General features: G+C 43.7%; 1 protein-coding gene across 2 annotated transcripts; it reads right to left on the bottom strand.

Annotated features, from left to right (window-relative positions):
• Positions 1 to 27,375: 27,375 nt before the first annotated feature.
• Positions 27,376 to 42,739, bottom strand: LOC139335568 (protein FAM110A). Of its 2 annotated transcripts, XM_070969224.1 has the most exons (3): positions 42,572 to 42,739; positions 30,820 to 31,239; positions 27,376 to 30,487 (listed from the first exon to the last, which is right to left on the bottom strand). In XM_070969224.1, exon 3 carries the CDS (start codon positions 30,475 to 30,477, stop codon positions 29,080 to 29,082), a length of 1,398 nt encoding a protein of 465 aa, XP_070825325.1. In that variant the 5' UTR covers positions 30,478 to 30,487; positions 30,820 to 31,239; positions 42,572 to 42,739; the 3' UTR covers positions 27,376 to 29,079. The 2 variants fall into 2 exon arrangements, with proteins under 2 accessions (XP_070825325.1, XP_070825324.1); XM_070969223.1 differs by lacking the exon at positions 42,572 to 42,739 and having other exon boundaries at positions 30,820 to 31,409.
• Between the last annotated feature and the right edge of the window lie 29,350 nt (positions 42,740 to 72,089).

Genomic DNA, 72,089 nt, shown 5'->3' with positions numbered 1-72,089 from the left:
ATGTCAAAATGAATTTTGAAAGAAAACGTGAACGTCTGCTTTCATCAACGGCTCTGTAGTAAATAACCTGTCAAAATAATGAAAGAAGATGAAATCCACACTATCTGGGGTTTTGCTGTGTTGGAAACATACCATTGACAGCGAACAATGACCTTGCTAAATCGAACCACACAATACACACACACACACACACACACACACACACACACACACACACACACACACACACACACACACACACATATATATATAGAGAGAGAGAGAGAGAGAGAGAGAGACAGAGAGAGAGAGACAGAGACAGAAAGAGATATTATGGGGCCTTTTCCCTAGGACTGCACCCCTCTGGACAGAGACCTCAGATGTTGTTCCTGGAATCTGCTGAAGCCACTGCCCCCAGTGCTCCGATTACCACTGGTACCACTGTTGCCTTTACTCTCCACATCTTCTCCAGCTCCTCTTTCAGCCCTTGGTATTTTTTGAGCTTCTCGTGTTCCTTCTTCTTGATGTTGCTGTCGCTCAGGATTGCTACATATATCATTACTGCCTTCTTTGTTGTTTGTCTCTCAGCATGATGTCTGGTTGGTTAGCCACCACCATCTTGTCAGTCTGGATCTGGAAGTCCCACAGGATCTTGGCTCAGTCATTCTCCACCAGCTTAGGAGGTGTCTTCCATTTTCACCTTGGGGCTTCTAGCCCATGTGGCCAATATATGCTTTTCCCAACTAGCATGTCACACCCTGCTACTATGCGCTTCACAGTACACACACACACACACACACACACACACACACACATACACACACACACACACGTTGTGTTTTTATCACTTGTGGGGACATTACATAGACTTACATTCATTTCCTGGAGCCTTACCCTAACCATAACCCTAACCACTATCTGCCTGTTCCTAACCCTGTACCTAACCTAACCTTACCTAACCCGTAACCCTATCCTCAGTCTGCACCCTAAAATTTAATGATTTACATTAAGGGGATCTGCATTTTGTCCCCATAAGGGGAAGAGGTATATATACTGTATATACAGTATATATGTATTTCTATGTATTTCTCCTGGGCATGTCAAAGTCTTGAATGGGCACCCAAAACACCTGGTCTGGACACACTGCTCTCCACACACTGAAGCTGTATGTTGACATTAAAAGCTGCAGATCTTTTGAATCAGCTCTTCTCTGCATCTGGACTTGCACTCAGGATTCAAGCCCATGTTTACCTTGTGATTTGTTTTTTTTTTCACTACACCACACACACACACACACACACACACACACACACACACACACACACACACACACACACACACACACACACACACACACACACACAGCTGCACAGACATATACAGTATGTTACACCCTCCCCCTCCCTCACATGTTATGCATGAGCAGACAGACTTCTTGCACATGTTCTCTCACGTTGTCAAAGCTTGTATTTTCATTTCCACAACTTTGGCTTCATGGAAAAATCCTTACATGATTTCACCACTCCACAATTCACCAAAGGCCCCAACACATGACACTCTTATGTAACACTAGTAAGAAAGTGGACTTCTTATAAAATCTTGCCTCATAGGACCCATGTCCTTGTTTTTCTTTTTTTCTCTCTAATCCTCTCCTCTTTGACCCTCTTTGCCCAACCCCCATTTCTTTCCCATGTTAATGTCCTCCCTTTCCCTCTCAGCTGTCTCTCCACCTCTATTTTCTCCTGCTCTCCATCAGTGTTTTGTCCTCTATCTATGTAGTGCTGAAACATCTCAACAACTATTGGATGGATTGCCATAGTGCTAAGCACAGATATCACTGGTCTTCAGAGGACGATTTCTAATGACTGTCGTGATCCCCTTACTTTTCTTGTGGCACCATCACAAGGACAAAATTGGAATGTGTTACTTTGGATTATGACTGTGTACCAACTGGCATTCCCAGCAACCTCAGCTGGACTTGTTAGTAAATGTTGGCATGCTAACATGCTAAAATTACATGGTGAGCATATTAAACATTATTTTTACTTAACATCAGCATGTTCACATAATCATTGTGATTATTAGCATGCTAATTTCAGCATTTAGCTATTAAAGCACAGCTGTGCATAAGTACATGCTCACAGAACCGGAAGCATGGCTTGGAAGTCTGTTCTATTAACACTTATTTACTGTCTAAGTCTTTCTAGAATAAGTCAACCTAATGTAAATTATAAATGCAGTAGGTACAAATATTTCACTGCTCTTATTCTCATCCTCCCCATGATTTCCAGTGAAGCACACTCTCTCCCCACCTTCCCTCAGATACAGCGCCTTCATTTTCCACCACTTTCATGCATCAGCTAAATAGCTGAAATAAGAGCTGCAATGTCTGCTCACTTCCAGGCCTATTTATTAACCGGTCCTATTTGAGGCGTCTATTTCTCACATGAGAATTCTCGCATGAACAACCACGAGAATTTGCCTTTTGCTGCTCCTTTTGATTCCACAACCACAGACCACACACTAATGGACTACATACTTGTCCCTTCACCAGTAAATTCTGCCTAAAAACCATATGCATTTTCATGGTTAATGAGCCAAATCTGAACAACTACTTTCTGTTTTTATTGTCATGAGAGATGTCTTGACTGCAGATTTTAAAATGACAAAACTGTTAACTTTTAAGACTAAAACTAACAAGTTAGCAGATTCTTATAAGTGAATGGCCTGAGTATAATCATATGACCGTGTCAGTGTCAGTCAGGCTGCGCGTACACTCAGGTCACAGAATGCAAACACATACGCACATGTTCATCAGCTGCAGCCACAGCTGTACTTCTTTCTGATAGCCTGATCTCAGGAATCCAGTGCTTCTCTATAATTCATCTACACCCTTTCCACACATACATGCAAGCACAGATACATGCACACCCATGCATGCTCACTGGCACACATCCACCAGTGTCAAGATGCACACACACACACACACAAAGGACCAGGCTTCAGACAAAACTGCATACCAAGTTTCTGTTTACATATTTCATGAGTTAGACATGCAGGTCTGAGTTATTGGAGAAATGCAGCAATTATAGACCCCAGGGTGCCATGTTTTACTGGTCGCTTGCACACATGAGCTCGAGGAAGATGCTGCTGTGACACACTTCTGCAGCCATACTACCATACTAAACACAATGCTTGCTCTCTGTTTTTGTTTTTTTAGCTGTCTTTCTCACACACACACACACACACACACACACACACACACACACACACACACACACACACACACACACACAAAAGCAAAGATAGATATAATTGCTTACTTTATGTCCACACACAAGCGAGGATGAAAACACACACACACACACACACACACACAAAGTAAGATGCTGAAAAGGCTCATGGGATCTCACCTTGTCAAATGTAAAAGCTTCCAAGGTCAGGCACTCAACTAGGCTATTATCCCCACATGCAAGAACCCCCTGTCTCACACCATTAGACCCCCACACACATGCACTCACACACCGTCTCCTGCCACCAACATTAGGGCAGAAAGGGAAAGAGAGGGGACTTTTAATGGTGTGACACCTTTTATGGACGGGACAATGTTAGGCAGACAAAAACCGATGGAGATGAGAATACCATCATCATTATCTTCCACCTCTTACACACAGGAGACATTGGTGCATTCGAATGCTCATGCACATGGCCTCAGAGGTTTAAACATGCCCTTATCTGACTGTCAGTGATGATAAGAGTTGTCTGAATTTGTTGATGATGCTGGCAGAGGAACATGCTGGCCTCCTTTCTCGCAATAGCCTTGGCGATTTCACCCTCATCTTACCTTCATCTCTGCCTCAGTTTTACATGATTCTCATAACAAACAATAGAAATGTGCCTCTTGAATAAACCAGTGTCTTTATGGCATTGTTACAGCACACAAGCCACATTTGGAAATGTGTCCCCAGACCCAAATAAATCAAACCAGAAGCATTCACTCAAGCCCAAGCCATTACACCTTAATAATGCACTATTTTAGCCCCCCCATGCACACACACGCACAAACTTTCTTTCCTGTCTTGCAAAATTCCTTGGCTCATTCTGGCGACCTAGTTTACAGCCCTCGCCTCTGAGCCACAGAGAGTTGGTTCCTTTTGAAGATGCATTGAGCAGCACAGCATGACAAGCCCATTATAGAGCCGGAGGAGGAGAAATCGCTCAATTACCAACTGGCACCTCTTGAGGGAAAAGCAATGTGCACTATTCACTTAACCATATCAGTTTTTATGGCTCAATAATAAATATTCTCAAGCGTCGCACACAATAATCTGTTCTCTCTCGATGTAATACACAGGAACAGTTATATTGATATATTTTGCTTCTGTATCAGATGGATGCTTCCTGTGCCAGTGATAGGCAACATAATCGCAGTCATTACTCTCTCTTACACTTTTGTATCAGTGATCATATGTTGCAGTGCTCATAAACACACCTACACACTGTCTCATAATTTTTCCCTGCCCACGGAAAGTTGCATAAACTGGAATTAGAGTGTTATGAATATCAGCTAATGAGTATAGGAGCTGTAGAGAAAACCACAGGCTATTATCAAGAAAGTACTGGTGAAGCCACAAATATGCTATCAGTGCCGCCACATATACAGTGGCTTCATTTCAAATGGATAACATTTACTTTTTCTTGGCAATTCATTTGACACACAATAACCCAGAGCGACAAAGTGAACATGTAAGAAGAAGCATTCTTTAGTTCTTTGGAGAAGCCTGGTCACATGAAAGTGACAGAGGATGCATACATCCATACATCGTCATGATAACGTGGTTCTAGAAGCTTGCTGACCAAGTGACTACTGTCAGGGCTAGTTGGTGAACTACTGTACCTGGAGAGCTGACTGTTAATACAATAGCAATATTTGTGAAGCAGGTTACACAAAGTCTTCCTTCCTCCATTTTGTACTCTGCAGCTCTCCGTTCTGTTGAAGTTCAGCATTGTCAGGACTCAAGGCTTGTAGTCGGTCAATGGTGCTGGTTTACTTTACCCCCTCAACCGAATTAGCTGATGGCAGTGATTCCATGGCATGTGCAAACTTTTGCCTTTTTAAATGCTCTTGTGACTCGGCCAGTTTCCCCCATCCACCCTGACAGACCACCTCAAACTCAGTCAGAGCGGATGGGGAGCATCTAAGGACAGATGTTCACTGGTGTAGCGGCAGTTTTAACATGCTCTGAACAGACCACTTATTCTGCAAAGTATCTTAGTTTTGACTCACATTCCACTTAATTAAAACAACCCAGTGTACTCACATGCCCAGGATGCAGGGGAAACGTTTATTTGAAGATAGAGTATAGCATCACTGCTGGTGATTTTTATCCAGAGTTACATCTCAGCCCCCACGATCAACTTGACGCTCTATTCCTGCTGACATGACGCTAGCTACATGTTGTTACATGTTAGAGTTGTCACAGTTTTGCAGAAATCAACACGTCACACATAACAGTCTCAAACTTTTTTGACTCATGCACACTACAAACTGCCTAAGGCAGTATCACCTGTCATACAAAAAATCATTTTTACATACTCAACTGAAAACAGCACAAAGACAATACGTTTAATCCTTTTTTGTAAATATATGCTTATTTTGAATTTGATGAACCATCTCCTCAGTCTGAGGTCGAGTGCACTCAGCTTTTCCTGTCTGCATTTGGCTGCATCCATTCTTCCCTCAGTTCTGACCAGAAGCATGATGCTTCAGAGCACGACCTGGTTTTCAACAGGCATGGTTTGTCTCATCATAGCAGAGAATCTTTTTCCTCATGACGACCAGCCAGACTGAACACATGCTGGACAACCAGCCCTACAGAGAGTCCTGGTGGGAGTTTTTTATTGTGATGCAGCCCACTGTGCTGCGGGGAACATTTAAATTGTGTGTAGAATTAATTGCCAAAAAAGTACATTTGACCAATTTGATCAATCAAATCTACAACACAGTAAACTGTGCCAAAAGGGAAGGGATCTGAATACTTCAGGAGGCCACTGTATAGAACAAGATTTGAAGGTAACAGCCAGTGTGGCCTGTTGTTTGTTCATATATGTTTATGTACTGTTGAAAAGAGGCACATCTGCTGGGCTTATTCAGCATCAACAATATAACAGTGACCTTTGACCTGATAAAGTGATAATAGTTGAGCAAAATAACATAAGTGTGCATGCAAATACACTTGAGCACACACAGCGGCACAAGTGAATGAAAGCATTCACAGAAGCAATCAGGCAGACATGCAGTACAGTAGAGGCAGCCATGTTGCACTGATGAATCTGCACACACATGCACAGACACAGATAAGCCTCTGCACATGCACGCCTAAATGCACGCATGCACACACATATGTGATGGACACAAACACTTGCATAAATACTCTCATACACACACACACACACACACACACACACACACACACACACACACACACACACACACACACACACACACACACACACACACACAAATCCCTTGTACAACAATAGTGAAATATTAATCCAGGCTCACAGGCTCTTCCTCGGGAAGATGAGTGGTGAAGTGGGTCGACGAGACGAGAAACAACACCCGACAGTAACCTACATATCCGGAGGTTTCCCTCCAGATCACCAGGTTATTTCACATTAAAATCGTTCCACTTATTTTACTGCGTTTCATTGCACTATTAGAATTTAGTAACTGTCCTCTGGCTGTGTGATGCCATGCAGCCTGGCATGGAAGATGAAAGAAGGCTATGTGCAGAATAAAAACAGTGTGACAAACTGCCACGACAGCCCTTTAAAGCAGTGTATGATCCTGAAAAACAGTCATTTGACAAAGCAGATTCCCGAAGAAAACTGGAGGCACACCAGTCTGTGTCTCATCACACACAGATTCATTGTGACACAACATTTACACAGTCTGTGTGTGATAGGATGCTACAGCTCAAACAGTGTTTGATTCACTGGGACATCTTTCATTCTCTGTGTATGAGATGTCACTGTTACTGCTTCAAAAGCGCTGTCATCATCAGCCACCATCCAAGGAACCTTTCATTTATTATATTATGACGTGATGGTACGTGATGTGGATACATGATGCATATGTGTTTGACGTGCTTTCAGTATATATGACGTTAGCATACAATACAAAAGACCTATTTGTTTTTGTGTTTGTGACATACTGCACACTTAACTGAAACAAAAGGACTGAGGAACGTGCAGCCTCCTCGTGCAGCTTTTTTGCAGCCTTATGGAAGCAGTTTTACGGACATTAGCTAGAGCCAAAAGTGGGCTACATTGTGCATTTGTAATCAAAGCAGGGTTTTTACTCCCTGAAAAGCTCCTCAGCTCAGTGAGGAGGGAGAAAAGACAGAAGGGGATGAAAGCAGAACTGAAAGACAGAAAGAAAAGGCTGCCATTGTTCATGAGAATGTTGCTGTTGTGTGTATTATTTACATGGTCTGAACATGCTGGGTGTGTTTTGGTCTCTGTGAGGATCTACTTGAGCTGCTCCAGGCTCTCCCTGTCTGTCTTTGTTCCAGGCTGTTTTAACATGGAGGAAGAGATTTGGGCTTAAATCATTACAAATTCTGGTCAATTTGTGAAATCGAGGTTCTCTCCCAAGAAGGTTTTCAGACACTTCAGTTGCTGTGACACTGGGGAATCAGCCTGAATCAACTTCAGTTCTACTTGAATTGTAAAAGCATCAGCCTTTTAGTCTTCCTCTGGGAAATGTTCTCCTGGGACAGCAATGCTTAAAGTACAGATGAAGCCATCAAGTTTTTTCAGCATGCTCGCTGAGCCGCTGCTCTCTGAAAAAGGTTTAAATTTGATCCGTGGATACTTGTGACACGAGTTTTTATGCATACTGTGTTTGACAAATGTACAGTCTTGTTGTTTTGTTGTCCTACTCTGCTGTATCAGTGGTGTTCTTAGGCTCTCTGAGGGTCAAGGGCCAAAAGAATAAAAATGACACCAGCTGTACGTGTTGGGGTGTCAGCATGCAGAAAGCTGTGATGCATTAATGATGAAATGTTTCAAACCCTGCTTAAAATCTAAATCTATAAAAAAAACTTTAAAATAGTTTTATTATGTGATTCAGATTTAGACAACTATTTAACTACTGCACATCTGTAATGAAAACATCCATCCATCCATTATCTATACCGCCTATCCCTTTCGGGGTTGCAGGGGGCTGGAGCCTATCCCAGCTACAATGGGCGAGAGGCGGGGTACACCCTGAACCAGCCGCCAGCCGATTGCAGGGCCACATGCAAAGACAAACAAACATTCACACTCACACCTACGGACAATTTAGAGTCATCAATGAACCTAATGAGCATGTTTTTGGTCTGTGGGAGGAAGCTGGAGAGAACCCACACATGCACGGGAAGAACATGCAAACTTCACACAGAAAGGCCCCGCCTGACCCGGGGATCGAACCGGCAACCTTCTTGCTGTGAGGCACGCGCACTACCTGCTGCGCCACCGTGCAGCCGTAATGAAAACATACAGGGAACTATTAGACATTCAAACATTTAGTAGAGGCTAATTCATATTCTAGCGTGGAGGGCAGCCTGTACAGCACTGTGTAACATTTTCTTGACCTGAAAGGCACCCAAGAGGGCACTTTCATGTTTTTTCCTAACCTAAAGACATCCAAGGGGGCACTTTTGTGCCATGTGTTTCAAACATGCAGGCCCCAGGGGAGCGATTGCTCCACACACTGTCCCTGGCTGGTTGGTGTCTGTATTAGATACTTTCCCACAGTTCAGTTCAGTCCAAATGACAGCTGCTCGTGACCGTTTTGCTGTACTGCTGAGTGCCAGCTGTGATCCAACGGTCCACTCTAAAGACAGCTGGCACGCACGCACACACGCACACACACACACACACACACACACACACACACACACACACACACACACACACACATTCTCTATACACATGAGGCCCCGTGACCATTGGTCATAATGACTGTAGTAGCAGACGAGGAGGTGATGGAGGCACATGTGAAGAACATCACTATCCAGATTCTTCAAAAACAACTTTGCTGAAGCCAACACACAGAGGCCAGCTGTTACTGACCAGCCCCACGATTCTAAGTGGACGTCAGCACCATTGCTGGTGATTCAGAACTAATCCTGTTCATGTGATGGGTTTAATTAGTTGTCTCGCTTTTTGAGTAAGGAAATAGAAAGTTGAATGATACTATAGCTATTGTGCTATTCTCCATTTTTCAAACGAGAATAAAAGTAGTAAATAAATCTGCTGTCAACCTCCATTTTGCATTAGGAATGCTGATACAACACATTTTCCCCATTATTAGCTAGATGTGTTAAATGTCACTTTTTATTCAACACCTGAAAAAGTAAATGTCATTGGTTCAGTTGTGATGATTTTGGTTACTCTGTGATTCATAGCAGGGGCTCAATTCACAGACAGGACCAATAATGCTGACACCTCAGCGGGTGAATGTCTGTGTGGCTGAACTGAGGTGATATTATACACTATGCTGAGTGGCCGCCCACAAGGCACCAATCAAATTACAGCACCGACATCTTCAGTCGCAATAAAAGATTGACGCTCCCTGGGTAACAGTAATTTAGGGGTTGCTGTCACTGCAGAGAAATGAATAAAACATTTTTTCTTTTTGTTAAATAAAATTTTGACCAAATAAGTATGCAAGTGAAGAATCAAACTGATTTCTTGACATTATGAAATTTAATTTCACTTTGATTTTAAAATAGATTAAAAACTTTACTGATATTAACAGCCAAGACGGCGTTGGTCCCACTTCATAGAGAGTTTTACAAATGAGTAAGAACTCTAACATCAAAAATGAGTTTCACTTTCATCTCAGAAGTCAATTTGCTGTTGCATTGTTAAGGCTGTAGATATCTCATTTAAGAACGAGGTCTTAATCAGAATTGCAACAATTTTGCTCTTTGAACTTTCCACGCAGTGAGAAATCTCTGACACTGCAGTGTCTGATTTGATGCTGCAAATATGTAACCAAGGGCAAAAGCTCCTGCTATCTTATCAAACACACACACACACACACACACACACACACACACACACACACACACACACACACACACACACACACACACTTATCTATAGAAAAAAACCTGCCTGGTATGCACATGCAAAAACAGGTCAGAGGTGATCAGATACATGCAGGGAAAAAATACAGGAGGCGGGATGGAAAGAGGAAGATGACTGGGATTGAAATGAAGCTGATGATATGACAGGAGAGGAATGCGCTGGCTCATTGTCTCACTCAATACATTCAGTTTGTGAGCTTTGATTAGACTTGTATGCGTGTGTTTTGGACATCATGACTAGGTGTTTGTTCCTGGTAGAAGCAGTCACACAAAAGGAAGAGGAATCATCATCACGTCATGGTATTTTAGTTCTGATTACACTTCATCCAAAACAAAAGGCTGCCTGTGGAAACCTGCCAAATGAACAGAGAAGTGCTGAAAGAGGACAGATCAGGTCAGTCAATACTGAGCCAGTATGCTGCTTTTATGTAGGAGAACCGGACAATGGTTAATGGGTCAGATGTTTGCTCAGCTGTAAAGATCCCATACCACTGTCAGTCCTGCCGTGTGTGCTGCTGCCTACTACAAACAGTAGTTTTGCATGTTTTAGCCTTTTCACTACAAACATCTTCTCATTTACAACACAACTAACCATTTTGCTACTAAATGTTTTGGATAATTTGGATGTGTTTTATCTACCAATCCAACCAGCTATTGGTTTCCATTCAGTTCTGTATAATACAAAAAGTTGTCCACTCAACTCACACCCAGCTTAACTCACAGCAATAATGCAACTTTGACAAAAATAAATGCAGATTTGATGAGATAGCCAATCATACTTCAGGATGATGGGGTGGTACTTCGGTTGGACAATTAGATTTCAGGGGTGGCCATCGCCGCCCCAGGTTCCCCTTCTGGACATGCCTGTGAGTGGGATAAGGGTGAAGCAGGATGTGGTCCATGTCCCACTGGGTCCACACACAACTTACACCCACTTCAGGGGAAATCAGTGCCCAGCCCATACCTTGCCAATGCATCACAGCCAGTGAAGCATCACAGTACATCATGTGTGCACGGTTAGCAGCACAGACAGAGATGGAACAGTACCTGATGTTCACCACGAAGGAATGAACTGCAGAACAACATAGAACCCTATGGCTGTGGGAAGCAGAGACGATGGTTACACACTGTAACAGTCCAGCATAGAGCATAGCAGGAGGGAAAGCAGCTCTCCATGCACTGAGAGGCATGAGAGATAGAGAACAGTTAAAGCTCTGCAAGGAACACTCACTGAAAAAACACTCAATGTGGACTGAGTCACAGAAAAATAAGAGATCTATCAGATAGAAGCAAATAAAAGAGCAGGGAGAGTTGACGGGCCGGTGTGTAAGATTTAGTGGGATCAGATATCAGAAATGGAATATTCAACTTAAATTCTAAAGAAGTTGGGATGCTTATGAAGACAATATATTTAATGTGTGACCTCATCAGCTTCATTGATTTTTGTAAATATCTGCCTATTCTGAATTTGATGCAGCAACACGTTTTGGGAGAGGAACTAAAGACTGGGAAAGTTGTGGAATGCTCCAAAAACGCCTGTTTGGAACATTCCACAGGTAAACAGGTTGATTGTAACAGGTGATAGGATCATGGTTGGGTATGAAAGGAGCATCCTGGAAAGACTCAGTTGTTCACAAGCAAGGATGGAGAGAGGTTCACCACTTTGAACACATGATTGGATAAAGGATATTACTACATGAGCTCAGGAACACTTTGGAAAACTGCTGTTTGTAAACACATTTGCAGATGATTGTATTCTGTTTTTATTTAGGTTTCTAACTTAGTCCCAGCTTTTTTTGGAATCTGGGTCGTAATGCACAAATACGTTTTCATTAGTGTGTAATCACCTACAAACAAGAATAACTGTTACCTACCTCTGAGTGATCTCTTTATGTCTACAGAGGGAGCAGGCTTTCTTCGACTGAGTCCACCATGTTGCACAGCCATGTTTCTACAGTAGCCCAGAACAGACAAACCAAACACTGGCTCTAGTGAGTGTTATGTGAGTACACACACCAGGACCAGAGGAAGGTGAACTCTAAGGGATGGCTTGAGAGAGTACAAACTAAGGCAGGTAAATTCAACAGAAGGTTTATTAACAAAAGGTGTCCACAAAAACGGGTAACGAAAAGCGAGAGCACAAAAACACTCTGCAACGTCCAACTAAAGGTGTCCTCCAAAACGGGAAAAACTAAAGGCGAGAGCAAACAAACACTCTGCACAGAGCAACTAAAGGTGTCCACAAAAACGGGAAAAACTAAAGGCGAGAGCAAACAAACACTCTGCTGGAAGCTCCAACTCCTCTCACGACCGAGGCTAGGCTGGGCTGAGGGCTTATCCACAGGGCAAAAGGCTCCTGGAAGAGGGCAGACAAAAACACAGGTCAGAATGGACCGGACGCACACAGAAGAACAAAGTCTACGGACAGAGGAACGACAGACTACCACGGAGGTAAGCAGGTGGAGCTTGACTGGCAGGTGCAGCCTTACTGCACGGTCCTGGACAGACAGGGGGAGACAAACAGACAAAACACACTGGGGAAAACAGGGGAAAATGACACAAAAGGGAGAGACACACTGCCAGGTCCTAACAGTACCCCCCCCTCAACGGACGCCTCCTGGCGGCCCAGACGGCCTATCAGGGTGGGAATGATGGAAGTCAGAGATGAGGGTGGGGTCGAGTATGAAGGAACGAGGCACCCAGGAACGTTCCTCCGGCCCGTAACCCTCCCAATCCACCAGGTATTGTAGTCCCCTGCCTCGTCTCCTGACATCCACGATGCGGCGGACAGAGAAGGCCGGACCGCCGTCGATGACCAGGGGGGGTGGAGGGGCTCGGGCTGGAGGGCACAGAGGGCTGGAGGAAACCGGCTTAATTTGAGAGACGTGAAACACAGGATGCACCCGCAGGGAAGGAGGGAGGAGCAACTTGACAGCGGACGGGTTGATGACGTTGACAATTTCGAACGGGCCGAGGAACCTGGGTGACATCTTCTTACACATGGATTTCAGGGGGATATTTTTGGAAGAAAGCCAAACTCTCTGACCTGCGGCGTATGACGGAGAAATCCTCCTGCGGCGATCCGCGATGCGCTTGTTCGTCTCCGCAGTGCGAGCGAGAGCCGCCCTCGTAAGCCGCCAGATGCGTCTGCAGCGGCGTAGGTGATGCTGGACAGAGGGAACCGCGACTTCGTCCTCCTGGGATGGGAAGAGGGGAGGCTGATAGCCGAGAGCGGCCTCGAAAGGGGAGAGTCCGGTGGCGGAACTGACCAGCGAATTGTGGGCGTATTCCACCCAGGGGAGATGACGGGACCAGGCGGCGGGATCTTGGGAGGTCACGCACCGGAGAGCCGACTCGAGATCCTGGTTAGTGCGTTCCGACTGCCCGTTCGTCTGGGGGTGAAAACCCGAGGAGAGGCTGACAGACGCTCCTAATGCCCTGCAGAACTCCTTCCACACCCCGGAGATAAATTGGGGGCCCCTGTCAGAGACAATGTCAACCGGAATGCCGTGCAGGCGGAAGACATGGAGGGTTAATAGCTCCGCCGTTTCTTTGGCAGAAGGGAGCTTGGGCAGGGCAATAAAGTGAGCAGACTTGGAGAACCGGTCAACACACGTTAGAATGACGGTGTTGCCAGCTGAGAGGGGGAGACCAGTGACGAAATCCAGAGCGATGTGTGACCAGGGGCGTCCAGGAACGGGGAGTGGTCTGAGGAGACCCGCCGGGGCCTGGTGGGAGCTTTTATTTTGCGCGCATACAGCGCAGGCTGACACATACTCACGGACATCCTTTTCCAGCCCCGGCCACCAGAAGCTGCGCTTGAGTAGAGTGGTAGTGCGAACAGCACCTGGATGGCAGGCGAAACGGGATGAGTGACCCCAGTCCAAAACCCGGGGGCGAACTGTAGCGGGAACGAACATCCGGTCGGGCGGTCCCCCGCCAGGATCGGGGTGGTCCTTTAAGGCCTCCCGTATAACGGATTCTATCTCCCAGGTCAGGGAGCCCACCACTCGCGAGGCTGGAAGGATGGTAGCAGGCGGAGAGTTGGACTCGGGACCGGCGAACTGACGAGAGAGCGCGTCTGGCTTCACGTTCCGGGAACCAGGTCTGTAAGACAGAGTGAAATCGAAACGACTAAAAAATAATGACCACCGGGCCTGGCGGGAATTCAGCCTTTTGGCCGCTTGAATATAAGCCAGATTCTTGTGGTCGGTCCAGACGGTGAACGGAACCTCAGAACCCTCCAGCCAGTGTCTCCACTCCTCGAGCGCCAGCTTGACTGCTAGGAGCTCCCGGTCCCCAACGTCATAATTCCTCTCCGCAGGGGAGAGTTTCTTGGAGAAGAAGGCGCAGGGATGAAGTTTCTGATCAGGAGCAGATCTCTGAGAGAGGACGGCCCCCACCCCAGTATCGGAAGCGTCCACCTCCACCACAAACGGCTTGGACGGGTCCGGATGGATGAGGACCGGGGCGGAAGCGAAGAGATCCTTAAGACGCTGGAAAGCGGACTGAGCCTCAGGAGACCAGCAGAACTGCAGAGAAGGAGAAGTCAGCTTGGTTAGAGGAGCTACCACCTTACTGTAGTCCTTAATAAAACGCCGGTAAAAATTGGCAAACCCCAGGAACCGCTGCAGTTGTTTACGATCGGAGGGAGGGGGCCACTCAACCACTGCCTTGGTCTTGTCGGGGTCGGTCCGAAGCTGTCCTCTCTCCACCACAAATCCCAGAAAAGACAATGAAGTGACGTGGAACTCACACTTCTCTGCTTTAACAAATAACCTGTCTTCCAGGAGACGTTGGAGCACTGACCTGACGTGTACTTCATGTTCCTCCTGATTCCGGGAGAAGATGAGAATGTCATCTAGATAAACGAAGACGCAGCGGTTGATGAAGTCACGGAGCACATCGTTCACCAAAGCCTGAAAAACTGCCGGCGCGTTGGTGAGGCCGAATGGCATCACCAAGTATTCGTAGTGGCCAAGGGGCGTGTTAAACGCAGTCTTCCATTCATCACCCTCGCGGATGCGCACCAGGTGATATGCGTTGCGCAGATCCAGCTTGGTGAAGAGGTTGGCTCCCTGCAGAGGCTCGAAAGCAGAAGAGATTAACGGCAACGGGTATTTGTTTTTAACAGTTATGTTGTTCAGCCCCCGAAAATCTATGCACGGACGAAGAGTTTTGTCTTTCTTGGCGACGAAGAAAAAACCAGCACCCACCGGAGAGGAGGATGGACGGATGATTCCAGCTGCTAAGGAGTCTGAAATATATGCCTGCATGGCATCTCGTTCAGGGCGAGAGAGGTTGTACAGCCGACCCGATGGCAGGGGTGCGCCTGGCAGCAGGTCGATGGCGCAGTCGTAAGGGCGGTGGGGGGGTAGAGAGACCGCTCGATCCTTGTCGAAAACCATAGCCAGGTCGTGGTAGACAGCAGGGACGTGAGAGAGATCCGGGGGCTCGACCGGCACTGGAGGCTGTGAGGAAACAGGTGGGAGAGCAGAGCGCAGACACGAAAACAGACAAAACTCACTCCATCCCAGGATCTTCCCGCTGGACCAATTTATATGGGGATTGTGCTTACTCAACCAGGGGTGTCCAAGAACCAACGGAGGGTCAGAAGAAGGCAGGATACAGAACCTGATGAGCTCGGAGTGGTTACCGGAGGCAACTAAAGTCACGGGTATGGTTTGCAGGGTGATTTCCGCCAGGAAAGTGCTGTTTAAGGCTCTAGCAGTAAGAGCAGGGGAGAGCGGTTCTACCGGTAGGTGGAGGCTCGCTGCCAGCTCTGAATCGATGAAGTTGTCCTCCGCCCCGGAATCCACCAGAGCGTTCAGGCTCCTCGACTCATCATCGTGACAGACTGTAACAGAAAGAGCCAACCTACCCCGGAGCCTGGGGGAAGAAATATGACTCACCAGTAGCTCCGGCTTTACTGGTGAGTCCGGTCTTTTGGCCGAACCGGACATGAGGCGCGGGTGTGTCCTGGCTGACCGCAGTAGAGACACTCTCCAGCTCGTATCCGGCGCCACCTCTCCTCCTCAGTCAGGCGCGTTCTTCCCAGCTGCATGGGTTCCGGAGGAGACGGGGGTGACGCATCCGAGGTGACAGGGAACAAGCGCGGCGTCCGGTGGAGAGGACGAGGACTCCTGTCCCGGTGGCCGGCCCGGATCTGTTGATCAAGCCTGCTGACGAAGGAGACTAGAGACCGCAGATTAGTGGGTAACACACACCTGGCGACTTCAGCCCTCAAAGAACTGTTCAACGCCTTGAGAAACACCCCCCGCAGCGCTCTCTCTTCCCACCGGGCGTCCTTGGCGGCTATCCAAAAATCTACAGAGAAGTCCGCCACACTTCTGTTGCCTTGACGGAGAGAGAGAAGTCTTTCCGCGCCCTCCTCTTCGTGTTCGGGGGGATCAAAAACGGAGCGAAAATGGATTAAAAACTCTTCATAGGTGAGTTGATCTATCGGATTGCTTGTGTGAAATGCCTCAGCCCAGTCTAATGCCCGCCCTCGTAGCCTAGTGAACATATATCTGATGCGACTAATGTCAGAACTGAAGGTGTGAGATCTCTGTGCAAACATCATCTCACACTGTAGGATGAAACCACGTGTCTTACAGAGCTCTCCCGTGAAGGGCTCCGGGTCCGTCGCATGTGAGTCGGGGCTGTGAGGTGGGTCCTGCGAGGCGGCGGCGGCCGCAACTGGCGGGTCGCCGGACCAGCAGAGAGAGAGGCTGAGGGATTAACAGAGTCAGTAGGAGGAAGAAGGCGAGCCAGGCTGTCGGTAAGTGATCTCACCTGCTCGCTGAGTGCCCTATTCTGCTCCAGTAGGGTAGTTAGTGCTTGGCCATGCTGTCCCAGGAGATTCCCGTGGTGAACTAGGGCTCTCTGCATGGCAGGTTGGTCCAACTCTTGGCCATCCGAGTTCTGCATGGTCAGATCGTACTGTTATGTGAGTACACACACCAGGACCAGAGGAAGGTGAACTCTAAGGGATGGCTTGAGAGAGTACAAACTAAGGCAGGTAAATTCAACAGAAGGTTTATTAACAAAAGGTGTCCACAAAAACGGGTAACGAAAAGCGAGAGCACAAAAACACTCTGCAACGTCCAACTAAAGGTGTCTTCCAAAACGGGAAAAACTAAAGGCGAGAGCAAACAAACACTCTGCACAGAGCAACTAAAGGTGTCCACAAAAACGGGAAAAACTAAAGGCGAGAGCAAACAAACACTCTGCTGGAAGCTCCAACTCCTCTCACGACCGAGGCTAGGCTGGGCTGAGGGCTTATCCACAGGGCAAAAGGCTCCTGGAAGAGGGCAGACAAAAACACAGGTCAGAATGGACCGGACGCACACAGAAGAACAAAGTCTACGGACAGAGGAACGACAGACTACCACGGAGGTAAGCAGGTGGAGCTTGACTGGCAGGTGCAGCCTTACTGCACGGTCCTGGACAGACAGGGGGAGACAAACAGACAAAACACACTGGGGAAAACAGGGGAAAATGACACAAAAGGGAGAGACACACTGCCAGGTCCTAACAGTGAGTGCTTTTTGTGTTTTTGCGGAATTGCAGCCAGTGTAATCTGCAACCTCACTGTTAGATGCCGCTAATCCTACACACTGGTCCATTACTACCAATTGGCATTTAGAATTAGGGCAGTCACAATTAGAATAAGATCCCTTTCAATTTAAACATCTTAAGTGAGTGTATTCTTGCAACTGCATTTCTAAATATGTTTTGACTCAAATGTACCTTAACCATGTCATATGCTTCTTCATTGTACTTGAAGAACAAATATCCAGGGATCACTAAAGGAAACTGCAGATGAACATTTAATATCCAGGAAATGGAACCACATCCAGGAACACCACCACATCACACACGTTATAGCACGTTGACCATACATAGTTCAGCCTGCTCTTGTTGGATTATATCCCTGCATCATTTTGTTGTCTTGTTTGCTGTTTTCACCCGGCAACACTGTTTTTAACTTAAATATTTTCTACATCTAATGTTTCCATCCCTCTCTTCTCTACATGTGTGCAGTCAGAGGTTATAACTTGGATTCACTCATTGCTGTTTATTGTCATTCTGCCACTGTCATAAAGCCTCACAATAACCAGCATCTGTTTAGAGGTGGCAGGAGACCTGAGAGTTGGCAATAACAGCAGGGCGGGAAACTTCCTATATTGTAGTTATGATGTTGGTCAGTTAGAGACGGGGATTTTTCATTTAGTCAGAGGTTAGGTAAATATTAAGCCTCTAGCTTCTGGAACCCAGCTCTCTTTCTCTCACACACACTTGCCAGTCACATTTTCTGTGTGTTTGGCAGCCTGCATAGGCGGGTAAACTCCATGTTTCCGCTGATTACTGCTGTGGAGCTGCTGGCCAGAGATTTTGTTTTGGCTACAGACAGACAGTGTGAATTCCCTTCCAAACATTAAAAAAAATCCCTCACACTGTTTTTAAGCTTTGCAATGACATATATTCAGATCAAATTTCCCTTACTTCTACTTTGCTTTTCCCCTCACTGAATGTTCTGTCTTCAGTGCAGTTATATTGATTCCTTTTCCTGTCTTCTGTCCTCCCTCAGAGGCACTGGCTACTGAATGAAAGAGAATTTACATGAGAGCAAAGGATTGCAGAGGATCCAAGCACAGCCTGCAGAGCATGACTGCTCGGTGTTTGCACGTGGGAGTGTTATCGTGTAAAAGTCCAGTAGTTCTCTTCCCAGATTGCTTGGCTGAGTCTGAAGCCTTTAAACCCACAGGTCAGTCCACCTCAGATCGGAAAGTCCTCACACAGGTCCAGGCGCCATGACTGAGTCATAAAAATGTCAAGACAAATTAGTAAGATTTACTGAAAGAGGAGTATAAAACAGCATGAAAGTGCGAAGGAAAAATACTACATGCTACATTTTTGAGACCGAAAGACAAGAAGGAACACAGAGTCAGATCATTTACAGCTCTATGACGAGACGAAATGATAGTAGTTTGAATACTGTAATTTTCCTTACATGCCAATTCTGTTGCTTGCTAATAAGGACCACACTTCCTAACCCAGTGAGTGATGATCCATGAAACAGAAAACATTTGAAGAGTAAGTAATCATTTTAACTGGCGAGGTCACACATAGCCTCTGTGGCTGAGTGTCTCTTAGGCGTTCACACACCACTTTAAAAGTTAAATCAATTATTGACAATGTCTCTTTGCACTTATCCTCCTTAAAAAGTCTTAATGTGGTTTCTGTAAGGACTCTGTTCTGTCTGTGTTTTGTGTGTGTGTGTGTGTGTGTGTGTGTGTGTGTGTGTGTGTGTGTGTGTGTGTGTGTGTGTGTGTGTGTGTGTGTGTGAAATGTTATTCTTTGCTGTGGTCTGTGAATGCGTCAGTATTGTGAAACATCCACAGTCCACCTCATTAAAAGTTACACACACTCATCTTAAAACTCTTAATCACACCTCCCTCTCATGCGTTCCTGCTTCTACTCCCACGCCGTCTTCTCTTGTGGGGAAACACACGACTTATCACATGTTTACTGGTAGACAGCCAGTGTACCAAACATGAGGAATCCTGTCTTGCACAGTGCAGGTATCCCTTAATGCTATTAGTTCAAGAGGGATTTACAGTATTGATGGTACCCATTAGTCAGTTTAAAACCTTTATTTCCTATGGTATTATTATAGTATTATTATAACTTAACTCTTTTCTTTGTTCTGCTGAAACTTATTACAGATTTTGTTTAATTACTCATAATTAAAAGTGGTGAAATCAATAAACAATCATTGTTTTCAAATGATTTCCCTTGAGGGGCGCCCCTATAGCTCAGTTGGTAGGGTGTGCACCCCATGTACAGTCATGGAAAAAAAATTATTAGATCACCCTTGTTTTTTTTTCAATTTCTTGTTCATTTTAATGCCTGGTACAACTAAAGGTACATTTGTTTGGACATATATAATGATAACAACAAAAATAGCTCATAAGAGTTTAATTTAAGAGCTGATATCTAGCCATTTCCATGGTTTTCTTGATAATAACCAAAATCACTTAAGTTATTACATCAATAGCTGTGGCATTGTACTGCCAAAAACAGTGATTTAGGCATTCCATGTCACATCTCACAGTCACATGATACACACCGGAGTTAGTGTTAGTACTGCATAACCATTGTTTTTGATGACTGCAGCCATGCGTCTTGGCATGCTCTCCACCAGCTTCTGACATCGTTCTGCTGTCACAGCAGCCCATTCCTGTTGAAAAAAATCAAACAATTTTGCTTTGTTTTTGGGCTTGTGGTTCTCCATCTTGAGTTTGATGATGTTCCACAGGTTTTCAGTTGATTTAGATCTGGTGATTGAGCAGGCCAAGGCATGGTTTGAATGTTCTGGTTCTCCATCCAGGCTTTAACTGACCTTGCTGTGTGGCAAGTGGGCATTTTCTTGTTGGAAAATCCAGTCATTCGAGGCAGGAAAGAGTTTATCAGCTGGTGAAAGAAGACTGTTTTCTAGAGTAGCCCTGTACGTGACCTGGTTCATTTGCCCTTCACACAATTGCATTTGCCCTGTTCCACCCATACTGAAACAACCCCAGATCCAGCCCCATTGTTTTTCTGTACTGGAAGACAGTCTGGTTTGTAGGCTTCTCCAGGCTTCCTCCTAACCAGTAAGTTGCTTGGAGTGGGCATCAACTCAAAACTGGATTCATCACTGAAGAGAACCTTAGCCCAGTCATCAACAGTCCAATCCTTGTGATCCCTAGCAAAGAGTAACCAGGTCTTCCTCTGCCTTTCATTGATGAAGCGCTTCTTCCGTGCCCTGTGTGACTTCAGAACAGCTTCAAGAAGTTGGTTTCGAACTGTCCTTGCTAAACAAGTCACATTTCTCGACAGTGCCCACTCATTTTTAAGGTCCCTGGAGGTCTGACGACGATTCCTGACACAGGAACGGATGAGTGCACGGTCCTCTCGTGGGGTAGAAAGACGTTTCCTGCCTCGACCAGCAAGCAATTTGGTAGTACCACGTTCAGCTTGCTTTTTCTTGGTGTGATGAATGGCTGTCTTGGAGATCCTCAGTTTTTTGGCTACCTGTCTCTCACTCATGCCAATTTCCAGCAATGCCAAGATGGCTGCCTTTGTGGCTTCACATAATTCTTTTGTTTTAGGCATTATGTGAGAGCTGACAACTTCTGAGTTGTGCTACAGCTTGAATGTAAGCAGGAAACCACTCCAGGCCTTTGCATGTGCAGTGCTGCTTATGGCATGAAATGGCCTCATATATCCTGGGAATACAATTAAGCTTAAGCATGTCAAATAGGACATAAAGTATTATGGAATCAGCTGCATTTTTGTCGTGTTCATTGTATTCTTCAGGTAATATACCTTTAGTGGTATCAGGCATTAAAATGAACAAGAAGTTGAAGAAAACAAGGGTGGTCTAATAATTTTTCCTATGACTGTATTGAGGCTGTCAGTCCTCTGCAGTGGCCACAGGTTTGATTCCCACCTGCGGTTCATTTGCTGCGTGTCGTCTCCTCTCTCTCTGCCCCCTTTCCTATTGTACCTTCAGCTGTCTCTATCATAAAGGCAAGAAAAGCCCCCCCCCAAAAAAAAAAAAAAAAATTGAATGAATTCCCTTGCTCAGCCCAATTTCTGAAAGCACGTGGTGTGTAATGAATCCTTTTCCAATGTAACACTAATATTAACACATTCTCTATGTTAAACCCTGGCTGAGGATTATTCCATATCTTTGGTCCTGAACCAGGTTTGCTGTTAACAGCTGTGATGATAGTGGACTGGAGTAGTGTTGGTGGTGCAGATTAAAAAAAAACAACAGCTCTGTAAGACTGTACTTAGCCACAATGGCAATTTGAGGTAAATGCTAAGATCGGCATGCTAACATACACACAATGGTAATGTTAAGAAGCTGATGTTATGGAGGTATGGAGGATTTACCGTGATCACCATCATAATTTTGTGTGTTAGCATGCTAACATTTGCAAAGGGCACTGAAGACAAAGCAAAACTGAGACTGATGGGAATGTCATTTGGCCATAAACCAAAGTCTTGGCCATTGATCGGTAGAATACACTGTCTTTGAACCAAGAATGTCTTCACAACATTTTTCTGTTTAGACCAAAGAACCAAACTGATGGGCCGACATTGCCGTCCCGAGAGCCACACCATGTAGACAGAAATGTAGCTTTAAAGGAACAAAGTTCAGTCAGAGACTCTCAAAGAATTGGTGGGAAATGGTTATACCTAGATTTGGAGGACAAATATCTGCTCTTCAATTTGTAGCTAAATAAACATTAGCACAGATTTAACCAGAGATGTTCAGAAACAAGATGGCACACGAAAGAGTCCTTACCTGTATCTGTGTCACATGGGTTTCCCTTTAGGACATGAGCAGCAGGTCCTGAGTCAGTTCACTCCAATGGGAGAAGTGAACGTGAACACAGATTATGGTCATTCTTTCACCCCATAGTCACCAAATTAAATACTGGACCCTTTTTTCCAAGCTACAAAATAGCATTTTTCAGACACAGAAATAAAAAACAACACATTCTCATGAGCTCTGGACATCTGGAGCACAGTAAGCAGATGAAACCGAGCCTCAAAGTCAGGTACAAACATTATATTCATACTGTATCTTGTGTTGTGTTGTGTTGTGTTGTGTTGTGTTGTGTTGTGTTGTGTTGTGATGTTGACACAGACAAGCAATTATCAATCAGTAATGTCTTCGTGTGAAAAATGCCCAATGAGGATTTGGGGAGAGGAAACCGCGCCCACTCAAGTGTATAACTTTTACACTGCCACAGCTTGTAATGCATCATATTTCGTTATTGATTATCTTTGATGGGACATAAGGACGAGGTGGGGGTGATGAGGGAGCTGCAGCAGCAAGCAGTGTTGGCATGAAGGTATCAGCAGAGCGGTGAACGGTGAAGGCTCATGTTACATTGGCCTCCATGAATATGATTTGGAGTGACTAGTCAGCTGCTCAGAGAGCCAGAGACTGTGAAGCATGAATGGAACACCTGATGCCAATCAGCTACAAGTGTGAGTCTGCCTGTGCTCTGCCTGAACTAGCACTATGCTTCACCAAGGGTAAAGGTGGAACACATTACCTGAAATGTAATCAGATCAGTGGTTATAAAATGGATTCACACGTTGCTGTTTGGATCAGATAGAAAAAAACAGTCAATCATCAGTAAATCATTTGTTCGGAGTTGAGAAAAGCTTGGTTTGGTGGTTCCAAAGGATTTTTCAGTCTTTGGTTTCCATTGCACTTTTATAATATATTGTATTAAAGTCTGAACCGAGCAGCAACTTAAGTGTTCACAAAAGCTTGGCTTATGAGGGATGGAAAAATCACATCATGTCATTATTACTCAAATCAACAGAGATGCTTTGGTTTGCCTTGAAACAGATGAAATACTGCCTCAAACTGCAGGGTTGACCAAAAGACTGAAGACAAACATAATAAGCTGTCCATTTCCTGCTGCACACACTTGGACCAGCACATCACCACTGCAGCCCAGAAGTGTCACAGCACCAAAGAGTCATCTTTACACAATATCAATCTTTATGTTGGCTAGACTTGCTTCAGATGAGGTTTGGCATTTCCCAATGACACTTTAATGGCAACAGCTAGATTCTTTGCATTTTTTACACATTAATCTCTGTAACTATGTTCACTGTCACCAGCCAGATTTTAAAAGCCTGGGATGAGATTGAAGGTATTTGCTGTTTGATCTGGCCTGGAAGGAAGATGAAAGCTACACTTTGTCCAAATGTATGGAGGAGCATAAACAAAACAGAGTTTGCTGTGTGTTTAGGCAGCAGGCAGCACCCACTGACTGAAATGATTGAGATGAGCAGATAGAGGCAGAAAGAGGAAGATAGAAAGATGGATGTCGAGAGATAAGGGAAGCAACGCAGTGCTCTGCAAAAACACGTTAAGCTAACACAGACAACCCAGTTTTGTTTTCCCACGGGATATACGCTAGGTCCCAGTGAAAGACACACACACACACACACACACACACACACACACACACACACACACACACACACACACACACACACACACACACACACACAAATATAGTCAAAAAAACAGAGATCCCATCTGCCCCAGCGCCTTAATCAGCTTATCACTCCCTGCACTGAGGCTGTTCAGAAGGACTATATCAAGCTTTGACATACATTAGTGGCACTATTGGGATCAAGCAATATACAGATCCTAACTGAGCACCCCTGTCACACTCACACACACACACACACACACACACACACACACACACACACACACCCAACACACTGGAACTAAAAACACATACCAAACATCCACACATGCACAAATTCAGACATGCATGAAAAGAAAACAGATACACACACATTTTCATCCCCAAAAGATTGGAAACTCTGCATGTAAGTACCATAAAAACCATTAAGCATGCACACACACACACACACACACACACACACACACACACACACACACACACACACACACACACACACACACATACACAAAGAACCAGACATGCAACAGTGTGCACAATCAAATACGAACTCTGTGTGTGTGTGTGTGTGTGTGTGTGTGTGTGTGTGTGTGTGTGTGTGTGTGTGTGTGTGTGTGTGTGTGTGTGTGTGTGTGTGTGTGTGTGTGCGACCTGACAGGATGCCAAAGCCAGCTGATCTCTCAGTAAATATGGACGTATGGTTAGCCTCTGTATGGAGAGACAGAGACAGAGGGAGAGAGTGTGAGGATGACACAGAGATGGTCCTTGGCGTGCTTTCCTCATGTGTCCACAGGGAGACCGCAGCGGGCGGAGACATCTTATCCTCCCAGGACATGTGTTCTTTTCCCAAAGCTTAAGCATTTAGCCTTTTGGACTCTTCACGTCACCGCGGGGAGCGGGTCAGAGGTGTCCACTCTTGGTTACGTAATGATGACACTGTTACAGGATGAAAACAAGCAAATCGTCACGCCAGACTGACTAGTTAGTTATGTAATTTCCACAAAGCAGTTTGAAGAAGGACGTGAAATGTGTCTATCATGTATGAGTTGGTCAAAACAAAGCCTGGGAGCTACAGTCAGTCTGTGATATCTGTATTTTGTCTTTAAGTTCACTTGGAAGTGAACAAGTAGAGATTTGAAATGCTTGAAAAAGTGTAATTGTTATGTATTATAGTAGGACAAGTTACAGTTCAATATTCCAGCACTACAGAAAATCCAGTGTGGTCTGATGTCTGGCCTTGTGGTTGAAACACACACCTTTCCCCAGCAACATCCTTGCTTTGATTACAGTAGTGGAACTCTCTCTTTCCCTTTCTGTTTTCCTGTTTATATCTACACTGTCAGCAATAATGGGGGAGAGGGGGGCAGTGGACTAAATCCAGTCACCAGTTACACAGGCATTTTCTGACTGTTCAGGAGATATGTATGATTTAATTTCAATGCAAATGAATAGAGTCAGTTCATCCTGTCATGAGTGCAGAGCTGCTGATCTGCTGATCTCACTTATTGGACATCAAAGCCGCTGAGATGCACAGTTGCTCCAAGACAGGTTATTTGCTCTTCTAATCAAAGCTGACACATTACTTACGTATACACATAAAATCACTTACCCTCTCACAGCATCCATCTAATTTTCAACAATATCTGTCTTCTTCCCATTTCTGCCTCCTTCCAACATCTTCCTCTTCTATTTCAGAGCCTTTAAACTCCTGTGATCTATCTTTTTTTCACATCTCTCTCCCCTCAGCGTTGCTGGGTGTTAATCAGAGTTGCCCGGGACATCAGGCAGCTGCCGTAATATGGCCAGCAACAGGCTCCATTCAGCAATATTTATCTTTTGCAATAACAGCACCCTCCACTCCACCACAGCTTTCCAATGCTCTTGCCACTCGCAAAACCAAAAACTAGTAAATTTTGAAAGGAGTAAATCAAGGCCATGTTCTGGAGCAGATAATACATGCAATGATGTCATGATGTGAAGGGACTGTGATCTCTGACAAGCGAGACCACTGCTGAGTGGATGTAGCCCTGTAGGAGGCACGAGCCACAGTCCAGCTGTCTGAAAGCTCTGTGATTTCATAACTCAGATGGAAAGCTCTAAATATCAGAATTGCCCGTCTGTGCAGGGAAAACAAGCTCAAGAAGGAACACTTGGTGGTGTTGGTCAATCTGATCTCAGAATGGTCAGACACCCAGGGTGCTGTAGCACGCTTGAGTTGAGGTTTGACTTGACATAGACTTGACTTAGACATCATGAGAGGCCTCAGCCTCTGACAGCAGCTGTATAATGTAATACTGATGATCTCATCCTGGTTATTTTTACCTGGAGTTGGAAAGATGTGGGTGTTTAGCAACGTAAGATGCTATCAAGTTGTGTTATAAAAACGAAGGATCCAGAATTTCTTGATCCTGACCAATACTGGGGACTGAAAGGCAGGACATCTCTGCCTCTGCTGCTTTGATTTTGACTGTTACATGTAACTTTTGGGAAGCAGGAGTAGCTCTTATACCACTAAAAACCCTCTGAACATCGAAGGCTCAGTGCTTTATGTTAGAGAAGTGTCTTTGAAAAGTCAGTGTCTTGTTCTTTGGTATATGGAGGCAGATATAATCAGCATGGATTCAAAGCAGTTACAATGAAATGAACATAAAACTCTAAATGATGGCAAAAAAAAAAACCTCAAGCTACTCCTGCAGCATAATCTCCTCTGTCAAGATAAAACCATAAATCTGTATCTGTGAGCTACAAACTCTACTAGAGGTAAAAACCTGATCATCGCAATACGCTTCCAGACTGCATTCAGTGGGCACGCTGTCATAACACAACTTGCAATTTCATGTGAGCAACTAGATGAGAGACTGCAAGTCTGAGAGTCAAGTGAGATTTTGTGTGCGTGTCCACATTTTGCAATCTAAATAATGTAGCAGTTGAGCCTCACGACACAATCAAAGTAAACAAGAAACATCCAGGGGAGCTCAGTGAAAGCGCTGTGTGTCAATTATTGATGCTGAAATGAGATTTGAAGGGCGAAACACCTGCCTGGGCTGCACTGGACTCGCACCAGATTTCAGATTAGAAACTGAGGACTTGGCAGCAGCACTTCATAAACTCCCAAAACCCTGAAGAAATCAGAGGAGTGGCTGTTCTCAGCCATATGCTGGAACCAGGTGGGTCTGTCGCTTCATTTACCGTCACTTCGAAGGACCAGAAAATAAGAAAAACTGAACAACGTAGTTTAACAATTTTTTTTATTAATTGTTTAGAGTACACCATGGTAAAGCATTTTGGATCTCTCACTTGAAGACTCTTTGGGCATCCAGTGCCGGATTCAACAGCACACTTCACCGTCACTGCTGTCATGTTCTCCAGCCCTCTGATCTGACTGCCGCTATACGCTGCTCTTCACCTGCTTGTGACAGGTGCAGGAATGAAGAAAAAGCCTGGCTGGTGCTCTACTGAAAACCCTGAAAAGTTAAAGGAAGTAGATGCAGAGGGTGGAGAACCTGTACAGGGAAGACGGACCTCCTCTTCTGCTCCCACTACCACAAACAGGAAGTCAAATAAATACACAACAGTATCACTAAGTTTAGTGCTCCCCACAGGGGCAGGGCTCGTTACACGTAGCAGTCCCCTTTGTACAACTTTCACACAGCATGTGACTGGTGTCTGTATTTGCATGTGATCCTACATTTACTGTAACTGTAGTAGATATTGATCAGATTGCACTTAAAAGCAAAAGTTGAATTCTGTACACAAAGTTGTCCAATATTAAAAAATACATTACAAGTTACATTTTCCAAATAAATATTGGTCCATTTTTGTTAGTATGCCAAGTACATCTTCCTGAGACACTTTCAGAACCACAGTACACTCGCCATGAGTATACTCCCTTCCTTTTACCCAGCCTTTGATTTTCTCTCCATCTCTCTTGAGGCAAAATAACTTTTTCATGCTACACTTACTTCAACCATCCACTTATGAGATCATCCCTTATCATATGACTTGCTCTCTCATCCGTGCCAAGACATACATAGTAAACAGATTTCTCTCACTGCACCAGTGCAGCATAATCCAAGACATGAGGCCGTGTTTCAGATGCAAACACACAACTAGACAATGTTACAGCCAGATAGATACACAGACAGCACTGACTGCAGCTGCTACCGTATTTACTGCAAATGACCTGAATGTACATCTGTGCCGTGAAGTGATTATCTATGTGACAGTAATGTGTGTGCTTTGTTGAGAGGTCAAACCCTAAAATAAATGTATACAGACGTTTCACTTGCATGCTGACAGAACTTTGTATAATAACAGTCTTACAGCCAAAAGGTTTTTTTTTTTTTGAAAATACAAGTGTTTTTATGGAAGCTTTTTTGTGAAGATTCACAGTATCAACGTGGTTCTCTTCCTGGCCTGCTCAGTCACTGCACCCTGTAGCATCAGTCTCCAGCAGTTTGCAGCCCAGTTCCAAGTTCTGGTTCTGTGCTGCATACAACATCTGGTACACACACACGCACACACGCACACACACACACAAACACACGCACATACACACAGTACCTTTATGTGAGGAACCACAGTCGCAAACATCCTCTGCCTTCATCCTCACCATCATCATTTATAGCAGTCTATTATTGCTTTCATATACCAATATTGTTATACAAGATCAAGGAACAGGGAAATATATCATCCGTTTACTGGTGCAGGGAGGCAGTCCTGACTTGCAGCCCAGATAAAAATCACTGATGTGCAATTTCCAAATCAAGCATGAGTCTTCACAGGAAACAGTAAAAAGAACTACTAGATTATCCTTAAATGTGATGTAAGGCAGCAGAAGATGAACAGATGGGCTCCTTTCTTCACACATGTATACATACAAAAAGTACTGCTTCCCTGTTTTTTCTTTTAAGTCCTTTCAAGTCCTTGTTAGTCTACACGTTAGAGACAGCATTATTAGTGTCTCTCGCCTGACGGATGCCGTATAACCACTTTATGACTCGAGCGTTCCTCTCGATGACAGAGATGCCGTAGGGGACCCGTTCATTGGCTGCGGCTGGTCCATCTTCGTTATCCTCGTCTCCTCCATCCTCCCTCACCCGGTCAGCCTCCGAGCTGGGCGTGCTGACGCTGCGGAGCTTGGAGACAGACACAATGTCCGAGTTGGCTCTCGTGAAACACTCCACTCCACCCATGCCCTCCACCTCCTCTGGGTCCAGCCCGCAGTAGTTGAAGAAGCGCTCCATGTCCGCTGTTGCGCGGGAGTAACGGTCACTCAGGTCCGACTTGGAGCGATGTAAGGATGGGTGTTTTCGGGCAGACCCCTTAGAACTGGCGTTTGATATACGGGTGAAAGCAGGGGAAGCTGGTGGGATCATACCTGCGCGGACCAACATGGGACTGGGTGGCAGGTAGGCTGGAGGGGGTGGTAGGGTTTTGGAGGGGTTGTTGAGCTGCACGTGGGGTTGGTTCTGAGGAGGTGGAGGAGGTGGGACCTGGGGGTGTGCGACTTGGCCTTGGGCAGTCTGTCTGGGCCTGAGCTGGGGCTGCAGCTGGGCCCTCTGAGGCTTCCTCATGTCAGCCTGAGGCCGCACGTCCACCCTGCGCACTGTCACCAAGTTCGGGGAGCTATAGGGCACTGGAACACCAATGCGGGGTGCTCGTGCTGGAATAGGTGGGGGACGGCGAGTGGGTTCTGCTGCAGGGGTCCGGAGGTTGTTGTTCAGTGGAGAGGAAGTGCAGGAGGAGGTGGAGGACGAGTTGATAATGCTGTGATTCAATGGTTTGATGTTGTTGAGGAGTCGGTTGCTCCTCTCCTGTTCCACAGACAGGCTACTGCCGATGCTTTTAGCTCCTGATGAAGGAGAAGATGAGGAGGGGGAGGTGGAGGAGGAGGACTGGGAGCATGGCATTGGTCCATCACATACATCATTAATAAGATTATTCAGAATATCTAAGTTAAGAGCAGGTCCTCTTCTCCTTCCACGTCCCTCTCTCCCTCCTCCATTCTCCTCATCGACTGGGCAGCGGGGCCCTTTGCGGGCTGGAGGAGTGCTGATCTGACACTGGAGCATCATCCCTGGAGGAACAAGGGGCTTGCGAATGATTGGTGGTTTGATTGGAGCCTGACGGGTGAGGGCCACCTGCTGGCTCTTAACGTATTTGGCCTTGTCGGCCTCCAGGCGTTCTACAGCGCTCAGTTTACGGGCTCCGGGTTCAGCCTGACGACGGAAGTAGTCCGGACCCTTGTTAAGTATCCTGAAGGGCATGGCAGAGGTGAAGGGAACCCCAGCCAGACGGCTGTCTGATGGCCGCAGGGTCTCCACCGGCATCCTGGAAGAGCTGACAGACAGAAGGAAAGATTTTCTATCAGTCCAAAGCTTTTTGAAATATAATAGGATAAAATTAGTGGAAAGAACAAGAAAATGATTATCTTCTGTATTTGTGTGGAATGTAACAAAGAGTGGACAGGAGACATGAGATGAGACAAACAGAGGAACTGACAGAAGGAGAGGTGGGTAGGAGAGGGGCTTTAATGGTCAACGAACATCCTTTTAGAGCTCCCACATGTCCTCTCTAAGCTTAAGAAAATAGCTCTTTTGTACTCTCTTTTCTTCCCACTCTCCTCCCCCTCCTCCCTCCCTCGCTCCCAGAGCCCCCTTTAACTTCCTTACCGGTCGCTGTGCTGCTGCTCTCTCTTCTCCCCTTTTCTTCCTCCCGTCTTCTCCGTCGCCCCTCTTGCTCTTTTATCCTTCCTTTTTCCCAGTCCAGGCTCAGTGAAAGGCTACTTGAGGGACAGGGTCAGTCGGGGTCAAATTCCACATCAGGCCCAGCCAGACCACCTCTATTAGCTCAGTGCTGACCCAAAAGGGGTTAGGCTGCAGATCGGGGTCACGGGTCAGCCACAGTGCAGCCGATCAGAGCCTCTTTATCCAAAACGCAGGTCTGGTAGATCAGCTGGCAATGATCCCGGGAAACACAACAGCCTTTATGATCCCCCTTCAGAATCCCTGTCCAGTTCGTCTGTCAAGCCTGTCCAGCTGTGATCTCACACAAAAAGCTGACCGGCAAGTCAGCAGGAGATCCCCACAGTCCTGGAGGGGGTTAAAAGAGATGAAAGTCCAAGTCAGATAGTGGCAGAGCACTCCGTTTTCTGTTCGCCTCTCATTAACAAAAGCATCCACACACACTGATACACACACACACTCACACACACACACACACGCACTTCTCCAGCTGACAGACAGAGACTTGCTTCAACACTGAAGTAGAGCAGACGGGACAGGCTTTAATACCGCGTCTGGCTCCTCCCAGCCGGCCAATCACACGTCAGGCCGGGAGCCTCAGTGGGGCACAGGGGGCGGGGTTGGAGGCGGGAGGCGCGCTCGCATTGGTCCTACTCAAAAAGGATTTTGACCAATTGGACCCCTCCCCCCCTCCGAGCACAACAAAACACTGAGGCAGGGTTTTCATTCAAATGAAAATTCTTTGAAAGGGAGAAAGGGGGGAGAGAAGAGAGGGGAGGACAACGAAAAAACAGCTGCAATTTTTACATTGACTTGCATCAAGCTCAGCGGGATCCTATGAAAACATTGTGAAAATAGTGAAAGCTCACAAAACCTTTCTTCTGCTTTAGCTCTTTGTCTTCATCACCGCAGAAGAAGAGACAAAGTGTGTGAACAACAACAGTAAACAATAGAGGATTATCTTATTGCAAGTCCAAATGTGCGTCTTTAATTTGTATTTTAACCATCTGGCTGGTGCTGGTGGAGCGTTGGGCTTCATGTCTAGTGTCTAAAAAAAAAAGAGCCCAACACGAGCAGCACAAGTTTAGAAACAAAGAAACAAAGACAGGCAGTGAAAGTTTTCCCCTGCTCTGTTTCTCCACCTTAGCGCCCAATTACTTCAATTATTTCAAAGCACTGCTGACACACACAAAGTTCATCTATTTTCTCCTCTTTTTCAAAGCTCTAATTTCCCCCCCAAAAAACAACCCTCTCTGTTTCTTATCAGTTACAACATTACACTCTGGGTTACATCACAACCAGTTACCGAGCTCCCACCTCCTCCTCCTCCTCCTCCTCCTCCTCCTCACCTCCAACATACTATCTATCCACACATTTTTAATTAGTCTTTTTATAGCCGTCTTCCTGCCTGTCTCCCTCAACATGTGACCCTGTTTCCCCAACATCTCCCCCTCGCTCTCATCACTGAACAGCCGACCAGAAGCGGGGAGAAAGAGAAAAAACAACCATGACAGCTTAGACTTGGAGACACACACACACACACACACACACACACACACACACACACACACACACACACACACACACACACACACACACACACACACACACACACACACACACACACACACACACACACACACACACACACACACACACACACACACACACACACACACACACACACGCGCTTTCATGAACTGCGAAGATATGTGCACACACAGTCGCCTGATTTGCTTTCATCTCAACCATGTGACAAATCAAAGAAGAGTTTAAAATAGTCTTTCTTAAATTACAAACACATTTGCATCACAGAAAATAATGATTCACAAACATTAAGCAACCGAAATCCTTTAGGCAAACCTCTAAGGAGAACATTTAGGGGATGGAGCAAAAATACCATGATGGAAACACTGAATGGAAAATAAAGAGAATGATCTAAGTGAGAAGAAAATTTTACATCTCATAGACAAAGAACAGAGGGACTGTTCAGTTAGTTTCAGTTACAGGGAGGCAGAAACCCACAAGATGACGACACCAACACCTGTGAACAGAGTTTCATGTGTAAAATCAATGTATGTGCTGTGTCTGTCAGCAACCTGCGAGAGAACATGTTTGTGCAACAGTGCAGTAAACACACAGACGACGGTAAAAACTGGAGCCAACCACTGATTCTTTACAAATACAATATATAGCTGAGACAGTATTTGAATACAGGCTAAACATATCCATTAAAATAAACCATGAAAGCCCCTCTTAAAAGCTTAATTTTTAAGCAGCATATGTCAATTTGTTATTACATGTTTTTAATCTTTCTTGTTCCAAAATACTCAAACACTTTTGTAGAAAATCCCCTACAAAGAGGAACTTAGGAAACTGAGAGAAAAGCCCTCAGTACCTTTTCACTTCTTCAGCTTCAGTGTAATAGTGTAATAATTATCTAAAAGTGTACTTGTACTAAACCGGTCATGTCACGGAAGTTGAAGGCTCCATCTCTGCCTCTATCACACACTTAAAACAGGATTCTTATGGTGGACAAATCATGTAAACACAAAGTGGAAGCCATTGTTGAAGGAACCATGGGATATATATATATATCATGGGATGGTTTAACAACTATGCAAGAGCTGTGTGTTTATACACACACACACACACACACACACACACACACACACACACACACACACACACACACACACACACACACACACACACACACACACACACACACACACACACACACACACACACACACACACACACACACACACACACACACACACACACACACACACACACACACACACACACACACACACACACACACAGTATCCTGTCACTACATTTCGGCTGATAACTGTAATCCATGATCCAGTCTCTTTGTTTTCTTACTGGACCTGATAGTTTAGCTGTGGACACTGATGGGGATGGAGAATCAGAGAGAGTTTGAACCACCAGCAATAATTATTGTCAATGCAAAGCTGCAAAAACCGGGAACAGAGGACTGAAGAGGGTCAAATAAAGGCTGCTATAGTCATTTAAGCTGCATGGAGATCAGATTTGGAAGTATGCAAATGCTACGCAGTTACCTTCCGTCTTTAAAGCTCAGCGATGAGAAGAACCACCTACATGCAAATATTGTCCACACGGATAGTCCCTCATTCCTAAAAACAGCAGCCATTGTCATCCATCTCCTCAATGGGCAGGACCAGGCAGCTAAAATACGTCACTACAGGACTAATGTCTGTGCAAACAGCAACATAATCTCTCTGCCTGCCGCCAAACAAGGTGCGAATTGATCAAGCAACATCATGTGTGTGTGTGTGTGTGTGTGTGTGTGTGTGTGTGTGTGTGTGTGTGTGTGTGTGTGTGTGTGTGTGTGTGTGTGTGTGTGTGAATGAAAAACAACTTTCTAGGGAAACAAAACATCTCCTATCCGTCTTGTTTTTCTAACTTTCCGTCTTTTGGTTTCCATTCATGTTCTGTTCTGCAGTTACACAAACAGCTGATGTCTCCAAAAGCGACAAGCGCACCACAGGCACCGACCACAGCGACAGACCACGGAATGATATTTCTTTTCTGCGATGGAAACTTTCTTGGTTCGATTATCATAAAACTATGCTAACCACTGTGTTGCTGTGAATCTGACTGCACTTACATTCGCCTTTCCAACCGCCATATTAGCTGGTAATGATATGTCTTATGTCTGCTGTGTATGTGAGAAAGAGATTGCATTTCATGGTGTGTGAGCAAGTGAGGAGAAATACGTTAGCAAGAGACAAACAGATTACAAGGGAAGATAGAAGTGTGCTCGGTATTATCCTGATCTCTGACCAGAAACTTGCACAGGGTGACAGGGGAAGCTCCAGCTGAAAGGAAGAGATGACTAACTTTTTACCACAGCTGACGATGGCCACCTACCAACCAGCCCGCTGAAGACTAATTACAGGGAGAGCCCACGACTGGAAGCCATTTGCCTTGCCAATATTTTCTAGCCTTGAGTTACTGAGTGACTGAACACATAGCAAACAGCAACACGTGAGGGAATGGGTTTGGTAGTAAAGTGTAAATGAGCTCTGAGCTTTTATACTTTACTTCCAAGAAAATATTCTGAATTATGACAAAAAGAAACAAAAAAAAACAAAAAAAAAACAAAACAAAACAGAAAAAGGCTCTGAGGGTCCAAACATGAGGGACAGGAACAAGGGGTGTGTGTGTGTGTGTGTGTGTGTGTGTGTGTGTGTGTGTGTGTGTGTGCGTTCTGTGACACCAGCTAGCTTTTCCTATCACAGTGGCCTTGGTCCCAGTGGACATTGACCCCAGACTGTACAGAAAACAACAGACTTCACAGACAGAGAGATGTCATCAGAAAGCTCCTCCTGTCCAATCTGAAACGTAGACACTGAAGAACACATCTTTCACGAAACTAAATACATGGAGGAAGTTACTGGAACAAGATTTTATGAGTTCAATGAATTCTATCCCCAAGGCCCAGTTGAGCTGTCCCTGCCCTGGAAGGGATTCAGCATCTTGCTCAGTGGCAATGTTCAACTAGATACTAGTAAATCATATTTAAATCCTTCAGTTTCTGAGCATATGAGTGAGAGAGAGAGAGAGAGAGAGAGAGAGAGAGAGAGAGAGAGAGAGAGAGAGAGAGAGAGAGAGAGAGAGAGGAGGGGTAGTTAGTCAGCAGTGATTTCTCAGGTTCGTTACTCACTCGAAGGACAAGCAGGAAGTGATGACGCATTCACAGCAGGAAACGTGTGAGAAAGACAGCCAAACAAACAAACGCAGTCAGCTGGAGTCTTTGCTACTGACTGTGTGTGTGTGTGTGTGTGTGTGTGTGTGTGTGTGTGTGTGTGTGTGTGTGTGTGTGTGTGTGTGTGTGTGTGTGTGTGTGTGTGTGTGTGTGTGACCAGCAGGTCGTCCCTGTTTACGGTGACCATCTATTTCTGGGCACACAGACTTGTCTGTTTGCCATGAAGCCAGTGTAACTGCTGTAGAGGAATCACACAGCGAGCCAAGCACTGACTGTCCAACCTCACCAGTGCTTAAGCAACAAAAAACAAAAAAAAAGCTTCACTAAAGCCTCTCCACTTCTGTCAGGCTGTTGTCTTTACCTGCTCGATCGGAGAAACATGGCCCAGATAACAGCTGTGACCACACAAGCAGACACACAGTTACATAATCATTCCGAAAAGACATAATTTTACATATTAAGAGTTTATATCTTTTCATTAGTTCTGCCTTTAATAGACAGAAATATTAATAAACAATAGAAAAGATGAGCATAAAAGTTCATTCTTGACTGAGGAAATATCAGTTAATCAAGAGATTCCCAACTCAAGGTCCACTTACTGGTGTTTTCATCTATACACCAGTTTTCAAAATTTGGTGCCAGTCATGTCCTACGCAAATGGGACAAATTCCAGTCAAATATTATCTGTGTTTATGGACCTATTTTTTCATGTTATGGAGACAACAATTTTTGAAACTGATCCAGTTTTGAGCAAGAGTGCTGCAGCTGACAGACACGAGACAGGCTGCAGTGTATACCCTCAGTGTGTTTGTGTACTGTCAATGTACATCCACAAAAAGTTTGTGTGCCACTGACAGGATCAGGTTGTGTCTGACATTATTAAGGAAATGATCCCTACAGAGATGACTTCTTTTTAAAGAGCAAGATCTGTTTTGTTTAACTAGAGACAGTCATTATATCGGCCAAAGCCACCAGAGTCCATTCACAGACACAGTAATTTTATCATCGTAAAACACACACACGCAACTGGAACAAAATAAAACCCACCAAAATCTTTTTGGTTCATCTTTCCACTGTACCAGCAATCACCACCAACTTCGGTCAAAATAAACCCTTAATTCACCAATTTAGATGTGAAAATATCAAGAGGAGTGAGAGGAAGGGCGTACATCAGAGAAGCAGAGGGGGAAACGTCGTTTAAAGCCGGAATATCTTCACGTTGGAGAGATTTCAACCAGTCGGACACCAACAGATGTCTCTGATTAAAAAACTGTAATTAATGGATTAGAGAAACCTGCTTATACAAACAAAAGATGTATGCATTTATACATAGTATCACACCCATCTGTCTTTAGTGTTCACCAGGAAAAGCTACAATCCACATTCAGTCACAGGTATTATGGGCTCCAGCTCTGATCAGTCGTCATGGAAACATGACGCTCAGGTGGACACGCTAAATTTTATCCCTTTTCAGGCACGATGGTGATGTGCACTGAAGTTCTGGACGTTGGCACAGAAATATTTCCTTGCATCAGACAGAACAGTCAAGTCATTACGCTCTGTTTCTATCTCATCATCATCTCATAAAATATATAAAAAGTGACATTATAACCATAATATAATATTCTCACTGGCCTTCATGCCACTCTCTACTGTTTCCTGTGTGTGTTTGTGGCATCAGCCTCAAAGAAGCAAACTCTTACTGGTAAACCTGCACATATGAGCTAAATTTTGGTGTAAAACGTATGAGAGTCAACAGCCATGCTAGTGGCCCATGAGGATGTAGCTAAATGCTAACATCAACATCCATCCATTTTCTATGGATTCCCTTTCGGGGTCGTGGGGGGGCCGGAGCCTCTCTCGGCTGTCAACGGGCAGGAGGCGGGGTACACCCTGGACCGGTCGCCAGCCAATCGCTGGGCACATGCACACAAACATTCACACTCACACTCACACCTAGGGGCAATTTAGAGTCACCAACCTAATGAGCATGTTTTTGGTCTGTGGGAGGAAGCCGGAGTACCCAGGGAGAACCCACGAATGCACGGGAAGAACATGCAAACTTCACACAGAAAGGCCCGACCCGGGAATTGAACCGGCGACCTTCTTGCTGTGAGGCACGCACACTACCTGCTGCGCCACCATGTAGCCTAACATCAACATGCTAACTAGAGTTTTTAACACATTCACCACCTTAATTTAGCAATCAAGCATGTTAACATTTGCTAATTAATCAAAGGGGAAATACTGCCTCGCAGATGTATGCCTCCACCAGTGGAGGTCAGTGACCTTTGACCTCAGAGCACCAAAATGTAATCAGTTCATCCTTGAGTCCAAGTGAACGTTTGTGCCAAATTTGAAGAACTTCCTTGAAGGCATTCTCAAAGTATCGTGTTCATGAGAATGGGACGTGCAGACAGACAACCTAGAGCATAATGTATCCAGCCACAATCATGTTTTGAGCACATAACACAAACCCCATTTTGTCCCCCAACTGGGACACAACAGATTCGGTTTTAAATCAATAAAAAGCTTAAAGGAAGAGTTCAAAAGGTTATCAGCCACTCCCCTTCAGGGTTCATTTAGGGAGGTCCAAAGACAGCCAATGAAGACAGAGAGGAGAGCACCAGACCTCAGAGGATTCAACCTTTAATGTGTCCTGGCTTCACCGCACAGTGCTGTCCAGCTCTCAGCTCTGGACACGCTGCTCATTTCCTACTGAAAACAGCCCTTGGCTGGGTGGAGAGCTCGTCTGACATGCATGACTGAAGTGTCGGGACCACAGGGTTATGCAACTCTTATATGCACAAGGGTCTAGTGAACTGCAAAAACAGCCACTGAACCATAAGCAGACAGTTATTACAGCATCTCACTTCATCTTTGTATGGCCTTCCCCCACTCCCTCCACCCACTCCTCCACCTCTGCCCATCACTGTCTGCGTCTGTGGCCCCAGGAAACACACACACATCCATGCACAATTACACCCAAGGGAGGGATGAGGAGGGGGCAAATGAAATCCTGTCTCATGTGTACATGTGTAGTTGTGCATCCATGAATGTCAGCATCCATCCTTTCTCTGCATATGTGTATGTGTGTGTGTTTTGTGCGTGTGTGCACGAGCGCACGCAGCAGAGAGGAGAGTTATGACTGAGTAGGTAATCAGTGGAGAGCAGGTGGCTAAGTCTTCCCTCAGGAAAACTGAACCCTGCAGCGAAGACAAACATTCTATAACATTTGCCCATATAAGCTATATAAAAAAAAAAAAATTCAATATGCATCACAACATAAACAAGAAAAACACAATCCAAAAAGGTGCCACACTTTACACTTCACTCAGCTGGATTTCACACACGCACGCACGCACGCACGCACGCACGCACGCACGCACGCACAAAGTTTCTGTTTTTCGAAGCTGTTTTGTCTTTCATTTGCCCAACAGTACAGGGGTTCTCAAACTTCTCAAAAGGTCATCTGATTTCTATTTAAGGTCAGAGGTCTGGAATGATTGGTGATAACAAAATGTCTGTCTCTTGTGATTGGACCAGCATGAAACCGAGGCAGACGAGGCTCAGACTCACTCTAATTCTCCAGCATAACATTAATGTGTGAACTCGACAGCAACGACACACGACACTCACTGCAGCAGTTAACATCGCAATGACAACTATATCAATGATAGGGAAATAAGCCACAGTAAAATCACATTCATCAGGGGACAGGATCGCTGTGAATGATCTCCAGCTACACTGTACATTCAATGTCACTGACAGTTCATTCATCGACAGAAAATTCCTTTCAAAATAGAAAATGTTACACTTCATAACATGTTGCAGCTTATTCACAACACGAGGTAGCAGAGGTCCTCAGCCACATTTGTCCAAAAGCCAGAACACTGTGTTTTAGGCCTAATCAGCCTATTTTCATTATCAGTGCACACAGAGTCCTAAATAACATGGAAAATCCATAATGATAGCGTAACTAGAAAATGCTTCAGACCTCCACCAGTGTTCCATACAAAACCCACGGTTCAACTGCCAATGAATGAATCCTGATCTCAACGGGAAAAAAAAAGAAAAGAAAAAAAAATCCTCTGTGGGAGCCCAAAAAGCAAAAATACCAGAGACTCAATACAACAGTTAGCCAACGAAAATAAACCCAAGCGACGCCTCTTACATCAAGCAGACAAGCTTAGTGACTCTGTGCTACACTGGATAGGATAAAGACAGCACAAATGTTATAAGACAAAGTAAACTGCACTCCGTTGTGAATACAGAATGATTGTTGTTGCAATGCATTATTGTATAAACCTGGTTTATGTTAAAAACAGATTAGTCATGTTCATTACTTGTATTCATAAGAAATATCTATTTGTATCGGGTTCATCATTCAGGTTAGATAGAGATGATTGCTCCACCAAACAGACATGCTCAGAGGAAATTTTAGATCACCAAAAGAAAGACCAGCTCAGTCACATGAATGCCATGTACTGAGCTACTCATGAATGGAATTTACCTCTGAGACATATCACACAAGCAAACAGCACGATTCCATTGAATTTTTTTTAGAACAGCATCTTTTCAATCTGGAACAGATGTAGAAACTAATGTATGGAAGTTAAAGTCCCAGTAATCCACATGTGGACAGGCCTGCAGCACCACAATACATGGAAGCAGTGGAGGGTCTGTCTGCATCTGTAGTCCGGGGATAGTGGGGGGTGAAGTGGGCTGTATTCTGATTTGAAATGAGTTCTGAAAGTTGTGAGAAGTTGGTTTCCATGTTTTCCAAATGACTGCTTCTTTATTGATCCCAATTATTTAATGTTATTGAAGACAGAACGTAAAGACGGGTTACATTTATACGGTCAAATACTCAAAATCATTATTATGGCAGACATTATTTCTTTTTTCATTACTTGACGATGATTGAAGGTATGCATGTATGAACATATTCAGACTTAGGTGCATACATTGGTATTCTTTATCTTATAATTATGACTATGGGAATCACCAGGTTGGGTAGCAGACTGTATCTAACTTGGTCATAGTGTTGTAATAAAAGAAATGTACTGACTAAATTTTTATTGCTTCTGTATAACACAGAACAATGTTAAAAGGAATTACATACTGGAGTGAGATTAAGAACAGAAATTACTATAAATTACTTGGAATACAGTAATGCTAGTTATGAACCAACAAATTCTAAAGTAAATACAGTATTTAAATGAATCTTACCCATCAGTGGTGGATACTCTCCATTAATGAAGTTACAGACTTCATGTATTTTGATTATTGTCTTATTAGGAGCTTGTCTTGTCTGAGTGTGTGTTCTAGACTTTGTCCTGTGTATTTTGTAATGTGATGTAAGTTATTATGGTTGCTTTGTCTGTATGTGAAGCTTTTTGTGGACCCCATGAACAAAGCTGCAATGCTGTAGCTAATGGGGATCCTAATAAACAAACTAAACACACCTGGGGGACATACTGTATGTGCACACATACTAATGTAATTAAGTATGAACTAAAAGATAGAGAACACCTGAAGAGCCACACACACAAACACACCTTTATGCTGCAACTATATAGCCACAGGGCAACGAAGCAAAGGAGAGAAATCCCCCCCACCCCCCCCACACCGTGATGAAAACATTCCAGAGACACGCAGGCGTGGATGCAATCACATAGTGATGTCCTCAGTCAGCTATGGAGCCACCACACACACACACACACACACACACACACACACACACACACACACACACACACACACACACACACACACACACACACACACACACACACACACACACACACACACACACACACACACACACACACACACACTGGTGGGAGGGAGAGTGGTCACTGTGGAGTCGCCTCAATGGCTCGCCCTAACTGTTGGCTTAGATACAGGGAGTGTTACACACACACACACACACACACACACACACACACACACACACACACACACACACACACACACACACACACACACACACACACACACACACACACACACACACACACACACACACACACACACACACACACACACACGCACACACAGACTGGTGGTTGCACTCACATGTACAAACACACTCACACACTGGACTCATTCTCCAACCATTAACCCTTTGTAATCCCAGTTTCTCTGCACTGACAGAGAGGTGCTGAAAGTCTAAAGAGCAGTCATGAAAAAGTGACTCTGTGTTCGCCGACAGCTGCCCTCAACATTTCGCCTCTCCCACACACATACAGGCTTAATAGCAGAAATCAAACACACCTTGGAGAGAAACGAGAGAGTTGATCCAACTTCTCCAGATCTTTCACCCTTATCTACTGTGTGATGAACTGAGGCACCTCTGATGCAATAATGCTCTCAAACACTTTCCCTTTCTGCTTGGAAAAAAAACAAAAAACGTAAATGTCAACATCATACTTGTTACCTGTCTGCACCCTCACCCTGCTACAGCTGAGGGGGCTGAGAGAATGAATATAGTCCTGGAGCAGAGCTGCCAAATGTTATAATCAAGACCAGTATTTTTAGATTTGGCATTCCATCTCAAGGACAAGGAAGCATGGCAGGAACACAGAAACAAACGCTGCCTTTACTATGACAGACATTTCAGTGCTCTGGAAGGTTTTACATCTCAATAAAGAGGTGCTGCTGATCTCTGGTAAATGTCCTATGTTTAAGATAGCATTCACAACAAATGATTGAATGCATTTACATGAACAGAAATTTAAAAAAAAAAGCTTAATTCACTGAAGACATACTGACAATTATCAGTTGCAATTATCACTCTCAAGTATGTTTGCTCCCCCCTCAGGGGGTAGCCCCTTGCGTACACAGACACAACCCCATGTCTACACACTGCAGGCATGCTGATGTCCTCAAACAAGACAGGAGATAAAGTTTACTCACATGATGTATACGAGTCAGGCAGCAAGATCTTGAACTGGGTCTGTGGAATACAGGAAAACTAGAAAAGTGCAACTTCAAAACTCAAGAGAGGAGTTGTTGTGAAAGAAGCAGGTAGGAGTCCGAGGCTGCTTTCCTTGCGTTCCTGTGTGTGCGTGAGCCAAATGAACACTAACCTGAGCCTCTCTCTGCTCCTTCAGGCTCATATGCTTCCCTCCTTCTCCTCCCACTGCTGAGAAGACTCCACCCCCTCTGTCAAGAAGCAGGAAGAGAGTTGGGAGAGCAGGAAGCAAGAGCTTTTTCCTCGTAGTCACGTGATCTTCCAGACACTTTCTCATTAACTTGTCTTCCTTTTAAAGTGCCATTTCCACTACCTATGACAGTGGCAATCGTAATGCAGGAAATGGAAACAATGAAATGATTCATTTTTAACCCTGCAGATGTAGTGGGTAAGGTATCACCAGTGATCATCAGACAGATCATCACAAAGAAAATATTAGTCTAGATTAGTTTAAGTCATTATTCAAGCAAAAATACAAAAGAATCCCTTGTCCCAGCTTCTGTGAGGACCTGCAGCTGATTTTGGTCCTCAGAGAGAGTAAATCTTAAAAACTTTGGGTTTTAGACTGTTTGTTGAGCAAAAAAAAAAGCAATTTGAAGGTGTTAGCTTGGGCTTTAAATTACATGCATTTCCTACTTTTTGTTTATCAAAACAACAGACTGATCACTGACCAGTAGTTGCATCCCTTTAAATTACCTTCAAAAATTTTACAGCAGGTTGAGAAAGGTGAGGAGAAACATGATTGTTTGAATGTTTAGGTGGGTTTAACCTTGTCTACGTTCCTAGCTGCATTCAAGTAAAATCAGACATACAAGCACAAGGCCGTGCTCTGAGAAACACAGCCCTGTTCATTTTGATTTTTCCTCATTCGTGTGAATGAGACCACAGTGTGTCTCCTTTCTAGGGAGAAAACCCAGGGTGCCTGACGAAAAGGCTGAATCTGGCTCAGTTTTTCTTCTAACTCAATGCAGCATCACCCAACAAGGTGCTGCATAGGCCAACCAATCACTTTACTTTATTACTTTGTAATATGAATGCTGTATTTCGAGTGTGTGCCTCATATCCCAGTGATAACTTTCCCTTGGAGTAAAATCCTGTCTCAGTTACTCCAGATAACATCAGCCTTTTCCTTTCAAACTGATTTTTCTGAGATGATAAAATAATGTATTCTAGAGAGAGAGTCAGGGAGGGGAAGTGGGATAACAGACAGCTGGTGATGAAAAAAAAAGGAATATCATTATGAAGGAGGTGTGGTCAAGGATATCCTGTCATTAGGGTCTGCAAAACAGTGGTTCAGGAACAGCTTTAGCTCCTGGATTACCTCAAGAGTATTCCGGTGAGTCTTTCTATGAAGGTTTGTGTCTAATTAATACAAAAAAATAAATAAATCAGGAAATGCACTTGTGTCCATTCCCACGAGTCGTTTAATTCACTTCCTGCACACCGAGGCCGAGCTGCCCTCGCTCCTTACATGCAGTCCAAACACACGCAGCGGTGCTTATTTAAAGTAGTCAGCAGGGCGGGGTGCGACAGAACAACCAGCCTCCCTGTGGTACACACACACTAAAATACATGTATACAAACGGACACACAGAGTCAGGCACTCACACCCACAGTCTAAAATCAAACACACACATGCGGTGGTCAGTCATCCTCCGGAGGCAGCAGCAGGGAGCGGACTTCCACTCACACTCCCCACTATAGAGGAAAAGCAATTGGCAGCTCTGAAGTCAAAAACACACAGCAGGAGTTGATGGGATGGGAAGATAAATACTTCAGCTGGGCCAACAAATTTCATCACCTTCTCTACCTCCTGTAACACATCAATCACACTGTCCTCCCTCCCATCACTCCTTCTGAGGCCTGGGCATGGCTGATAATCACATATTTACTGTATCATCACTGCTTTTTCTTGTTCTTCTCATACATATTTTCTACATTTCCTCTTCTCTGCTTCAGCAAAACATCTACTTTTCTCTTCCTAGATCAATCCATTTTTTCCTCACTTCACTGCTTCACCTCCATCCTGTCTTCGTGTTCTAAGTTAACCTCTCGCCTCATTCCTCTCTCCAACTTTCCTCCTCCTCTCCTGCCAGTCCCTCTCAAATCTTCTGAAAGCTACTCGATCTCTGTGCTGGGGGGAATATTTTAAACATAATACCCTGTGAGCATCCCACCTGGCCCTCCGGCAGTAGTAATGCACCTCCATGAGAACACACACCTTGGTTGGGAGACACAGAGGAGGCAGGTGGATTAAGAGCATTAGTGTGAGTGTGTGGTGCCTTCTTATTTGGCCAAATACTCTGTGATCCATGATACACAGACGTGCATACATGCTCACTTACCCACACAATGATGAGTCTATATTATCACCCCACTGGATGTTTACTAAACACACACCGTTAGCTCTATTCACAATTCCCTTTTCAGATTGATCAGAGCTGGAAATGTGTTTTTACAGAGACCACCTAAAGAGGGCGAGGGGTGTGAAGTTACTGCAGCTCTTGCTCCTTTCTCTCATACCAAAATCATAAGCTCTGTCACTTCATGTGCACACACACACATGCACATTCCACGAATGCAGGCACTCACCAGACTAACATCTCACATTACTGCTCACATTACACACTGGCATGCCCAAGCAGGCCCTGTCACTGTCACCCTGCATCCTCAGTTGGTGAAGATACCAAACTGCAGCCAACTGGAATCAATCTCCTGAGAACATCGCACTGACGCGAGACGCGTATGCATGAATCTAAACTTCTCAGAACGCACCTTCATGATGACACAGGTGCAGGTGACAAGCACGCTGTTCCTGTGCTCCATACACTTATCTCTTCAAATTTGCATTTCATGTCTTTGGCAGGTAAGTGAGGTTATTGCACAAGTGACGACAGATGGCGGTTGAAATTCAAATTTCTAGAGCGAGTGCTTATCAGGTCTGGTTTGGCGTGTGTTGGCTTTCACATACACAAACGTGCTGTGAACAGACAAAGCAAATATTTTGGGCTGGTTTAAACATTTAGAGTTCTTTAGGGCAACATGTGACTTGTTTCAAAGCCACTGACCCCTTTTCAATGAAATATAGCAGACAGCAACAGAGAAAACTCTGTATTCAATGGAAATGAATGGAAATGTGTAAAGATTCAAAGAAAGCAGCCACAACTGCGTTCTTCCTCACCCTCTAAATCAGCTTTACCCCCTTCAATCTTTCACAGGACTTGTACCATTAGTTACCGATACAGATGCTCCTGGCACAGTGAACGACGCTCCCTACATAATACAATATACTACCTCACCCTGGATTAGGGTTAGGTGATATGATAACATACAATAAGACAACAGAAATTTGTCAGCTGGTAGAGATTTCACCACACCGTTTCCACAGATGATATATCTGCTGGTACAGATGACTCACACTTGCATTAACCCTAACAGATTTTATCCATACCGCCCACTGCTACTCTGTATTACAGGGGTGCTCCAGTGATTCAATATTACACTAACTGGCCAAAAATTGAAGGACTGAGGCTCAGAAATCCTGACTTTTAGTATCTAGTATGGGTCACGCGTCAAAAACCCTGGATCTTATAATTGCCATTATTAGTAATTAATGATTAGTTTCATGACTGATTAATCTGTCAGTCATTTTCTCAAATTGTTGTCTACAGTATGCAATATGTGGAAAGCCCGTCAGTTCAAGCACACATTTTCAAATTGCTTGTTTTGTCTGAACGATATAAAATCAAAAGATATTGAATTAGTATTATATAAGACAAGAAAAGCAGCACTTAAGCTGAATTTAGTAATAATTCTACAATTGATTATTCAACTAATTGTTTCAACTGTACCCACAATGTTATTCAGTAGTGTTCATTCTTTCCCCTTTGTTTGTCAGCTCTGTCACGCTTCAGTTAAGAAAACAACCACCAGTTCAGTCAACAAAAAGAAACTTTATGTTGTAACAGCACAGCTGACAACCACATCTTGACCTTCTCCCAGTTCATTTGGACCGTGAGGCCATCACGTGTAAATCTGCAGACAGCTTGCCTCTGTATAAAGATAGTCTTGTAGGATTGATTCCAACGTGACACAGCAGCAGAGATCTCAAACACAAAGGCGTGTTAAAAGCTGTTTGTTTAAGCCCTCTTCTTAGTAGGTCAGTGGGCCTAGTGTGGAGGGGCAGGGTAAATAATGGTTAATGAGAGGCATGTTACGACCTCAAAACAGCCAGAGGTGCTGGGTAGTGTCTCTCACATGCAATGAAGAAGCACGGCCTTCTGGGAATGAAAAAAATGGAGGGAATGATGAAAGAAAGGCTGCCATCTAAACTGCAGTTGTTTGTCTTGGAAGGGTGAGGCAGATGATGGACAAGACAGATCCTCCAAAAATACATGTGCAAACACACCCGCATGTAATCTCACACACAAGCAAATGCCCTTCCCAACTCACACGATGTGGGCGTGTGGGGATTCACGAAGACAAGCACACACTTCGTGACATATCAGAGACACACACAAACTCATCAAACCAGATATTGAATTTGTGTATTCAGCGTTGATTCGGTGTAACGGTCTGGTTCCCAGCCTTTGACCCAATTATAATTCATGACTCACTCTGCATTTGGGCAGAAACAACACTTGTGCTCCTTGACCTGGCAAACACACCTGTTAACTGTACTGAAAAAAAAATGATAAAGGGTTTTTGCAGGATACCAACATCGTGCAAGGTCTTCCTCTCGTCTCAGACTCACAGCTTCATTCAGTCACACAAGACGAAGCTGTTTGCATGCAAGGGATCTGAATGCGAGTGCTGAGCTGAGCTGGTAGCCTCCAGAGTTCAGTACAAACAGAGACACAGCTTGCCAGGACAAGGAGTCACACTGACCTCATTCTTCAGGGGGACAAACTGAGGACAGCAAGGGGGCAATGGCTGAAGTAAAGTCGGCCACGTGACTCCTACTGTCAAGCATATTTGGGCCAGAGAGGGCTTAACCTGACTGTGCACACTTAAAACCTAAGACATCACATCGTCAGATTTCAGTTGAGAGCTACATTTGAAATGACACATTTATCGATCACTCTGGACAGGTCTGCCATAAAACAGAGGGAAAACAAGCAACTTGTTGATCTGTTCACATGCCATGAAAATAACTATACTTGTACTGCCACAAATATGCTTCAGAATGCATGGGAGCAGTTTTCTGCTTCTCTCACCAGTCGTTACACATGCACGAATAACGTGCAATGTGTGCTGGTACTCGTCTTTCAAATTTCTTCGAGACCAAGAGCGCATCATTTCCTGTGAATCCCTGGTGCATGTGAACACCATCTGAACTCAGCATTGTTATGCTTCTCACCACTGACAATGTGAACTACTATACAGAGCGTTAACCAATGAGTGCATATACATTTAATGGTAAGAATAAATGACAGCCATAAATACAATATATACATGAAAACTTGGGTTTTACAAGATGAAAATCTCGAGGATTATAACTTTAGGTACATTTTGCTAATACGTATGTACTTCTGCTTAAGCTATGAATACAGAACTTTACTTATTTTACTTTTAATTGAGTATTTCTATAGTGCACTACTGATATTTTTACTTAAGAAAAACGGCTCAATACTTCTTCCACCACCTCTTTAGAGTACATATGCATTCAAATGTGCATCTTATTTAGTGCCCATAATATGCAAATTAATACAAGTGGTTCCTCTGCACAAGAATGCATACAGAATCTGTCCAACTCACATCAGCTGAGGACTTGGAACAATGTTGCATAATTGTGTGTGTGTGTGTGTGTGTGTGTGTGTGTGTGTGTGTGTGTGTGTGTGTGTGTGTGTGTGTGTGTGTGTGTGTGTGTGTGTGTGTGTGTGTGTGTTGTATACTCTGGCCAAATGGAACAGATTATTGGGCTGGTGCAAAAAATGAATGCAACATAAGATGACCTCATCAGCTCATGGCAGTGCAGATAAGCCGCACACAAAACCACGTCAGTGCAGCTATAAAGGCCAAATACAGGTGGCACACAGGACAGATTACAGCCAAACAGAAAGAGAGTGAGAGAAACACAAGATAGACAAGCAGGACAGTCTTCAAACAAGGAGTGAGTCCCTGTGGCATGATGAAAAATACTCATTTGAATCAACTGTGACTGTGGCACCGTCTAACCAACCAGGATGTGCTCCTCCTGGGAAAACTACCAAAACAGTACTCAGTGTGTTCTCTTCTGAGAGACATACATTTTGATGTGTAAAATCTAAGGATGGCCGGTCTGCACTCTGTAATGAAAAACAGAACATTTCTCTATGTTGCTGTGCAACAATGATGTTGGTTTTAATACTACAGGCCACAGCTAGTGGAGCACAATCTAGTCTAGACCACACTATTATTTCATTGTGATGGATGGTATGTAGGGCTGGCTTGGTAGGAAAAATATATTTTCCAGCAAATCATAGGCTTGCTGTCATAAAGACATTCTAGAAGAGCAGATAGAAAACAGAGAACATCACCAGCATAAGCAGCTCTAGTTAGTTAGTCTATTAAGCAGGCTGATGTAAGAGTTGTGATTAAATAAAACCCCTTTATTGGACATGCATTACTTCCATAAGTGGCAACAACGCATGTCTACTCAGTCAATTTGAAATGATTCAAAATGAAAGGATGCCATTTTTTGAAGTGTTAATTACATTAAAATTCCTGTTTCACTGCAATATTAACTAGAAGTAGTTAAGCAAGAGTTTAAAATAATTTTGCCCACCAGCAATGCAAAGCTGCTGATCGAGCTAATCTAAGCTCCTGAACTAGACAACAGCTCTGTTACCGGCAGAGTATCGTCAGCCCAGATCCTCCAAGTGCATTACATAAGCAGGAGCCCATCCCCTGCTCTGATACCACTGATGTAAAAGTACATCCTGTGCACACGATTCCAGTGGGTTGTGGTGGGCCTCTGACTTAAAACCACCATAAGCTTCTTTCCAGACATCACCAACCCATACTCTTCATCCTAATGTTCCCCCTTGTCTAAATGAGGGAAACAAAGTCTCTGCAGACTTTCTTTAAAAGATAGATGTGAATAACAGTAGGCAGCTCTGCACCACTGCTGTGTGCACTCTGTCACGAACTGTTATTAACATTTGAAAAGTAGTATGCTTTTCCCATTTAGATATAACAAACAAAGTCAGAGTTCCAGCTCGTGTCAGCTGACTGTTTTTCTTGTTTTTCCAAGATGAAGAAGAAGGGCCCGGAAAAAAAAAGACTCCACAACGAACAGCAAACTGACTTTTGATTAGGCTTACTTGACTGCGGGATGCACATTCTTGGCCTGGGAATGATTAAGAATGCAAATTACAAGGTGGTGTGCTTGTTTCTGTTGCCTAAGGTGAACAATTTTTGCAGGTCTTTTGTGAGTTTGATTCAATTACCAAGCCAACATAATGCAAAAAGCCTGCTTTCCTCACATTCTACTTTATATTCATGTGACAGGACGGGCCGGTGGCTCAGCAGAACATCTTCCAATTAAAGCAGGCATGGTCAAAAGAAACACAAATGGCACTTTAGTCAGATTATTAGGTTAAGTTTCTGGAGCTGAAGAACTATCCGACAGGATTCAGCTGTCATGCACTTCAGCCTGTGCCTTCATCTGCTCAGAAATCATGACTTTTAAGATGACTCAACCTGCTGACTGAAAGAGAAGGACGCCAGGCTACTACAGGAAGGGACGTCTGATTCTTCAGAGGCCTCAACTTCCTCATCTGATAGAGGAAAAAAAGAAGTGCTCTCCTCCCACCGGTGAAAGTCTGGCTGTAAATACATCTACAGCCAAACAGTCTGAAGCTTTGTGTGACCTTTAAACCAGACTAGACTCACATCCTCTGATACTCAAGAGAACTTCCTCTTTTTTTATGCAACAGGCATCGTGTCACCTTCTGGGAATCACAGCGTCCAGCTAAAACAGGCCTGTTTTCACAACATCACCTCCTCAATAAAGTCATCTGTGCAGAGGATGACAGAGAACTTGAGATGGCCTCAGAGAGATTACTGCAGAGTTAAATGAGGGAATGATTGAGTCACTAACCTACAAATAAACAGGCTCTTTAAACAGCCTGGCTGTAAATCTTGGAACAATGAAGCAAAAGGGGACTATCTTTTGTTGCTGAATGGAAAGAATATTGACTTAATAACCTCTTTAAATGTGTTAAAAGAACTATTTTGGCCCCTCGCAGCTCAAAAGGTAATAGTAGTAGAGGGCGAAGTGAATTTAAATCCTTTCTTTCATTTTTGTTTCGTTGTGTCAGACTAACGTTCAGTATGCTAAGGTTACGACGAAGAGTTCCTCACACAGGTGCGCCACATTTATTGCTCCACATGACCACTTTCCTTAAAAAAGACCTACTCACCCGTGTCTGCAGCCCGTTTTTGAACACGGCGTCTCTATTTTTCCTAGAAGATGTGTCGAAGCGGGTTTTCGAGATAGCAGTAATCGTTGGTATTCGTATTCTGTATCGTTGGTCAATATTAACGACGAACGTCCACTTTCCCAGAAACTTTCAATGTTGGCGCGGCTGATACCATGAATGAACTTCGACCACGCTGTACCAAATTGCTGCAATCTACACTTGTGAAACGCATTGGAATCTTAAAATGGTGAATACATTAATGCATTTGAGTTCGACTGAGTTAATATGAAATGTGTTCCTTCAACAACACAGTTTATTTAAGAAAGACAGTTACCGCACCCCTAAAATGATCCCCCACTTTGGTACGGTCGAGGTAGCCCTCATTGGTCAGTCTGGGACATTCAAGATTTGGAGGACGCAGCGTGCCTGGTGTCTTGGTAACCACTTCTTCTCGCGAGAATGAAAGCATGACACAATATGAAAGGCCGATATGCACGCCTGGACCTTGAACAGACTTTTTTTCTGTTGGATATTGCATCATTAGCCCTCAGTATTATCACTGTTACAGGACTTGCAGTTCTAATTGGGACTATGGAGCTTTAGCAACACAATTTCATTTCCCCTTAATGTTCTTTTCAAAAATAATGGTATCACTTGGAAGAAAAGATAATCCATATACACAGCAGAATGGCATGAAAATGTATCTAATCTTTTGTTCATTTATTTGACAGTGATGAAAATCTATTAAAGCTTGAGGAAAAACTAAAGTCTTGATTGTTCATCTATAAAATTCGATGGAATTGGGATATTCTTAGAGCACTAAATCATTTGATTAGGGATCATTGGTATAGTGGGCCTAATACTCAGTGATTCAGCGGACAGCATCAGCCTGCTGCATCAGAAAAAAAAAAAAAAAGGCTGCAATAGATGGAAAAAATGTATTGCACCCAGACCCAGCAAGAACATATATTAATTTTATAGATTTTGCACAATAAGAGATTATTCCAATAAGACTAAAATATTTATCATATCCTATAATGTCTAAATACAACAAAGAACACTTTGAAATCCTATTAAATATATCCCTCCAAGGAATACTTTAGGCTAAGATTTAACTTAGTTTTAAATGATGGCATTTTCTATAAATCCGATATAGAAACATCTGATTTATTTTACAACTATATATTTATTAGGAAAATGTACTTGTATACGTATAATTGGCTTGATTCTAGAGAAACAAATGTGGCACATTTTACATTTCAAAATATTCTATGTGGAATGTCTTAGAAGACAATCATCTGTTCTTTGTGAAAGTAATATTACAAGTCAAGATTTGATTGTTTGAATGCCCTACTAACAGCAAAACTTCTTTTGTATGCCAGATGTTGGACTTGAAAATAGATATTTGCTCTAAAAAATTCTAATTGTGGAATCAAGTATTATGTGGAATTACACTATACTTGTATGTGTTTTTTTAATCACTGTCAACTGATCTCAGCGTAGACATGGATGTGCTCTGAATCTGTCAATGAGCTAACCTAGTGAGTGTAAAGTCTGTGAATCCTATCAGTGCTTTGTAATACTCTATATTATTACTATAATCTTACATAATTTGCATCATAATACCTGTGAGGATAATATGTTTAATCCTAATATACCAAAAAGGACCAATAAGGAGATTATTATAGGGCCTCTGATGAGTAAAAGCAGACTACTAGAATATACAGGAATATAATATTTTTCAGCCCGTAATAAAAAAGATTCTTGAGCTGAGTGATGAGCACCAAAGTTAGTAAGGTTACAGCTCTATTATTATTCCAACATGGATGCACGATCTTCCTGCTTCATGTTCTTCCCCTCAAAAAGAGGGGGCCAGCTGAGGGGCTTTAGTTCAGCTAATGACAAAACAAGCTGGGGGATGATCTAATGTTTTGGCAACAACCTGCTTTAATTAACTAATTCAGGATGACCTCAGTTCTAAGGAGAGAAGTGTGTGTGTGTGTGTGTGTGTGTGTGTGTGTGTGTGTGTGTGTGTGTGTGTGTGTGTGTGTGTGTGTGTGTGTGTGTGTGTGTGTGTGTGTGTGCGCGCGTGCCCCCCCTTCTCCATGTGCATGCAGAGGAGGATACAACACTTACCACACTGTTCCCATGAGGACAAAACTTGTTTTCTTCTCCTCAAAAACCCAAGCGTCTGAGGCTATACGTCTGGATACGTGTCGATAAGAGTGAGAGTGATGCAATGAGTAGACTTGCCACACATCAAAGAGGAGCCAAAAGCTGCATGTGAGGCAATCATGGCAAGATCACATTGTAACTGCGGGTGTTTGGTGGTGGACGTTTAGTTTCTATGGATCTAACAGATGTGCTCATGTGAGGAACAGGATTTTGTTCAGTTAATGTCAAGAGAACAATAAAACATCTGACCTGCGACCTGTCATCCTTAATCCTGCTGTGCTATGTCCACAGTTGTTGAGAGAACAAGCATGTGTAGGGCTGGAAAGAAAGGAGTTGCTCATCACAGATGAGAGGCAGTATCAGCAGTACAGTATCACCTTTCCCCTCCTGAGCCTGAAATACTTGTTAGGATGGAAAGGACATTAAAACAAGCTCAAAGAAAAAAAAAAAAAATGTGGCCAACAAAACAAGTCTTTGCCCTTTAGCAAATGTATCTGGCCTCATCCTTTTCTGAATCTCTTGTTTGTACTAGTGAGTCTGGCGCCCACCAGTCTACCAAACACCACTTATTTATTTAGACAGACAATAGAGTGTGCAGTCTGGCTTCTGAGAGTACCATAGGCTTCATCCACACTAATACATTTTGTTTTAAGATGCAGAACCTTTGCTACGCTTGGGCCTACCATCCACACTACAGTCAGAAAACAAAGAATGCCGCTCACCCTGTTTCAGTTTGAAAACTTTGTTTTAGAATGTATGGGCAGAAACAGAGACACACATTTGCTTCCTGATGGGTCTCAGTCATGATATGCCTGATTCGTCACACCTCTATCACATGACCCTTTTCTTGAGGGAAACGAACAATGTCAGCCTGTATATCTATGTGCTGTGATTACCAGCAGTTACTTCAACAGGGATTACAAATTACAAGCGTTGCTGACCCTGTTGTCTGTGCTAGCAGCTGTCAAATTCTGCATTTGCTTCTTTAGTATTGTAAATTGGCACAATAGACAATCTGCTGCCTATTTACAGTGGCACACATGTGCCCGTGTATGTGAATGGCTATGTGTTAGAATGTGTTTTCAGGCATGTTGAAGCCTTTCTTCATGAATGCTAGAATTAGAAATCTATTTACTTTTCAAACAGGCATTTCTCTGCTTGCCCGCTGTGTTGGTTAACATAATAATTTAGTCTAAAGTTCCTCTGATTGCAAGCAGTCCTGTGAGGTGATTAACAGCGGCTCCGATCAGCGCTCTGATTCCAGACACAATGAAGACACAGCCGGCTGGGACAGGAGGGGCGCAAAGGGGGAGAGGAGAACCATCTAACTCAGAGAACCAAACCAGAGTTGGTGTTTATTGTAACCATGGGAAGACAAGATGGTTTTGGTGAATTTCATCTTATTTCTGTCAAGTGGTTTTTACAGTGAGTTAACTTGGCAATCTGTTTAATCAGAAAAATAGGTGTAAGAATATTTCTTTCTTAACTTCAGTCTATATCTCTGCAACACGGTGCACAGATATCCTTGCCATGATGACATAACTGTTACTTTTTCACTATCTGTTGATAATGTTTGTCACTTTTTGATCATTTTAAACTAAAATTCTAGTTGTGTGTTACGCATTGTTCCTTTAACAGACCTTAGTCCTCATGTTATGGTTTGAGAGCAGATGCAGTAGATGCAGTTTGAGTCTTGCTCACATAATTGCAAAGAGTTTAACCTTTCAAAGTGTCAGTCTTCTAGTAAGTGGACAGCATTATTCCTAGAAACTACTAATTATAGAAATATGCCAGACCAATCAAGCAACCAAAGCAAAATGGATCCAAATGTTGATGGTGACCCCAATGAGGCAATGAAGTCAACATGGCGTCCATAGCTGGCCTTCTGAATGACCACTAAAAATTCAAAGCTACCGTTACGACACAAACAGAGCTAGACCACATTCAGACAGTCGACAGCGACTGAACATGTCCTGGAGATTGCCTTGCTTGCATCAGTCATAGTACCGGAGTCTGCTGAGGGACTTCCCATCCGGAGCTTGACTGAGCTACAGGGTGCATCATCATTCCCCTACTCACAAAGCTGCTGACCAGCTCCACCTTATAACCACCAGGAACTGCTCTACTGACCTTTCTGTAACTCCTCTTCATGTCACTTCATATCAGAATCCCTGCACTCTCTCAAACCTCTTTCTTCTACACATGTCCCATTCACCACAACCTTCACTCCCTGTCTCCCTCCTCTCCTGACTCATCTGTCCTTCCATCTCTCCCCTCACCTGACCACTTCTCTCTCATGCCTCCCAACCCTGCAAGGGACACTCGTCTCTCTGCTTTGTCCTCTTCTCCGGACTCTTCTCTGCAGGCTCACTCTTCCCCTCCAGCTCTGTGGTTGTCTGATTCAGTGCTTGCTGACTGAGCCATCCCACAGGCACTGAAAGACAATGGTGGAAATCCTTGCCTATCATCTCTTCTCTCCTCTTTCTCCACGTCTGTATCTGCAGCAAAAAGCTCTTTCTTTCAATCCCAAATTCAACCTTCCTTCTCTCACCCCAAAACCTAGTAGTATTATGTTCTCTGCCCTCCTTGAGGGTATAATTCATAGAGTTCACTTTCATTCAACTTTGATAATGTCAGTGTGTGTGGTTGACTAATAGAAACACAGATGTTCTGTGTTTGGAAATGTAGGGGTTGATATTTTTGAGCTATTTTGTACAATTTTACTGTACAGACTCCAAACCACACTGCTCTCACACAGTTTGTGAGGGCTTGAATGGAGGGCAGTTTAGAAGGCTAACATGACCTTACATTTAGTCCATGTGTAAGACCACCACCCAACCCTCTAACCTCAAGTCCCAGCACTCTGATGAGGGTCTGTAGCCAGGGGCGGACTGGGACAAGAAATCAGCCCTGGCATTTTGGACCAGACCGGCCCACCACATTTGATAACGCACACCTTTTCAGTCCTTTCAGTCTCTTGAATGTGTATACCAACTGTGCAACTCTTTAAAACCACGTACCTTAAGCCATGCAATGAGTTAATGGTAATCAGCGAGAGTGGACATAATAAATACTTCCAAAAAGTGTAATTTATTAATACTACAAAAAAGTACACTCCACCACTCCATCACAGTAATGGATCTTTAAGCAGAATTCATCCTATTGGGTGTACCTATGTGTTTCAGGGAGGAGGAAAAGAAAAAGAATAGAGATGAGAAATGATGGATCAGATACTAACTCTTCCAAGAGTAGTACTCAATAAACTGTGGAGTGACCCAGTCCAAAAGGATGAATGTAGCTGAACTCCTGAATGAACTTTGAACTGTGTGTGTATGTTTGAGAGAGAAAGAGAGAGAGATTTAATTATTGGTCAATCTTCAAGATAAATAAATAGCAGTGCAGAAACTGAAAACTTAAGAGAGACAATGACATATGAATGAGGGAGAGGGCTGCATACACAATGTCTTATAAATACCTGCATATACAGGTATTACAAACTAACTAGAATACAAACTAACCTGGCCAGAGAACATTAGCCAAAAATATGTTATTGACGTTTTATCATTGTCAGATTACCAAGCAGTTGGGTTGCTTTACTCATTTCAAGTGTTCTGAGAGCAGTCCAGCTTACCGCAGGTTTTACTGCATGTCCCTGTTCAAATGCCACCACCACCACTGTCATCGGCCACGGGAGCTGATGAAGGCCCTGCCGTGGCAAACATAGCAGAAATTTTTGCGCATTTGGCAGCGTTGGCTTGAAGAGCCAACTTCTTTTTTTCTCACAGTTTCTCTGCACCTCCTTTTCGTTTTCTCTCCATTCTCGCAGATCCTAACACATTATGTTACCGATGTAAAAGAGGGGAAGTGTTTCATGATATGATTGGGCGAGATGAGCCACGTAAAGTGTCAGTGAAGAAAATAACATATGGGCCGCAGACCAGCATTTGTCGAGGGCCGGTCAGCAGTTATGAGCAAACTCTTGCACTGACTTTTTTTTTTTTGCCGAATGCATTATGCCAGCAGGACCAAAGCAAAAGGGGTTGGTGTTTAACGATGTGATTGGGCCAGCCCAATGTCAATCGGGCCGCTGATCAACTGTGTGGTATTATGGGCCAGTCAGACCAATCTTTAAAAAAAAAAAAAAAAAAATAGTGGCCAAGTGTCGGCCCAAATAGCACATTGGCACAAGCCCGGTATGCCAGATGGTCAGTCTGTCCCTGTCTGAAGCTGACCTTTACCCTGCTGACAGTCGACAGACATGAAGACTTCAAGTCACACTGTCACATGCAGGTTATAAGACTATTATATTGTTACCTACCTACCTACAAGTTACCTATGAACGCTACAGATGATGTGAAACCTACAGCTGTTTTCTACATAAAGCTGGCTGTGATATTGGTAAAAGAACCTCTCAGAAATTTGAGAGGTATTGTCAGAGATCCTGAAAAACTCAAAGCTTGTTTCCAATTCAAATAACAATTAAAAGTGAAATGAACACAAAGCAGGTAAAACAGTCTTTGGTGTTTGAGATGTACAAACATTGTCTACGGTGCTAAAACTGAAGCCTCAAAAATGATATCCTCATCTTTCTGAAGCAGCAGGAGTGTTGAGATTAAGTTAGAAATGAGACATGGCAAAGAGTTATGTGACACAAAACAAAAGCTTTGGTGTCTGACTGTGTGATTGTGTTCTTACTTAGCAAGTCTGGAGCAGGGGTGTGCACTTCCTTCTAACTTGAGTACTGCGAGGGTTGGCAGGTCCTCAGCTTTCTGGTTACATAACTGTCTTATTTCTTTTATCTGCTACCTGAGCCCTGGGCATCAAAACAGCCCCATGCACACCCACACTATAAAAAAAGACTCTCAAAGTGAAAGTATTCATAAACTGAAATAGCTCAGAGCACTTTGCTTATCAATTAATGTTCAGCTTCTTGAACACTTTCCAGAAAGCTCATAGTTACATTCATAAACATTGCTGTTTCCCTTCTTATGTGACACAACTAAAATCCCATCACCAAGGAACATATTTTCCCCACTTCACAATCATTTAAGCACCAGTTGTTTACAGCTCCACCTGTGCTGGTTAATTGTCTTTTCAATGATTTCCAGTTAAGAAGCAAGTTCTTAAAGGCTCCGACTCTGACCCTCAGTTGAACTGCTAGACTTCAGAGAGGAGGAAATCATTCAGAGGCCTCTGGAAGGCACAAGGCCATCAGGTACTGTGGATGCTTCTGGTCACACAGGGTGTTACATACAGGAAAGCAAGGCGTGGCGTATCCTAGAAAACTGTTACCGTAATGCACATGTTGTGAATTATACTTTACAGTGGCCGTTAGCATTTCCTTCTAAGAGGGCTCATTGAGATTCCTTGGTGGTGACGCTTTTCTTGGAGTGGAATTATTAAACCTGCATTAACTACTCATTTGTGGAGCGACCTTAGAATTCACTTTAAAATGCTTTAAGCCATATGCAAACTTGTGCAAACATGTAGATAATCAGATACAACTGTGACCATGTTTACAATCTTACTTTAGCATGTGAGTTGGCTAACAAATGTACAACAAAGTACAACTCATTCTGTAACCAAAGTATTGGACAACATGGAATTGTGACTTGATGATGGTGCTAGAAGTAAAGAGGTCAAAGTTCAGGGAGACATGGATGTCTTCAAGTAAATCCATCCAATAGTTGTCAAGGTATTTCACTCAAAACCACAAATGTGAAACTCATGTTGGTGCTAGTGGAAAAGACAATGGATCACCAACGTTAGTAGGATTCACAACTGGGAACCGTGAATGTCAGTACAAAATTTTATGGCAGTCGGGTGATAATTCTCTGTTATGAGGGATACCTTTCACAATACACAGTCATTTCTGCAGACTTCTATTCTGTAGAATAGATATCTGGCCTAAAAAAAAAAGATTATGAATGAATACATACAAACACACACATGGTGATGTGATCTGTTAAAATGTAATTGGGGGAAATGGTTACTGAGTGAGTCACTATTTTCTTACATATAATCCATAACATTACTGTTATTGGGATTCATTTAAATATGGCTACTTTACCCCTTCCCCCTTCCCTTAACATAAACCATTTATCATCACACACACACAAATACATGCAGAGGCTACACTGTATAGTTATTGTGTATTCTGTAGAAACCTGTTTTATTCTTTAACAGGAAATCTATCAAGGTCTGTTAAAAGAAAAGAGCCCTCTCTAGAATGCACTTCCAGATGGAAAAAGTGTGTGCAAACACAGGAAAGGCTGTCGAGTAAACATGATTTTCCCTCCAAGAGTTTTTCCTTGCTCAGAATGGAGGGAGGACACCATTGCCACATACAACCTGCAACTTTCCCTGGAAATTCCTTGGAAGGGCCCAATGAATCCACCTGGAAAAGTACCAGCACTACTGTGTGTATTTCTAAGGTGAAACACGGTATTGCACATCTCTGTCTTCTTCTGTATTCCAAGTAATTTGTGTTGGTTTGTTTTTTAACAATGTACCTTGGAAACTTAAATGTACGTTCTGCTGACTGCACTATTTGCCACATTATTCATCCATTCAGACTTTGCTCAGGTAAAATAGCATACAGCAAACATCATAACTTCACATGTGAACAGTGCATCCACTCGTCCTCAGGTGCCCATGTCATTTTTACGCTCGTTTCCCTCACTCTCCCTGTTTCTTTGGTAAAATTGTTTCTTCATAAACACAATCACAAAAGTTATCCAGAAAATGGACTTTTTAATGTTATATGAAGAATAAATGGTGAACTAAAATAAAGGGTACAGTGTCCAGTCAGCTTCTTTTCTGGCGACACATGGCTTCCCTCTCTCCTTGACCATATATGTTGATTTGTGTTGTTTTTATCAGCTCTCTCCATCAGGCGTAAGGCCATAGACTTATTTATACGGCTGGTTTCCTGCTATTCAGAGGCTGTGATGGTGCTGTTGCAGAAACGCCTGGTCTGGATGCAGGTAGTCCATCACATCTGACAGCTCCGCTCTTTAAAGTCTTCCGCTTGATTCATCCAACCAGTTGTCTCACACTCCTCATTTACACTGCAGTTTCCTTCACAGAACTATTTCTGGAACTTCAGAAGTAGAAGTTCAAAAATAACACAGTGTTTCTTTTGTTGACTTATTGGAATTGTAAAATTGTAAGTGTTATCACATTACTTCAGCCTTTGTGCCAGGGATTTCTCCTGTTCTGTTGTTGTTGTTTGTATGACACTTCATAAATAAAGCACACACATGAATATTTATGCTCAAAACTGAGAGATGAAACAGCACAAACTTCAAAATTCAATGTCTGTCAGGCAAAACCGAAGCAGTGATCACTAACTGGAGAAAACGGCTGAGAAATGACAGCAGAAGGCGACAAACAGTGAGGGAAACAGGATCGGGTGAAGTCTCGAGCAGCAGGATCAGTCTGGTTTGCATTGGCGCTCCAGCTAAAACGTGAGTTGCGGACAGAGCAATTGCCCGGGCAGCAGACGAGACTTCCAGCGGAGCCAACCACAGCGTTCCTCTGGGTTTTATAATGGTAGCGTACAGCTGTGTTACCTCCACTCACTGGAATGTGAGAAAAACGGAAAAACTGACACACACACATAAAGAGGCAGTTGCTAAATAACTACATTCAGCTTCTCCATGAGCTCACAATAAAGTCAACAAATTTCTACTCGCATGTGGCAACAACCACTAAGACATGGACATGCTTACGTGGTTCTTTTCATTTACTGGGTACATAACACGTTTTATTATCGTTACAACTCAGTCTACTAAATGCAAACTATACACTGTCCCTATGGATTTGCTTCAACATGCTTCTTCCAGGCATGCAGGCTCTTAAAGGGTCACTTCACCAAAAACACTACACAAACACTCTGTTTTTTTCCTGTGGTATGTAGCAATGCAGATAGTTTTGGTTTTATTGGCCCAGAGTTTGAGATACCGCTTTCACCACGCCTGCCTCCACCCCATTACCATGAAGGCAAAGGGAATGTGCTGCTCAAAACATTGAAAAATTGCATTTTGTGCCTTTCCAAGGCTGTAATTTCCACGGGGGATGGGGGGTTATGTCACTGAAATCTAAACTGTGTCCCTTTACTGTGCAGCTGTCAAAATCCAGATTAGAGAGAAGATAAAAATGTTGATACGATCAGCTGAGTCACATTCAATTATTTCCATACGGTCTCTGCTGTGAGTTGTATCAGCAGGCACTTCTCAGGGCTGACATGACATCTGCCTCTTCTGCATGCTTTCTGGATTAAAAAAAGCCAATCTATGGTTTTATTTGCAGTTGATATTCCCCAAAAGACACTAGAATTGAAAATCAATCAATTGTTAAGCAGAAAAAAGAAAAGCGTTCTCAGGAGAAAATATGGATTATTATTTTTTTACCTGCTGATATAAATGTACATAAAGGTGGGAAATAGCATCTGTTTTTATTTATTCTTATTTACTTAGTTTGAAGAACCTCTGACTTCACTGCATCCCCCCACGTCTGAACCCAAACATGCGCTCTCTGCCTTTCTCGAAACGATGACCCAGTTACTGTTAGTATGGTCGTACAGTTATTTCTTCTTCTACAGAAGCAGTTCAGACAGAAAGGTCTGTGGACTAACTGGTATCCGTGCGCATGGGAACGCATTTTCAGAAGGCTATCTGTGGATGTGCAGGTAACATGCAGCTCATTCTCACTACTGCATGCGTTTCCGTACAGCCTTTTTTTAAAGCTATTTTAAAGCACCTATTTGAGGTGTAAAAATCTATTTTCATACCATTTTCTGTGCCATTGTTTTGCTTTGGCCAGTTATGTTGAGCAGCTCATCTAAACTTTTAGCTTAGGAGAAGCAAGCAGTCATGTCAGGATACTTGGATAGAAATCCATTTCTATGTTTATTCTTCAGATTCAACATATTTTTCATACTTAAACAACTGAAGAATGCATTTACAAGCACTTTAAAAGAAGCTGTTTGCTCAGAGAGATTTAGTAAGGTAAAATAATCAAAATTTTTGTATCTGTGTTAATTTTTTAGTTTGTGTGAATCAAATCTTTAAACTCAGGTGGAAAGGAGAGAAGTGCATATGTGTTTTTGTTTCTCTCGGTAGAGAAACAGGCTTCAGACAGTTCAGCCTCTATACATACAGTGAGCCTTCCTGTGGACTTTCAGGTTCAATATGTCGATATGTTGTTAGTTTGTTGAGTGTGTGTGTGTGTGTGTGTGTGTGTGTGTGTGTGTGTGTGTGTGTGTGTGTGTGTGTGTGTGTGTGTGTGTGTGTGTGTGTGTGAGCAGGATAACAGGCCAGCAGGCACGAGTGGGGGTGGAGGGTAAAGGTCAAGGTTGAAATTTCAGGTCAGGTGATCACAGAGTTGAGACAGATGGTGATTTACCACAGTTTGGAAGCTGGCTCCCTCAGGGACGTCGCAGACGCTGTTGTGCAAGTCAACAGGCGTAAAGACAAGAGGGAAAAGGAGAAAAATGGAAGAGAAAGAGGCTAAAGAACTGAGCTAAAGAATGAGATAAAGATGAAGGTTTATCTTTTTTTGCTCTCATCTCTTAAATAATTCATTTGAGTTGACAGTAATATTGGTAGGTTCTGACCCTTGTACTCCTTTCTGTTGGCTGCTTATACCAAAAGCAAAAGGTAAGTATGTGTCAACATTACAGGTATTGGACTGGTTATAGAGAAAAAATGATTTGCTTGCTTTTACAGTTTCCAGTCTTTATACTGAGCTAAGATAATCATCTACTGGCTGTTGCTTCATATTTAGTGTACAGACATGAGAGGTGAAATCAAATAAACATAATTCCCCAAATTAATTTAAATTCTAATAAATCTATAACTAATTTGCTGAAATGACTGCTGAAGTCAAAGATGTGACAGCAGAACTAATCTGTGCCAAAGGTTACCTAAAACTCATAGATGAGATCAATTTTCCTATTTTCTCTGCTTCCCTCCCTTTTCCCTTCATCCACCTCCACTTCCCTTCTTCCCAGGCAACCAGCTGCTGCCCCACACCTCCATATGAGCGAGGGATGATCCCCAGAGAGGAAAAGAGGGGATGGAGGTAGACAAGAAGTGGCGGAAGATGGGCTGACAGGATGGAGGGAGGGAGCGGATGGGTGCGACTAGACGCTGCAGGTCGTAGGTCAGGCCTGCATGTGCCAGGATCTTTTGTGTTCAGTTCCCTTCCACCACCACCACCGCCGTTGTTGTAACACACGCTTATCGTTTGGTTCAAGCTCTGGGGTCCCGCATACACACATTTCTAATGGTCTCTAGAGGTCTCTGTCACACACACACCAGCGTAACTGCCTTGGAGGGTCCCAGTCCAACAGACCCCCACCCGCACACTCATTATGGGGTTTAACCATGGACGTATGATATAGGGTTTGGGTTTAACAGCAGAGTCAGGGTCAGAGCCCAGGGGAGAGAAAACCTCCTAACCCCAACCTCCACACACACACACGCACAAAGGCCCATGGGAAGAAATAAGCTAAAATCACTCCATTTAGTCATCCTCTGTTACTCCATCCACCCTCCACCTGAATCACTCCTCCATTTCTGCTTGTTCCTCTAGCACTCAAAAGTGTTTTTTTTTTTTATTTATTTATTTTTTTGTTTTTTTAGAGAAGTGCTGCCTCAAACACATTTTATGCAATTAAAGAAAAGCAGGTCAGACAACTTCACTTTGTTTCAACTCAGCGGCTGAGCAGCTGCCGTGAGCAAAGAGCAATCATGTAAAACTCTTGAAACACTCACCCAGAAATTTCCATAACACTGCACTTGGACAGCGTGTGGTGCATTAAAACTAAAATGTTCTCGTAAACATGTTCTTTTGGGAGAAGGGTAGGAGAGAAAAATAGTTGTTACAGTGAATACACACTTTATGATGTTGATGATTACACTGAGAAGATGACAAGACACCACTTTAAATATACCACTGTAACACAACAAAAAAGCAAGTTTTCCAAGTCTGTCTGTTCGTCCAGTTCTGCTGATGTTTCATGACTTCAGCATTATGTGCAGGACTATTTCTTGGCTGGACCATACATGTATTAACTCACTGGACATACACACTGGAAAAGCCTCTGCTGGCCTCCTCACACTTCTGCGTGTTTGGGCCCACAGACAGTTCTCATTAGAGGCCTTCTCCAGCTGAGCTGGTTGAGAGCATGAGTTTCGCAGCCTTCCGCTGGCCAAGCCGGCTGACTTCCTATTGGCTTTGCACACACAGGAATGGGATAATAATATAATATAGATATAATTTATAGCTTTTCTATACTTTCCAATGTTTATTGGATCAGAAACATGTATCCACAGTTTTAAAGCTGCTTTTTTTGCCAGTGATTGTGTATGGGGAAAACTCCTTTTGGGTCAGTGTGTGTCACGCATTGAAAGTGAAAGTTGCCGTATCCTGTGCACCCATTACACCATAGTCACTTCACAGCCCAGCTCCATTCCTAGAGGCTTAGGCAGGACTTACTGACTTCCTGAAGCGTTCGCTGGTTGTCCAACAACTTCACTGTGACAACAAGACTCCAGAAAGTCACTGCACCTAGCCAAGAAATAATCCAACAAATAACCCCACAACATCTACTTCAGAGGTGCTAGTCGGGGGATTTTGTTACTTTTGGACAGATAAGTCAGGCTAGTTGTTTCCCGCTGTTTCCAGCCTAAATGCTATGCTAAAATCTGTCCTATCTAACGGACACAGATAAGACTGATCTCGATCGCTCCACCTTGCTCTCAGCAAGGAATCAAAACGTCAAACTAAAAATATTGTTGTCTTCCTCCTCCAGGATGTCCTGTCTCCTAATGTATCCCACCACTCTGCAAATTTACCCCCATCCACCGTTTAATCAGCACACTCATCACCCACTCCTCAACCCCAACGCCATCCTCCTCCCATTTCCTCCATGTTTCCCCGGCTCCTCATCGCAGAATATCTGGGACACATCATGCAGAGTGTGTGGTTCGAGCCGGTCTGCAGCAACACGGAACCCCCCACAGACTCTCAGCTGCACACATGTAGAGGCACTTCACCAAAACATGAATTATGGATCATATGAAAATGAATAATGAAGGAAAGATAATATACATAGCCGGTACTGGAAGTTTGCAACTAGGAAGAAGCAGTGAGAGACGAATAATTCCAGAGAGGTCATGATTAGATTCCACGCAATGTTTGCGACATCGACACGTTGACCAACAGACACACTGACCATGTTCAGTAAAGAATTCACAAGAGGAATAATATATCTCACTTTTTTGAAGCCCTGTCTGTTGAGCCAGACACTGATCATGATTCAGATGCCACTGTGGCAATTATGGTGTCATTCCCAAATCAAAACACTCTCTTTAATCCTCAATATCAATTTAGAAAGTCACGCAAGTTTCTGCTTTGCACAGAACCAAAACAGAGCGTTGCTTTAGCCCCAGTTTTCAAAGAATGAATTTTGGCTCAGTCATTTTAGAATATGTGAAAGATACTTCGTTTTTTCCTTGATGAACTCATGAATTATGAGGGTGGAGATGGGTCCCTTTGTCAGAACAAAGTGAAATTATGCAATGATCTTTGCTGCCTAACATACTGTACACCCAGCATGAATGTGTCTCCACCATACTGAAGCTGCAGGGGTGTGCACCATGTAGACAAGAGCTAAAGGACGTGCCAAAGCCAAAATGAAGGACATGTGTGCGTATTGGACAAAAGTTTGGCCCTGAATCATATTATACATCTTCAAGTTAAAGTCAAAGATCTGTAGTTTGACTCCTCTTTTAGGTTGGTTGATTCAAAAATATCCAGGTAACCAGGTAACTGATTGCATGATCTATGTGGTTTGGATAACGTGGACAGTGAGTCTGACTTTCTTTTGTACTGTTCAAATCATGATGATTTAGCAGAGTTAATGTTCCACGAAATGACTCAACAACATCCTGAAATGTTCTGGTTTACAGATGAGCCACTGTGTTATGGCTGTGCTCTCTGGTCGTTTTGTTTTTGTGTTTCTGCTTGTGTTTTCTCTCTCACTCCCCTTCTCAGCAGTTTAGAGTGAGTGTGTGCCGCTGAGACACACCTGAGCCACATCACAACCCAGTTTTGCCTTGTGGACAAACGTAGGTATTACACAATTTGGAGTGAGACTGGGTTGCGCATCAGCGCTCATCAGCATGCGGCTTCTTAAGCCGGCTCTTCTCTCTCTTCATCGCCAGATGATTCCTTCATCCAGCCGCTTCGTGTCTCTCCGAGAGCGATCTCAAGTCTCTAGCAAATACATATTCGAGTTATTATTACTGTAGTGATCTCTAGTGTCCTCCCTGTTTGCAGATGATTTTTTGTTATTACTTACTCTAGCTGAGTTTTCTCCCTTTCGAGGTGATTTTCTGTTGTAACTTTGTTTAGTGCATTTTTTCTTATTTTTTTTGGAGATTTCTGTTTTGTCGTTTTTCTTTAGCCTAAGAGTTTTTTCCCCCTGTGAAGATTTTTGTTGTATTATCTGTTACTTCGTGTTTGGACATTAAATTCTGCACTGCTTGTCTCTGCTTACTGTCCTGGCCTCTCCTTGTCTCGAGTCCTTAACAGACTGTCTTTGATTTTGCCAAATTTTACTAAAAATACCAGAACAGAAGGCATGATAGACCAATGAGTATTTATTCAGATTTTTCCGGTACAACATCAGAAATGTTTTTGTCAGTGAATTATGAATTCTGTTGCACTCAATGATGGTCTGAAGATTTGATAGCAAAAGATGCTTTTGCTGTTTTTCTGCTTCTAGATTGAAATAGAAAATGTGTAAACTGCCCTCTGGTCTTGGCTTGAATGAATTCATGGCATCCTGTAAACCCATGGGCTGGGCATAGCTGTACACATTTCACTCTATAAGAATTTCATTCATTCATATATTTGACATCGTGCATTGCTGTCATCTATGTCTGCCAGCTTGCAGTCTTCATCCTCACTTCACATTTCTACATTTTGTGGCACATTTTCACCAGCTGCTGATGGAACAGCATGAAACCAGCCACAGTAATGTGTCTGATGTCCCCTGTATGCTTATATATGTGCATGTGCATATGTGCACAAATACAGTGGGGACCCACTTCTAAAAACAATGCTCCATAGTGCCACTACTGGTCAAAAACTCCACACGGTAACTTTTGGTGCTCTGTGGTTCACCTGATTGGATACCAGGCTTGGAAGGCACTCCTTTCCAGAGTTCCTGGTTCTTTTCCCAGGGTGGCTGAGTGCCAGCATGTTTCAGTCTGCATTGAAAGCCATGGATTAGGAGCTTTTTCTAACTGTGTTGCTGCACGCATTGCCATCTTACCGAGATATGACTGCAATGTAAACATGGAAAACGTGAAGTGTGAAGTATTTGCATGCAGAGTTGTTGAAATGTGTGATCGTGCAAGTTGGCTGAACATGCATTTATGTGTATGCTTTAAACTGTGTCAACAGTAGCCTGGTTACACGCTGATATGCTCTGCAAGGGGTCCTGCCCTGTTGCACGTTTGTCTTCCAACTGACAAAACTGTACAGGTACGTGTCCTCTCTGTCTCCACATGGCTGTGTTTGAAAGACTCATATCAAGCATATTGTTCCAGCAGTGACTTGATAGAGATACAGATCAAGCAGCACATTTGTTTTCCTTGGAATTTCCCCTGAAGTAGCTTTAACTTCTGGTTAACCTATTTCCACACCTACTTTCCTTGTTCCAAAAACTTATTGTTGCTGATGAAGACTCACTGTTCAGGGTTTTTACATATTAAAAAACAGTTTTTGACTGATTCAACTGTCTTTAAGCACCCAAAAGAGTGTGTTCATGGCAATGTCATCTTGCAATTCAGTGTACTGACTTTGAGCACAGTATAGAATGTCTTTCTGGTAATGAAAAATGCTGTAAATGGCTCAGGCCCATCCTCCATCCAGGACATGAAATCATACATGGCAGCCTGTCCACTACGCTCTGATACTGCCAGTTGGCTTGTTACTTCCTCACTACCAGCGAGGCCCAGGTACATCTTAACAAAATCACTTGTTAGTACTTGCATGATTTTTGCAATATCCTCCTGATTACCAGTTGTTCAAATTTGTCCTCTGTGGAGGACATATGTAAACTTGAATATCTCCCACCCACTGCATACTACTGGATTAACTCCTTTTGCTATCTACAGAGAGCATTTAGGGCTTTTCAATGATAGCAAATGTGAAGTTGTGGGGCTTTAGTACCTTTCTCTTTCTGATTAAGGAAAATGGCATCCATCATTTTATGGGAGGAGGAAAAGTAAGTGCATAATTCTTTATATTGAGGAAATTTTGGCTTGAAATGTTGCTGGCATTTTTTAGATAAGTCTCTTAACAACACATTAAAACATTGTCTGAATTATTTTAACTGTATTTTAGCATAGTATTTAAATGTTTAAGAAATGTCAGTTAAATGACAAATTTAAAAAAAAAAAAAAAATTTAAAGAAAAAATGAGCTGCTGATCAGACACAGCAGCCCAAATAACACAAAATAACGTGTCCTTTATATTTATATATAACTCTTTAGGATGTGTGGAACAATGCTGACAGAAAAGGTTGTCAGTGCTGATCACAAAATATTGACTCTAACAGCACAAAAATGTTAAACGTGAACTTGTGTCACTGGTAGAAATGTGATATAATATTTGAGTTGGTAGAGAACAGGGGCCCGTATCGAGGAGTCAGTTCAGCTTAGTCTGACTCTCTTAGGGTTGCTTGGTTTCACTGAACCAAACACTGGTTATCCTAAAGAATAATGACACTTATCTACCTTTACAACTCAAAGAAACACGTGTGCCCTGGGACATGAATACAGCTGAAATAGCTAAAGACAAACCAACATTCCCCTGTTTGTCTATAGAAGAAAAATCATTAGCCCCAATTAGATCAGGAGCTGACTCATTCCTGTCACGTTTGCCTGAGGCCCCGGGCGGTTTTGGCCCCTGAGCAAAATAGACAGAGGTGACAGAACAGAACACAGCCTTGTAGATAAATTGGTATTAAGTTAATTAGGGCGTAGCTGGGAACCCCATTGGGTCGGGACCCTGGTATTGTATGCACAGGTGATCCATCATGGGAACTGAACCCTTGCTGACACACAGAGGAAGGCTCACAGCTTTCAGGGCATTGACGAAACAGACCCTTCACTGCCACGGTAACCAACCAACACAACAGAGCTAAAACGGACTGCACAGCCATACTAACAGAGTCAGGCCAAACTGGGAAAACCAACTCGTCTAACTAAACTAAACTAAACTAAACTAAACTAAACTCGAGCTTGCGAGATGTAGCAGAATTTGCTTTCATCTGTCAGCAGTAACAAGATTTTCCAGATTTTCTTCATCATAGAAATGAGAAACTTCCTTAATCAGGGTAAAGGTTTAAGAGAGACTGAGTTTATAGGGATAGATTTCTTCTAAACAAGACAAGTGACAAATTTAAAGGAAAGCCTGAATAAATGAGCGGAGAACTAATGAGTACAGATTCTCTCGTACATGAGGGGCTTACTTCAGTGAAGTCAGACAAAAGAGCGGCCTGATTATCAGCACGATGGACCAACGAGCTGCACTGAATAGACAATAAGTTAGTCGTGTAGATCATCATACTTGTGTAATTTTGTGGCCGTGGAAGCACTTGAGTTTTTAAAGGATTATGTTGTGCACATGTGCATGAGGAAGATCTAAGGACGAAGCACAGATGAGTAATTGCAGCGGTAGGTTCTTGTATCCAAAAAGTTAATTCACAGTCTGACTGAAACTGAAATGGACAAGTACACATAAGATGGATTGTTTCCACCTGAACAGCTATTATTAAAATTCAAACACATTCTCCCAGTTATCTGATTGTCTGTGCGCATATAAACAAGTGAATGAAGAGCAATGTTGTTCTTCTTCATCACAAGGACACAACAATTAAGGCTGCTTTCCTGGATGAGGGCAAGACATCATGCCCAGTGGAAACAGGACAGAGCCAAGCCTACAGCGACAGACAGTGTTATCGAGGAGACGAGGGGAGAGGAAGAAAACAGAGAGTGCTGATTAGGCACTGAGTTATTCAGGTCAGCATCAGAAAAACAGACTGAGAAAGTCCTTCCTTGGATGACTATAGAGAGGGTGACGTAGCAAATATAACAAGTGATACTGAACAACCAACAACAAGGACATGCCTTCTGATCTGCTGTTCCAACCTGGAAAGTTGCACGTTTGTCCAAAGGAAATTCCTAAGAATGTTCTTCATTCCCGACTTCATGATATGTAGCTGTTCCCTGACGAGGTTTATGTGAGGGTGCTGGAAAGGAGATTTGTACCCACTGACAAACCTCGTCAAACGTGGTTTCCGTCCTGGTGGTCGACCAGCTGTTTACCTCTGCAAGGACTCTGGAGGGGAAAGCAGGCTCGTGGGAGTTTACCCATCCAGTCTGTGTTTGTTTTATGTACAGTGCGTGTGTAAATTAATGTGTTGATGTGTAAATTCAACAGCAACAACACACAACACTCTCTCCAGCAGTTAACGTCACCATGACAACGATGTCAACAACAGGGAAATAAGCCAGATTAAAACCACATTGGTTTGGTCTGGGTCTACATACATTCTGTGAATTCATTAATATTCTGCTGGGTGTGAAAACATTTAAACAGGAGGAAAGCAAAAGAGAAGGGTAAAAAACACGAGAATCCAGAAAAATGAGAGGGTTGACATGTCTGGCCAGGGCTGTTACTATGAGCTGTTTGGTCTTTGTACAGCTGGAGTGAGAGGTGTGTGTGCATTGTTAGCGGGCGTTGGGATCCGCCAGGGTTCTGACGTGTCACAGATTCATGGACAGAATCTCCCAGCACAGCTGAGGCATGGACACTGTGCAGCACGGAGGCCTCAGGATTACATCTCTGCTTTCTGCACATGGCTCTGCTAACTTCATCAAACCACGACTTTCCCAGTGCGCACTGGGAAAGCAGCAGGGATGAGTGTCACCTCCAAGTCCGAGACCATAGCACTCTGGAAAGTGTGTTGGACATGAGTCAGTATTTTGGGGCTTGTTGATGAGTCAGAGTAAAATGGAGTGTGACAGCATCAATGTAATGTGGATGTGAAGAGGGAGCTGAGCCTAAAGGCGAAGCTTTCCACTTTCCAGTCGATGTATGTTCTAGCTCCCACCTGGCTGACTGGGTTCATCCTGACTGTACGTTCAGACAGAACCTCTGAGCAAATTCTAGAAGTGGCACAAAGTCAATGGAAAGACGCAATTAGATATAAATTCTTGAAGAGCGGTGTGAATCAACATTTGCATGGGTCCTGTGGCTTCATGAATCTACCTCATAAACGTACAGAAAGGACAAAGAAGAGAAGCTGCAGAGAGATAACAGAGTAACGGGCACGATGCGACAGACAGTGTCAGTGCATTTGTTGCTAGCTTTCTCGCAGTAAATGTCTGACAGTTGGTGCGTTGGCTGTTTGGGGTGAAAAAGCATAAATGGTTCACTGGTCAAATTTGCCCAAATGATGCAGGGCAAAAACTCACTTCACTTTCTGTCTGAATACACAGACACAGGGTGAGGAGCTCAGATGTCTGAAGGGAGCTCTGAGGAGAACTGCTGCTCCCTTCAGCTGAAGAGAGTCAGTGTGAGCATCTGATTAGGATGCATACTGGATGCCTTCCTGTGGAGGTATTCTGAACATGTCCAACACAACGAAAATGTTGAAGGGATTACATATCCAATCTGGCATGGAAACACTTCTGGATCCCCCAGGAGGACCTGGAGGATGTGCATAGGGAGGAGGATGTATGGGCTACTTCACCCAGCCTGCTGTCACCACAACCACAGCCTAGTTAAACGG

This window comes from Chaetodon trifascialis, chromosome 8 (genome assembly GCF_039877785.1).
Source record: "Chaetodon trifascialis isolate fChaTrf1 chromosome 8, fChaTrf1.hap1, whole genome shotgun sequence".
Lineage (NCBI taxonomy): Eukaryota > Metazoa > Chordata > Actinopteri > Chaetodontiformes > Chaetodontidae > Chaetodon > Chaetodon trifascialis.
The sequence above is the reverse complement of the archived record's forward strand: the minus strand, read 5'-3'. Positions and strand labels throughout refer to the sequence as shown.

Excerpts from the sequence above, each read along its gene's own strand:
- LOC139335568 (XM_070969224.1), bottom strand. The coding sequence starts at position 30,477 with ATGCCGGTGGAGACCCTGCGGCCATCAGACAGCCGTCTGGCTGGGGTT.